Source organism: Syngnathus acus, chromosome 4 (assembly GCF_901709675.1).
Source record: "Syngnathus acus chromosome 4, fSynAcu1.2, whole genome shotgun sequence".
Lineage (NCBI taxonomy): Eukaryota > Metazoa > Chordata > Actinopteri > Syngnathiformes > Syngnathidae > Syngnathus > Syngnathus acus.
The window spans coordinates 9,318,161-9,380,173 of record NC_051090.1 but is presented as its reverse complement, the minus strand read 5'-3'; the positions used below and the strand labels follow the sequence as shown (position 1 = coordinate 9,380,173).

The window sequence follows — 62,013 nt, the reverse complement described above, 5'->3', positions numbered from 1 at the left end:
AAGTGCAAACATTTCACTGGTTGTATCTCAAATGTTACTTTTAGAGCTACTGTATTTCTCATCAGTTTTGTGCTTGATTACCATCTCAATTATAGTCTACCTTTTTACTCCAAGAGCATCTCCATTAGATTAGGCTTGGTGAAGTTACAGCTAGCAGTTTTGTTTTTGTTGTCAGTTTTGGGTGTTGCAAACTGCCTCATCCAGAGCGTGCATGCGTGTTGTTGAATTATTTGTGGCAGTTGTTATTACATGATTCATTATCGGATAAATGCTGGCCTTCTGTTACCAAACGGACTCAGAATTTGTCTAGTGGATATCCACTAGACAAATTCTGAGTCCGTTTGGTAACAGAAGGCCAGCGCAACAATATCAAGTCACTTGGTTTTGGCTTTGTGTTCTTTGGTTTTTACTTTTCTCATCAGGAGCGTGGCAGTGTATACGTTTTTTTGGGGGAGTACTGTTTTCCATGTTTTGTTAAATTATTTGTGGAAGTTGTGAAAGGTATCCTCCAGACAAACTCAGAGTCCGGGTGGAAACAAAGTCATCACGATACCAAGGCACATGTTTAATCTAATAAATGAGAATCCAACAGACCAGAAAAACTAAATACACCAGAAAAACTAAACACACTCATATGTTAACATATGCAAATCTTCCAGATAAGCAACACTAGCAGTAACCATTTTATATTTTTACTGATCTACTCACATTTTTGAACATGTCCAAATCATATAGTACAGTATTTAGTTTTGCTGAATATTTATGAAACTTTAGGTTAAGGTGACGCAGACAGGATTCAGCTTCCGCACTGAAGGGTGGGTACGAGTGCATGAACGTTGCTACTAGTGCTGTTCTTCTATGCCAGGGGTGTCAAACTGTCAGGTCTAAGTACCATCAGACATTATTTTACACACTGAAAGAAGAGGAGAAGACAACCAGTATTTCTTTTGCTCGCGAGGAGAATTACGTAGATGGCCCAGTTACAGACCTCCACCAATTCTGAGCTCCTCTTCCGCTATCTCCTTTTTTTATTTTGGGTTGCCCTGGTTACAAAAGGCGTTGCTACGCTAAAGCGAGGGGAGATTGTGGCTGTAGCAACGCTGATTAGCAAACTAAAGGATGTTGTGTGGTGCAAGGCCTTGGCCGATTCGTGACCCCAGCAATGCAGAGTCTGTCCTTAGTTGGTTGGCAGCCTCGTCTTAGGCTGCCATCTCCAAACGTGCTGGGTGCCGTGTCCCTGTAAAACAATGTTCTAGACTTTCATGCGAAGTATCACACAATAATAATAATGAGTAAATAATCAGATACCTCTCGTGCATACACTCCAACAAACGTTAAGTAAATGTGAGATAACTTGCATTAAGTCTACTTATACAAACATTGAGTAAATATAGGATAACTTATGTGCAACTACGTATGTCTTTTCTGTAACATTTTATATCAAATAAAAACTGTCGCGGTTAACAACAATTTATGAATAGAAACTACAAGGTTTAAAAGAGAAAGAACTTCTCTCGAACTAAACAAAGAACAAAGGTGTTCTGTTCAGAACTAGTGAGGGCCTCTCACAGATAAGAAAGGAAGGGAGTCTAAGAACTCCTCGGAGCCAGACAGAGATCTTTATTTAAGCAAACATGAGGCCTCCGGTTCAGGCTGACCAGCACTTCTGCAAAAACAATTATTCCAACACAAACTAATTTTTTTCGCGGGCCGCATTGTAGTCATAGCTTCTTTCAGAGGGCCATTATGACTGTCAACCCAAATAAATGTATGAGCACCTCATATTATATACAGTAAAAGCTACAAAACAAACTGACAAATAACTCGTTTTCAAATCAGACGAGTAAAAACTGGTCAAATATTTAAAAAAAAAGATACTATTAAAAGTGAAGACAATTTGCAATTCTAGTAATGACATGAATTTGATGCCCAATTTGTCTTCGCGGGCCACATAAAATGATGTGGCGGGCCGTATCTGGCCCCCGGGCCTTGAGTTTGACACGTGTTCGATGCGCATCAAGCTAGCCTGTTCTTTGGCTTTGTAAACTATAGGTATATATATTCCTACTGTTTGGCCCACAAATGTTGGGGAATGCAAAACTCCCACAGAGCTTCTCATCTTTTTGGCTAAAAATGGAAAATAGAAAGAAAATAAATGTATTTTATTGATTTATTTATTTTTTATTTTCTAAATTCAAAATCCAGAAAGCAGGAGCAATTAAATTTACTTCTAAAACATAAATAACAAGGATGAAGTCACTTCGTGACAATGAGCCAAAAGACCCGAATAAATAAATACACCAATGTTAATCATGCAATGAAATTCACTTTAACAACATGAACATGGATGAAGTCACTTAGTGACAAGGAACTAAATGACCAAAATACAAAATAAATACACCTTAATCATGTTTATCTAGGGAAAACATTCAGCAAATATTTTATGTACTGTATATATAAAGTTACAGTGTCATCTCTCAATATTTTACACTTGTTCACACTCAGTAATAGCATGTATTAAAAGACTGTTGGTTTTGCCTTTGTTGAATAGTTTAATTTACATGGACATGGAAACAGGAAAAAAGTTTAAACATCCTCGGGGTTGCTTTATAATGGGTTGACCAACCTCTCTCTAAGGGCTTGCAGCATTGGGAACCTAGACAAGCACACTTGAGAGCAGCTGTTCAGATGATCACACATTCCAACTGACAAACTCCATAAGCTGTTACCCAAGAACGGTGAGTCTTTAAGATTATCATTCATTTATTTCACATTTTTAACTACATGTGAGTTACGAGGGAGCCTATCAAAGTACACAATTGCTTGCGAAATAATAATAATGCTAATTGTAAGTATTAATAAATAATCGGATGCACTTGAAAGTCCAGTATATTTTTCAATTATATATTTTTTCTTGAATTTCTTTTTTTTTTTTAAGAATGTAAAAAGAACCTGTCAAACATTCGACCAGTTTTCTAATAATTTAGTTTCCTGTGATAAAATAATGACCAAAATGTGTTACTGATATCTGACTACCCTCAAGTTTCATCGCAGCTAATTGCAGAACTTACTGCAATGTTGTTTCAAATGTTTTTTATGTAAATGACTTATCCATCACGAGATAAAAAACAAAAAAACAATGACATGCCCGTCGCAGCTTCCGATTAAAAAAACCAGCATGATTTACGTATCTCTGACTCCTCAAGTCAATCAATATTAGTCTGAATAAACAATCAATCCACACCCAACTATTAGAATGGATTAAAATAGCTTGCAAATCTACCTCACCAAAACAAAATACCGGATTGGCCCGAATATAAGACGGTGTTTTTTGCATTAAAATAAGACTGAAAAAGTGGGGCTCGTCTTACATTTCTTGGAGGTGGACTTTATGTTGATAATTCCATCCATCCACCCATCCATTTTCTATACCGCTTGTCCCCACGGGGGCCGCAGCAGTCCCAGCAGTCATCGGGCAGTAGGATGAATGCTTTTAGAAAACATCCGGATGAACCGGTTGCCACCTGATCGCAGGGCACACAGAGACATCCGCACTCACACCTAGGGGCAATTTGGAGTGCTCAATCGGCCTACCATGCATGTTTTTGGGCTGTGGGAGCAAACCGGAGTGCCAGGAGAAAACCCATGCGGCCTCGGGGAGAACATGCAAACTCCACACAGGGAGGGCTGGAGGTGGAATCGAACCCGCAGCCTCCTAACTGTGAGGGGGACGTGCTAACCAGTGCGCATCGTGCCACCGGTATGTCCAAATATCATTTCAAATTCTAAGTTTTTTGTCCCGTAGAATGATGGAAGAAGAATCAGCCAGCGAGCCGACCACACAGACCTTTGCTGTGGCTGACTATGTAGTCTTTGGTTTGATGCTCCTGGTCTCCATGGCCATAGGACTCTATCAGGTTTTGAAGAAGCAGCCTCACAATGATAGCACCGATGACTTCTTCACTGGCGGTCGCAGTATGTCAGCGGTGCCCGTCGGACTCTCCCTCTGTGCCTCCTTTATGTCAGCGGTTCAGGTTTTGGGAGTTCCTTCAGAAACTTATCGTTATGGATCCAAATTCCTCTACATGTGCCTTGGACAAAGCATCAACTCTGTGATGACTGCTTACTTGTTCCTGCCGGTTTTCTTTCGGCTTGGAATCACAAGCACCAATCAGGTTGTAATTGACTTTCTTCTGTATGAATGTAAATTCTGTATAAATTGCATTGCACGCAAGATGAACAGCGTAATTTTATTTCACATTTTAATTGGACCATGGGACGGAATGCCCATAATTATAAACATGTCTGTCTGACGTGCAACAAAGCTCTGTCTGCTGGAGGAAGGCACATTATTATTATTATTACTATTATTACTATTATTATTATTAAAACATGATGTCCTAGACCAAAAAACAAGGTCAGACATCAGAATCAGCGCAAAAAAATAATCTACAACCGTTTACTTAAATCTATTTTAAATATATTTCAATTTTTAATTTAAACATTTTGTAAATAAAATGTTGACCAGTGTAACTGCTTGGTGCTACGAAGTACCTCAAGGGAAACTATTTCTTATGTGTCCAGTATTCGTCTAACAAAGTGAACGAATGTTGATAATGAATCTGATGATTAAACCAAATACATATAAAAGGTGAAGAATGATCAGGAATGTTATAAGTGTGGCCTGTCTGCCCATCACAGTATCTGAAGATGAGGTTCGGCAGACCAATGCAGGTGCTGGGAAGTTTCCAGTTTCTTGCGGCGACAGTAAGACAAGCACACACACTTTTTTGTTTTATTTGCTCAGTTAAATCAGGACCTATGGGACATTTTGTATTTCTATTTGTGTATGTGTATTTAAATGTATAGGTGGTAGGTGGCGTGTATATGGGCATGTATGTATATGTATGAACACTAGGTGTTGTAAATATATACATTTGTGTATTTGAATGTATGCATGTGTACTGCATATGCCTACATGTAAGACTTAAAGGCAAACAGGTTAGGGCATTTACAAGCTATTTAGCTTCAGCCTTAACCCTTTCGATCAGCTTTCTGAACTTTGAGCCTTAGGGCTCTTTTCATTTTGTTTTGTTTTGTTTCTGTGTTATTGTTTTTGTTTTTTTTATTCGCCTTATGTGGATACTTTTGTACTGAATATGATGTATATATTTTGCTGCTAAACTAAACTAAAACTAAAACGTTCAAAAGTTGTACTTGCCGCTATCAGACAAGTTAAATTTGCACATCATCTTATCCACCAATTTTGACATCAGCATAATCCCAACAGAAATCATGTATAAATAGTTCAACATGAAAATGACTACAAATTGTTACCATCATTGTGGTTGAATAAACAATATTAAATTGGTTGTAGAATCGGTTTTAAAAAGGAAGACTGTACAATTACTATTACCGTATTTTCCGGACTATAAGTCGCTCCGGGGTACAAGTCGCACCAGCCATAAAATGCATAATAAATTAAAATTAAAACATATATAAGTTGCATCGGCGTACCAGTCGCATTTTTGGGGGAACTTTATTTGGCAAAATACAACACCAAGAACAGACATGAATAGGCAACAACAGGCTATGCTAACGTGACATAAACACAAACGAGGAACTGAGAACGTTCCTGATGTAACATATTGACACTTATTCAAATAACTATAACATAAATAACAAGTTTATCAAACCACCCGTGTCATTCCAAATCATTAAATTGATCGAAATCTTTGTCCTCTGTTGTAAACAACGCCACTGCTGACTCCGGAAGTGCATGCGGCGCTGACGTTAGACTCAGTTGCAGTTCCAATTATTCCACAGGCCTATATAACTATATAAACTATATATCAAATAACTATAACATGAATAACAAGTTTATCAAACCCTCCGTGTCACTCCAAATCATTAAATCCATGCAAACCTTTGACCTCTGTGTCACTGATGAACAACTCCGCTGACATTTAGATGAACAAACAATCACATCTACTGACAATTTGATGTGGTCAATCGGCTAACTGTTTCCCTGTTTATTTGCTTTCCTCAGGTGCTGTACACAGGGGTAGTCATTTTTGCACCAGCATTGATCCTCAACCAAGGTGGGTAAGAGGGCTTGCTCAGATGACATTTTTGTTGAATTTTATTTTGGGCAGTCAAGAGATTTGACATTGTTAATACCAAAGACAACAACAGTGTAGCAACTTATAAATTGTCATGTCATTGTTTAAATTGATTAACAATGGTTTCATTTGTCTGATTGACCTTAACAATTTGATGTACCACATATTAGCAATTAGTGGCTTCCACCCAAGGTTCCTCTCTTTATTTTCCTTCACAGCAACTGGGCTCAATATGTGGATATCCCTGTTTTCTACCGGAATTATCTGCACCGTGTACACAACCCTGGTAAAGTCAATAATCATTTCCATCAATCTAGTCATTCCCATCCATGCTCAATAACTGTTGGGAAATACTGCACTAGACACTCGTTACACATGTCTCAAGCTATTCCTGTGTGGCTAAGTATCCCTTGTATTATTGGTCTGTTATAGGGGGGCATAAAAGCTGTGATCTGGACAGATGTGTTCCAGATTGTTGTCATGTTTTCTGGCTTTGTGGCAATTTATATCCGTGGCATCGTTCTGGTGGGTGGTCCTGCAGCAGTGCTGGAAATTGCAAACAATGGATCACGGATTAATTTTAATTCGTAAGTGAGAACACCTTCCTTAGTCAAAGAGTAATCTTTGTATGACAATAGAGCCAGCTGATCTTTTGCTAGGTCCTGCATAGCATATGTGTGGAGCACTATGTAGCATAGCATTACCTGCATTTATCTGGTTAAGTTTTGAGTTTTGGGAAATAAAACACACACTTGTTTTTACTTTAGAAATGAATGACCAAACAAGTAACTGAAATTATTTGGAAACGGTTAGAATCAATGCCTCCTTTGTCAAGGTGTTTTTAATCACTTAACAATATCAAATAAACAAAAGTAATTAGTTAATAAACAGTAATCAATGGAAAATGCTTCTCTAATACACTTTTATGTGCAATACAATTTCTCCAGAAATTGCTAATTCTAGTTGTATTTAAAGTGGCTATCCTCGGATCACGTTTGTACAGTTTTGACATCGACCCACGACGACGTTACACCTTTTGGAGCTTGACTGTTGGGGCTTCACTTTTGTGGCTATCCATGTATGGAGTAAACCAAGCTCAAGTCCAACGTTATGTTTCCTGCAGAACCGAAAGAGAGGCCCAGTGGTGAGTCATTTTGGTAATGCTTATGCTAATTTCCACCAGTGCTGTAATATACCATAAATAAAACATAACCGGAATCCCATCCTTTAATTAATCCTGGCTTCACAGAATTCTTTTTTTGGCATTATGACTTCTTGCAGGGCAATATTTGTCAACCAATTAGGTTTGACCCTAATTGTGGGGAGTGCAGTTATCTGCGGAATCGTCATGTTTGCTTATTATATCAAATGTGATCCACTGATTTCTGGCAGAGTGTCTTCTCCTGATCTAGTAAGTTGAATGCAGCTTGGTGTTGTCTTCTTGGTATTACCATAGTTTTCACTTTTTGGCTTTTATCAGTGATAAACCAGTTTGATGGAAAAGCAAACAAACATAATTTAGTGGTTCATTTGTATAAGTGCTTCAGTTTCGATGAAGTTATACAATACAGTGTTGAAAACTGATAGATATAGCTAGCCATTGTGAAAATACATTCAAAATTAGTTGGCATTAATGTTTTGTATCTCTCCTCATTTTCATGTTGCAGTATATGCCATACTTTGTGCTGGATATATTCCAGAACCATACTGGCTTTCCGGGTCTTTTCCTGGCCTGTGCATACAGTGGCACTCTGAGGTATTTCAATCTCAAAAATAAAAAAAAAATAAAAAATCGAGTGTTTAATAGGACTGCCCGTCACTATATGAAACAGGCATTGTTAGAGGAGCAAAGATATACAGTAGGTTGGGAATCACTTGTCACTTGTAGTACTGCAATGATAAAAAAAAAAAAATGAAATGTTGAAAGAATTTCCTTTATCTATATTGTATCTTATGTAGCACAGTTTCCACAAGTATCAATGCAATGGCTGCAGTCACAATGGAGGACCTCTTTCAACAATATGTGCACCACTTGAGCCAGAAGAAACAACTCCTCATTTCCAAAGGGCTGTGTAAGGTTGAATACTATCGTATTTTCCGGACTATAAGGCGCACCTAAAAACCTCAAATTTTCTCAAAAGCCGACGGTGCGCCTTATAGTCACATCTAATAAAAAAATCATTCAACTTTCATAAAATTGTTAATTTGTTATTATTTTAATCTTTAACTTTTAAAGTTTACTGATCTATCTGACTGTTTTGTTTTGTACTTATTAAATTAAGCTTTACATGTTTATTTTGTGTGTTGTGTGATATTAACATTATTGATATATTGTTATTGTTTTCACTATTTCAAGTTATTATATTGTGATTGCATTAATGGTGCGCCTTATATATGGACAAAGTTTTAAAATGGGCCATTCATTGAAGGTGCGCCTTATAGTCCGGTGCGCCTTATAGTCCGGAAAATACGGTAGTCATCCATTCATTCCTTTACCATTTCCTTAGTCCTATTTGTTTAAACTGGACTAAGCTCACATACAGTGAGGACAAAATAATGCTGATTCTTTCTTTTTATTCTTTTTCAAGCCTTTTTCTATGGAGTTGCTTGTATAATCGTAGCTGCTCTAGCCTCATTCATGGACTGGGGAGTTCTTCAGGTAAATAATCAAATTACCAATATTGTGTATGGCATCACCTTCGAAAGTTGAATCCGTTCTGGTTGACTTCCAAATTGCTGTACTTCCTTGTTATTTTTCTCATTTGTTCCAGACTCTTTATTTGTCTTTATTTTAATTGTTAATTGTGCTCTCTCTTCAGGGGTCCTTGACAATCATGGGTGTGGTCAGTGGTCCATTACTAGGTGTATTCATCTTGGGGATGTTTTTTCCTGCCTCAAATAGAGTGGTGAGGTTTTGTTTTTATGCAATATAATGGAGCTTTAGAAAACACTTCAATAATTGTTCCAAAATTTGAATTGCACTTTTTGACGTTTCAGGGAACATACCTAGGAATAGCAACTGGCTACTGTGTCTCGTTGTGGCTGGCCGTTGGTTCCACTCTTTACCCACCCAGTCCAAGGACCATGGGCGTGCTGCCTAATTATGGAAACAAGTGTGAACCTGCAAACATCACCCTGAATGGCACTCATCATCAACATGCGATGTCAACCCTACCTCAAGACGACAACCCACAGTCAGTTATACCTGACAAGCAATTGTCATTGTTTTTCCAGACTAAAATTAATTAAATACACACAAGTAAAAAATATGTGTGGATCTGATGATTTTAGTAATGTCCAAGACATCCAGACAGTAAAGCTATTTATGGATATCTTTTCCAACATCTAGGGGCCTGCATAACTTGTACTCCATCTCCTATCTTTATTTTGGTGCCCTGGCAACAAGCTCAGTTGTACTAGTTGGGCTCCTCGTGAGCTATGCGACAGGTAAGCATACACTATAAAGACACTTAGGGCGCAATAATAAATAGATTAAGCAACGTGATTATTTCACATTTGCTTGGAGCGCATATCTTCTCGTGTCTTTTGGCAAAAATAAGTGTAAATATGAGGGATGCGTTTATGGAGGTTGAATCAGTTTTATGGGATTTCTTTCATTTTAATTTAATTTAATTTATTTATTTTTTACATCACATTATTGTGAAAGTGACCATATTTCTCCCAAAATGCAGGACCAACGAAGAGAGCCAATATTAAAGAGGGATTATTATGGTGGGACTTGGGTAAGAAACAAGCAGTCATCCAATCACAGCATGGGGTAAGTGATGATGTCATATTCCCTTGAGTTCTCAAGAATAATAAATAGTAATGGTTGGATGAATGGACTTGTTAATATAAAAATAAACAACAAAAATCTTCTACCATTTTGTATATATATATTTATATATACTTTGTACATATATTTTATATAAAAATGTTTATATTTGGAATTGCATTGTCAGAACTAATTACCGTATTTTCCGCCCTAAAAGGCGCACCTAAAAACCTAAAATTTTCTCAAAAGCCGACAGTGCGCCTTATAGGCCAGTGCGCCTTATATATGGATCAACTGATGAATTTGTTGATCCATACTGGTTGTACACAGTGCTCTGCCAAAATGTTTCAGTACGTTTTAGTACGACTAGTAAATTACAAGGTTGCATCGCTTCCCAGCATTACGGCAACTGTAGTCAGGGGGCGTCACCGAATAGCTGTTGTACCCGCGAGGCTATTTCATGTCAAAATAGGCTGCTCTGTTAATGTTTCGAGTAAATCTACGGATCGATATGGAAGGGAAACATAGGTAAGTAGTACCAATGCGTTAGATCGAACTTTAGTCAGTTCCGATCATTTTATAGGAGATCGTTTGAGAAACGCGATTGTTTACACTTTGCTGAGGCTCATGAGGCTCGTGAGACTTTGCGGATGGCTAATGCTATTGCGATAGCTGCTATACGTACCAGGCTATTTCATGTCAAAATAGGCTGCTCTGTTAATGTTTCGAGTAAATCTACGGATCGATATGGAAGGGAAACATAGGTAAGTAGTACCAATGCGTTAGATCGAACTTTAGTCAGTTCTGATCATTTTATAGGAGATCGTTTGAGAAACGCGATTGTTTACAGAGGGCTCGTTGGTTATTGGCTAGTGGATGCATACCGCAACCCTAGTCAACCTCAGTTTGATGCAGTATAGCTTCTATTTTATGCGCCTTATAATCCGGTGCGCCTTATATATGGACAAAGTTTTAAAATGGGCCGTTCATTGAAGGTGCGCCTTATAACCCGGTGCGCTTTTTAGGGCGGAAAATACGGTAATTCACATATGCCTATGAATAGCAAAATTTGAGAAATTGATCATTTTGCTACTTTTTACTTATGCTTGAGTTATATTATTCTAAACCAACAATACAGAATACAATTTTGGCTGCACGACTGACAGTGACCCTTGAAAACATCAGTTACAACTCCTTTTTTTCCTTTTTCAGGGTATGTGTACAGAAAGAGAGTGTGTGCCTATGATGGAGCTGCAACAAAGTGACGAAAACCCACATACAAGAAATTGAAAACCTTAACATTACTGAGTCCATTGTGCTGGAGCTGCAAGAAAATGATAAAAAAACACATAAAAGAAATAGAAAACTAACACTACTAAGTCCATTGTGCAAGTGTAAACATAAGTTTTTATCCCAAGAACATACTGTAAAAATGCATTGTTTCAGAACTAATTGCGTGTTTTCTATTTTGCCTGATGGGATTCCGTAATATAATTTAACAACCAAATTCTTCTTTCAGTCAACTTCTGTAATGAGTCACAGTGCAGACTCGACAAACAATGTCCGTTTGCCTCTCTCTGTGCCAGCCTTATGTCAGCTGTCAAGGTTTTGGAGTTCCAATACAAATTTCTATATTAGAACTGCCAAGTGCTTCAAGGAAGACTATTACTAGTGTAAATGAGTCCAGTATTTTTCTTGACAAAATGTTGAAAGAATGTTGGTTGTGATCAAACCAAATGAATATAAGAGGTGATGAATGTTAGGAATGTTATAAGTGTGGCCAGGCTATCTAATGTCACAATAAAAAATTAAATTTGGCGGAGAGATGAGGTTGCTCGGTAGTGTCGGGTTTCTTGTGGCCACAGTAACACAAGCAGACACTTGTCTTATCCCTTGCTGTCATTCAGTGACTTGAAAAGTTTAGACTAAATTGTATGGGTGACCCTTAACTTTTGACCGGTAGTGTAAGTATTGAACACATTTAAGAAAAGTAGGTTGAAACCAAAGATTGAAAATATTGGTTTAGATGTAGTCTGTATTTGTATTTTGAATACATAAGTATACATTGAAATTCAAATCACCTTCTGTTTATACAAGCAGATTGAGACCAAAGGTTGAAAAGATTGGTTTAGGTGTAGTCCACATGTGTCAAACTCAAGGCCCAGGGGCCAGATATGGCCCACCACATCATTTTATGTGGCCCGTGGACATATTGGGCATCAAATTCATGTCATTACTAAAATTGCAAATTGTCTTAACTTTTAAAAATAATATTTTTCAAATAGTTGAACAGTCTTTACTAGTCTAATTTGAAACGAGTTATTTGTCAGTTTGTTTTGTAGCTTATACTGTTTAGAATATGAGGCGTTCATACATTTATTCGGGTAGACATAATGGCCCTCCGAAGGAAACTATGACTACGATGCGGCCTGTGACAAATAGTCTATATTTGTATTTTAAATACATAAATATAAATTAAAATTGCCTTCTGTGATTAAAAAAAACTAATCTACTCAATGATCATTAGAGCAGGGAAATTATTTACAGAAGTACAAAACAGCAGCATGTTACTGAGTACTGAACACCTTTATTGCTCAAAATCACTCATCACAATAGGATAGAATTGAATGTCACATTAGCACCAAGAATAAATTTGTGAATTGGGGTATTTTCATGTTTTGTACTCCTCTTTACGTCTGTTTGGGAACTAGGCAAAGCTTTCTGTGCCACGGTTGGAGCTCTTTTCGACCCTTAATATTCAACAACAAACTGTCCACTGTGATATTTCATACTTTATTTTGCAAATAGTTTCAAAGGTTTCAGTTGTGATGAGTTCTTTGAACCATGTGTTGCGCAATGGCAGAAAACCTACACAGCATTCAATATTAAATAAATGGGCGAATTGTGGAGTAAATGAATTTACAATAAGCATAACTTTTAGTTCGTATTTGACCATTATCGAGAGTACAAAATCAACATTGCATTTTTTGCAGCATTTGCCGGTGTAGCTTGGATGTGACGTTGTGTGCCTTCAATTGCTCGAAGCAACTTCCGCGTGGACCGGCGTCCCGGTGAGTCACCATTCTTCTGCGGCCCTGTTCGAGTCCTCGTCGGCTACGGCGCAGTCGAGACGCTCCACTCCGGGAAGCGCCAAGTCTCTTTTGTTTAGCTTCTCCAGGAAAGACGACAGCAATCGTTTGTTCAAATGGTCCGTCAGGGTCCTCTCCTCTTCGACGCGCGCAGTCTCCGTATTTCTTGCCGACACAGCTTCTTCCGCACGGTGGTTCAAGCTCAAGCCGTTCAGCTGCTCTTGCTCGGCAGGCAGATCGGTCGAACTCACGACCTCCGTCCCCGACTCTGAATCCATTTGTGATATCAATGTGGTCTGCAAAGCAGCATTTTCCAGCTCTTTCAATCGCTTACTGTCGAGGACAGGGACGGGAGATTGGTTTCCTGTCGCAGGGTTGTTTTGAGGCTGTTCACCGCTTGGGTCCATGGTGCTGAGCTTAAGACCAGCAAATAGCAATGCGGATAAAAAAATTAAAAAAAACACGTTTCTGCTAAACACTGGGCGCTGTCGCCGCCTTGTGGCCATCAAGTCAACTGCTGTGTGCAACCAGCAGAGAACTCAATATTATGCAGTTAATAAATTGCACCGTAAATATATTTCCAAAGGATGCAATTGACATGAAATTTTCACCAGATCTTGGAAACAACCCATTAACCCAAGTAATCCAAACATACAAAGAAAATAAAACAATTACAATCAGAAAATTAAGTTGTGTGTATTAATGTGAAATGACACTGGGGTTATTGAACATACATGCCAACTGGTATTTAATTAATACTTTGCTTTTGTTTGCAATGACAGCTTCAAATTAATGCCACCTTTCTCGATGATTGGATTCAAGTTAAGGTGACCAGACGTCCTCTTTTTCCCGGACATGTCCTACTTTTGAGACAAAGAAAAATGTCCGGGGGGGATTTCGAAATTGGCCGGGATTTTGTACTACAGCGCTCTCACCAACAGCACCGTTACCCCCGCTCCCCGACGGACACTCCTGCGCTCGAACCACCAGAAAGGGTCCACACGCCCGTCGCCGGCGCCAGGTACCTGGTGTTTGCAGACCTGACCTGACCTACGGTTTACATGTCGACAATATTTGGTCTTATCTGTTAGCAACAAGCAAACTGTATTTTCCTCAGCAAAACGGCTGATGATTGAGCTGACTCGAGTTCACTGCCACACATCAACCAAATGACGGCTCGTAAATCGGGGGTCAGGTCTGGTATATCAAAATGCACTAACCTATATTTCATGTAATATATATATATATTTTTTTCTTTACACTAAAAGACCATAGACACTATTGTTCCAAATTTCCATGTGTCTGTCATGGAAAACACCTAGATAATATATATTTTAAATAGATAACATTATATGTTTTTTTATTATTTATAAAAGTGTTGGGTCAAAAATAACTCAAATTGGGTCAAAACACACACGCACACGCACATACCCACATGTTTTTCATCTTTTCTAAGAACACTGAAACACGATTTATAACATTTTATGACGAATAATATTTTTATGATTATGATAATGATTTTATTGCGTGCGGGTTTTTTCACCCTTCGATAAAAAGAGTATACGCCGCTGAACGTGTCCCTCGCCCTTTGTTGCGGGCGTGTCGTTATCGTCGTCATTGCTTGTAGCGCGCAGCACAAAGGAGGTGCGCGAGCGCAACTCAACTCCAAGCATCGCACCGAACTGACTAGATCCAAAAGTCGACCTCCACGGAGCATTAGCCAGAGGAGCTTCAAGATGATCCATCAACCTAAAGAGTTCTTCTTTCTTCTTTTGCTTTGTTTCCCTTTGAGTCGTGGTGAGCTTGATTGATTGATTGATTGATTGATTGATTGATTGATTGATTGATTGATTGATTGATTGATTGATTGAAAACCAAAAGTAGAAATCGGATTTTGAACTAAATACTGGAAAAATTATATATTGAAAGAAACATCCAAATAATGCTTAACCAAATCAAAATTGGTCTCCATACTAAGAGGTCATGGTTTTGGGTTATTACCTTTCCAGGGCAGTCTGAGTGTTCAAAGGGCTGGCTGGAGTATGGGGACAAGTGTTACTACTTCTCCAGCGACACCAAGACATGGAGGGAGGCAAATGCCTTCTGTTTGTCACATGACAGCAAGCTGACGAGCATTTTGGATGGCAATGAGAAGGTCACATGATCACACCTCTCGCTCAGCTGTGCTCTCCCTCCATTCAACCATTGCCTAGTTGTGTATTTTCTGATTTCCTATAGGACTGGCTGAGGACAACATTCAGACAGGCCAAGGCTTGGCTAGGCCTGACGGACGAGCACACGGAGGGAGTGTGGAGTTGGACTGATGAAAGTCTCTTCACTGAATCTATGGCGTGAGTGGCATTCAGAAAGTTTCAAATTTAACCCAGAAATTTTGCTAGGTAGATTTGGCGGATCTCTAAATGAGGCTTTTGTTTGCAGGAACTGGGGGGGAAACCAGCCAAACAACTATGGTTATGGAAAGTGGGGTGCACACTGTGGCGCCATGGTGACGCGCGCTGAGGGTCGCTGGTTCGACTACGACTGCGACAGCACCAAAGCCAACTACATCTGCAAACGGGCCAACCTTGAGTCAATTGTGCGTAGCATTGTTTTAGGTAAGGAGCAGTGAGGCTAAGCCAATCACATTATTGCTTGCTTTCAGGTAGCGCCAAAAGAAAATCAAGTGTTGGACTTTAGTGAACAACAGGCAGCGGAGCTTGTCGACCAGATAGCCATTGTGGGAAAGGTGGTAAGTGCAAACGGGGCAACCTCGAGTCCATCGTGTGTAGCATTCTTTTAGGAAAGCAGGAGTGAGGTGAAGCCGATCACGTTACTGCTTGCTTTCAGGTGGCGCCAAATGAAAATCAAGTGTTGGACTTCAGTGAACAACAGGCAGTGGAGCCCATCGACCAGATAGCCATTGTGGAAAAGGTGGTAAGTGCAAACGGGGCAACCTCGAGTCCATCGTGTTTAAGAAAGGAGGAGTGAGGTGGAGCTGATCACATTGTGTGTTGCTTTCAGGTGGTGCCAAAAGAAAATCAAGAGTTGGACGTCAGTGAACAACATGCAGTGGAGCTCGTCACCCAGATGGCCATTGCGGGAAAGGTGGTGCCTGTGAGTGTTCTCCTCCCATCCAGGCACTGACCAGGAGTGTGGCCTTGTGATGATGGCAACTTTTTTTTTTTTAATTAGAAGCCAGAGAAAGCCAGCAAGACTGAGACCAATCCCCTGCCATGTTCACCTGGTAAAGTCAGATGCTCCCATACGGTGATGATGAAACGTGTTGAGGTATGTCTGATTTTTTTTCCCCCCGCAAATGCTGTCAAGCAGTATTCACTTGAACATTTCAACCCATGCAAACTTGAGATAATTGTAATTTGACTTAAGTCACCATTGCACTTTCAGTCGTTTGTAGTCATTCTATTGCATTTCTTTTTGTCAGATTTCCAAGAGTGGCCCGGGTCTAAGCGAGAAGCTGGTGGGAGGTCTCAGGATGGGCAACATCATCATTGTCAAAGGAAAATTCTGGCAGAACGCAAAACGGTACTAGGACACATGCCCCACAATTAAGGCCGTTGCCACGACAACATGTTTGTTCTTTTGCATTGCAGGTTTATTGTCAACCTTGCCGGTGACGATGGCCTCTTCGCACTTCAAGTGAGCCTTCGCTTCAACTGGTTAGGAGATGTGAACGTGGTTGTGCGGAACAGCTTGCTGTCTGGCCAATATGGCAAGGAGGAGCGCCAGCTGGCCTCTTTCCCCTTTGTACCCGGCCAGTTCTTTGAGGTGACAAGAATCACAATATCATTTAACACACACTTTCCTGACAACATTAATTGCTCGAAGCTTTTTTGATTGATCTTTCAGTCACCATTTTGCTTCCCCATTTTGTTGAATGTTCAGATCCGCATCCAATGTGACGCCAACTCCTTCCACGTGACCCTCAACGGCGGCGTCAACCTAGACTACAAGTACCGAACTGGCCTAGACAAGATCAAGCGTGTGAGTGTGCATTTTGACGCAACGCTGACAAATGTCACCCTGATATGACATCAGCTCAACGTCTGAAACAGCATTTCCTGTCTGGATATCATTTTGCATTCGTAGCATTCTAACCATACATATGAATATGAAAGATTGTTACATTACTCTAACATGATGTTTTTTTCTTAAATCATTGAACAATATATATCAAATGAAGCTCCAGAAGTTGATTGATGTTGATCGTTTTTTTCGTTATTTTTCAATTATTTCTCCATTCTAATGTCAAACTTTTGTCTCCATTTTAGTCTAATAAAACATTACAAAAGCATGGTTCTTCATTAAGTTGGTTATTTTTGCACCAGGTTTAATGGTCAATTATTATCCATTATTATGCATTAGTACAATCTCAAAGAATATTAATAGTGATCCCTCCCTACTTCGCGTTTCGTTTATTGCGGCTTGTTAACAGTTCTACGATTGCCGCCTCATCCACTGAGTATGTGTGCTCACACTTTTGCAGCAAATTAGCCCCTGACTGAAGGTGGTGTTTGCGGAAAAGAGACCGGCCCGGCGACATGATGAATTTATACTTACCTGGCAGGGGTGATACCATGATCAAGAAGATGGTTCACCCAGAGTGAGACTCAACCATTGCACTCCGGGTGTGTTGACCTCTGCGAATTCCCCAAATGTGGGAATCTCGACTGCGTAATTTCTGGTAGTGGGGGACTGCGTCCGCGCTCTCCCCTGATCTAAGTGTGAATAGCAGAAGAATCCTACCCTTTACTTTCAAATACAAAACATATCGGCCACTTTTATGCATGCCTAACGGTCCTACGATTGGCTGGCAACCAGTTCAGGATGTCCCCCGGCGACTGCCCGATGACTGCTGTGATAGGCTCCAGCACGCCCGCGAACCCCGTGGGGAGAATCTGTACAGAAAATGGATGGATGGGCAATACAAAATATTCTTTCTGGTGACTGCAAGCATTATCAGTGCTCACGGCGGGTGGATTCTGAAACGTGTCTACAATGTAAAGTTGATTGTTTGGCTACTATAGGCATTTTTAAAAGCCTCTGTTAATTTTAAAACCTTTACATGGTCATTTTTAAATAAAAGCCTTCATGTTTAAAACAAAAGCCTAGTATACACAGTCAGTTTTAAAGCCTTACAATTTAGACAATTTAAACAAGTATACTTAGTGTTAAAAAAATTGCTTGTTCTAAACATTGACGCAAAGGATCGTGGGTACGTGATCGAGCGCTCAGCCAATCATGGCTGTGTTGCCAAATGACGTCGGCACTCTTTCTACTCCAATCTAAACATAGTCCTTTACTAGTCGTGCTGTAGTGAAGTTGCCCTCTGGGTAAAAATGGTACACTCGCAGATGACTTCCCGCCGCCCCTCATTGTTGAGTTAAGACTATACTTTCAGGGATCATTTCTATAGTTTTTAACTTGAGAAATGTGTTTCTAAAGTGAACGGTCTCGTTAACTACGATGATGAGAATTGATGTTCCTTCCTGAGCGTGAAGCTAGCGGAGAATAATGATTTTATCATAGATTCTCCGCTATTGATGAACGTTCTATGCTTCCTTGTGGAGCATTGAGGGAAGGAACATGATCAGAGTAGTTCTTTGAAATTGGTTAAATAAAAACTAAGTAGTAGTAAACACATGTAGTGACGTACTCCTAATGTTTCTCACGCTATGATTAACTGTATCATCGAATTAATTCAACTAACAAAGGCTAACGTGTCATGTTTTTTGAAGTACCTTGTAGCTGTATATATTTACATGGCTTAAATTTTTACAACTTCAACATCGACCCATACTGTGCTAAAAAGACGAATTAACTATATCGTAAATGCGGGTTATAATACTTGCAGTTAGCTTCTGTGCCACACGAGGGCATTTTTTTATTCTTAATAATTAATGTTTTAATAGCTAAATGGCTCCGATTATTGTTCCTTACACATAGTATGAATTTGTAGAAAATGTATTAATCTATTGCTCAATGCATAATTGATAGTTTTATATTTGAACGGGTGGATGTTACCAAAAGCTGTCACTAAAGCTTAACCAATTTTGCTGGAACTTAACTTGCGTAAATTAAAAAAAAAAAGGCCTTAATGATAGTTTTTGGTCTGTGAACTATAGCAGAACTAATAGCATCAAGGCAAGAATTTGATCTATTTTTCATTGACAAGTATAGGAAGCTCCGCTTTCGCAGAGCATCAAAAAATTGAGATATACTCTTGTTGTTCCTCCCCACGGAAATCTTTAGTAAAAGGCGAAAGATTTATACGATCTGAAGAGAAACAAGAGTGAACTGATTTCGGCTTGTCCAAACGAGCCATCCCATTGCTGGTCTCACCAAAGTAACAGGCGGTGTCACACTAGCAACCATTTCCTTTTAATAAAAATAATAGATCTTCATATATTTAGGAGGCCTTAACACTCAACATCGACACATACTGTGCTAAAAAGACGAATTAACTATATCGTAAATGCGGGTTATAATACTTGCAGTTAGCTTCTGTGCCACACGAGGGCATTTTTTTTTATTCTTAATAATTAATGCTTTAATAGCTAAATGGCTCCGATTATTGTTCCTTACACAGTATAAATATGTAGAAAATGTATTAATTTATTGCTCAATGCATAATTGATAGTTTTATATTTGAACGGGTGGATGTTACCAAAAGCTGTCACTAAAGCTTAACCAATTTTGCTGGAACTTAACTTGCGTGAATAAAAAAAAAAGGCATAAATTATAGTTTTTGGTCTGTAAACTATAGCAGAATTAATTGCATCAAGGTAAGAATTTTAGCTATTTTTCATTGACAAGTATAGGAAGCTCCGCTTTCGCAGAGCATCAAAAAATTGAGATATACTCTTGTTGTTCCTCCCCACGGAAATCTTTAGTAAAAGGCGAAAGATTTATACGATCTGAAGAGAAACAAGAGTGAACTGATTTCGGCTTGTCCAAACGAGTCATCCCATTGCTGGTCTCACCAAAGTAACAGGCGGTGTCACACTAGCAACCATTTCCTTTTAATAAAAATAATAGATCTTCATATATTTAGGAGGCCTTAACACTCAACATCGACACATACTGTGCTAAAATGACGAATTAACTATATCGTAAATGCGGGTTATAATACTTGCAGTTAGCTTCTGTGCCACACGAGGGCATTTTTTTATTCTTAATAATTAATGCTTTAATAGCTAAATGGCTCCGATTATTGTTCCTTCCACATAGTATAAATTTGTAGAAAATGTATTAATTTATTGCTCAATGCATAATTGATAGCTTTTTATTTGAACGGGTGGATGTTACCAAAAGCTGTCACTAAAGCTTAACAAATTTTGCTGGAACTTAACTTGCGTAAATAAAAAAAATAGGCCTAAATTATAGTTTTTGGTCTGTAAACTATAGCAGAATTAATAGCATCAAGGCAGAAATGTTAGCTAATTTTCATTGACAAAGATAGGAAGCTCCGCTTTCGCAGAGCATCAAAAAATTGAGATATACTCTTGTTGTTCCTCCCCACGGAAATCTTTAGTAAAAGGCGAAAGATTTATACGATCTGAAGAGAAACAAGAGTGAACTGATTTCGGCTTGTCCAAACGAGCCACCCCATTGCTGGTCTCACCAAAGTAACAGGCGGTGTCACCCTAGCAACCATTTCCTTTTAATAAAAATAATAGATCTTCATATATTTGCTATATTTAGGAGGCCTTAACACTCAACTAAGATGTATAGTTCAAACAAGTATTTGGTGTTCAGAAATGTAGTTCGTCCTCGTAAACACTGTCGGCGCAAAGGATAGTGGGTACACGATGACGTCACTCGATTCTTTTTCTTTCAACAGCGTCGCCTATCGATTGGGTGTGAGTATTGCAAGTAAAACCAGTTCTATGGGTTCACGTACCTTTTGGCCATTAGTTTTTCTTTATAGTGTAGGTAAATGGAGAACGGAAAATGATGCGATTTTTTGTTTTTGTTTTGCTGTATTAAAACAACTAACATCAAACCTTTTCTTTTGAAAAAAGAAAGTAATTAACAAAAAACGGCTGGTATGGATGTACTTTGACGACTTTAATCTACACAAATCTGGAAACAAAATACAATCGTAATTTGTCAACCTAGATAGATAATTTAAACCAGTCTTCAGAAATGTTCTGTATCTCCCTTGTGGCACAAATGATCGAGGCTTTTGACGTTGCTGGCATGGGTTGGGGTGTAATTCACCTCCACTGCGATGGTGGCGTTCGAGGGTTAATATCATTTTTGTTGCACCGGGTATGAACATACCCGATTGGCTTTCCCTTAAATTAAACCAGACGTCCAACCACTAGAAAGGGCAACACTGTTGCCTCCCAAAAAATGGTGTCCTCTTTTTCAGAAACCCAAATCTGGTCACCCTAATTCAAGTTAAGTAATTGGGTGGGCCATGTAAAGTGTTTTTTTTTTTTTTTTTTACAGCTTCAGCTGTTGTACGATGCGCTTTACAAATAAATATGTATTGTATGCAAAACAAAATAAAATATAGAAAGCACAGGCACGCTAAACATTTGATTTCTTGAGCTTGCCTCACAATTCCAAAAACAGTGACATAGCTCAACATCCTCGTCTCCCATTGGACTCGAATGGAGCATAGCAATTTCTGATTGGGCGAGCGGCACTGGCTCTTCCGTGTAGTAGATCTCCGAGGGCGACTGACCGACAGATTCATCAACAGGTAACCCCTGGCGACTCCCTGTAAACAGTACACTCAAATGACTATTAACAAATTTTTAACCGGGAAAAGATTATTAAATTGTACACAGTCGGTTGTGCATTTTCACCGACTACGCGTTCACTTCGCTTTTTCCATTAACCTTGTCTCCCGAAAGGCACAAAGGTCTCTAGTTTCATGCGGTAATGTGCCTTAAAAATGTATTTGGCCACAAAATCGTCTAATTAAAAAAATCTTGTTTTTGTGCATTGAAAGTTGACGTGTTAACGATCGAGCGATGTTATCATGTTGGCTTTCAAGCGTTCTCTGGATAGCATTTTTGCTATACAGTATAGAACATTATCAATTGCTATTGAAATCTGCAAGAACTGAAATTCATTGTCACTTACACTTGTGCTTTTCCAACCCCTTTGCAAACCAGTGAGGACAACAGGGGTCACAATGTCTTTCAGAGATTTGAGAAGTAAGCCATCCTCACCATCTGTCACATACACAAACCAAACCCAAGAAATTTGAATGTTTTTGCACTCTTGTATGTGATCTCACATTTGTTAATGTTTCTCCTCTCTTGCGTATGCTCTCACATTTGTTCATGTTCAACACCTTCCAATGGCAGGTTTCACAGAAATGATGAGAGCTTTGGGCTATCCCCGCTTGATTTCAATGGAGAATTTCAGAACACCTAATTTCAATCTGGTGGCAGAAATCATGTTATGGCTCGTTAAAAGGTACATCCATTCATCTAATTGGAATGTTAGTGTATCTCTAACTGAAACAGGAACTAACACTTTTGTTAATATAAACTGAAATTATGTTCTACCTCATTGTTTTGATCATTGGTGCATTTTTATTGCAGGTGAGTCATTGTTGTGATTAGATCAAAACATAACATTATTTATCTTAATCTTATATGTAGACTAGAGGCAGTAGTGTAAACACATAATTATTTATTTTTTGTAATAAGTCCCCTTGAAGAAAGTTCTCATTTTGCACCCTATTCCAATATGTAGATATGAACCTCAGATGGATATTCCTCCAGATGTAGGGACAGAGTCGGACAGAGTATTCTTCATAAAGGCCGTGGCTCAGTTCATGGTAATGTGTCGTCCTAAGCATATAAAACAATACAGTGGTAGTAGAAGTTGTTTTAACATTGTGCAATGTTGGACCTACTGCTCACTTCTCTGAACTCGTTGCAGGCAACCAAAGCGCACATCAAGCTGAACACCAAGCGCCTCTACCAGGCTGACGGCTATGCAGTCAAAGAGATGATAAAGATCACATCAGTGCTGTACAGCGCGATGAAGACCAAGCAGATGGGGCTGGAAGATCAAGTTGAAGAGGACAGCAACAAGTTTAAGTTTGACATTAGTTCACGGGTAAGATGCTTATTAATATGAAGCAATTTAATCAGTTGGGTTTCCACGAAAACAATAAGAACTATTTCTCATGCAGTATTTCTTAGAGAGTTTGCATTTAATATACACACCACGGAAAACTACAACAATCAGATCATTTTATAATGAATATTTTTTTATTACACATTGTATGCCCCTACCCGCACCCACCCACATTGTTTCTATTTTAAAATCTGTAACATCTGGAATTGTATCACAAGTGTGTACTTTTCCCTCTGTCTTCCTGTTAGATTTCTGACCTCAAAGAAGCTCGGCACCTAGCCTCGGAGGTCACGTCAAAAGGAGCATCTTTGTATGATTTACTGGGCAAGGAGGTGGAACTTAGGGTGAATGCAACCACACAGTATCTCATCTAATCGATGGTGAGTCCTTGTTGTCTTTAAGAATGTCCGTGTGTGTGTGCGTATTATGTTTAGGAAAAGAGAACTGCGGCCATTGCGAGACCTCTGGAGATCGATGTGACTGAAAAGGCTCTGAGAGTAGCCATCAGGGAGGCCTTGGTCAGTATTCTCTTTCTTTTACTAAATATGTTTAAAATTGGGAATTGACATGTATTCTATGTTTGTTCTCAAGGAAACGGTGGAGAAAACCAAAGAAATGCTGAATAACATTGTGTCTGATGAAGCCAATCTAGATGCCAAAATAGAAAAGAAGAAACAGGAACTAGAGAGGAGTCGGAAGAGACTTCAAACGCTGCAAAGTGTGCGGTCAGTTCACAATGTTGCCATAAATGGACCAGATAGCAGAGCTCTCCTCTCACACAGTAAAAGCCAACGAAAGAGCATAATGTGCAAATGACAATTTAAATGAATTGATAAATCTCTTTCCTATGAGAGAAAATGAAAATAAAAACATACATTTTTTTATTTACTGTTAAATGAAAAAAGTCTGAGAGGCCCATAGGAACAGAAGTAATTCTTAAAACATTTTTTCTTCATGCTTGTCTGTGTTAGACCAGCTTTCATGGACGAATATGAAAAGATCGAAGAAGACCTGCAGAAGCAGTATGAAATCTACGTGGCAAAGTTTAAAAACCTTTGTTTCCTGGAGTCTCAACTCGAAGATTACCATCAGCTGGAGCAAGAACGGTTTGAGGTGGGTGACTTGTATTGTTGCTTTCACATTGTGGGTGGTTCTAGAGCGGATACAGATCGGAATTTTTCATTTAAGTGGCACTCATTGTATTTTCTCCGAAGCCCAACTTTCTTTTAGTGGCACATTTGAGTTCTCTTTTGGTGTCACATTTGAGTTTTAACAAATATCTAAACTAACTGATGGGATGTATGGGAAAGATTTCTAAACAGAAACATACTCAAAGTAGTAAATAAGATGGAAATGTTTTTAAGAGAGTATTTAAAGGCCAAGTTAGCAATTTCCAGAAAAACAACCAAAGGGGCTGATTTGTAATGCCCATTGCCTAATTATCCACACTTTGGTTAGTCTGAAAATTTATTTATCTCCAACTTCTCAAAACCTATTCTAAATGTCATATAATTTCCAGTTTGATTACTTAGTTTAAAATGGACAGCTCAGTGTAGTGAGTGGTTAGCTCATCTGCCTCTTTGTCAAAAGGTTCAAATGTTGCCTCAGGACTTTTGCATGTTCAACTCCTGCTTGTTGAGATGCATGTTGGGGGAATTGAAAACTCGAAATTATGCATAGACATGAATGAAAGTGAGTTATAACAATGATTGTTTGTCTATATACACCCTGCAACTGACATGCGACACTACCTCTTGCCCAAAGTTAGCTGCGAAAGGCTCCAGCTCACGCGTGACTTTAATAAGGACAAGCGCAATTAAAAATGGATGGATCGGCTGTGTGCCTCACATTTCTTACTATCTATTGTATGATGTCTTTTTTTTCCCCTCGCAGGAAGCTGAAAACACTCTGAGGATGATGCAGCAAAATCTGAAGGAGGAGGACAGAGATCTAATGAGGAGCTCACGTGAGAACTCTCAATAACGTTGATATCCAATCAGCCACTTAAGTATAGGATGGAGTTGACAAGTGTCATGTTGCGTTCGTTCTATGAATTTGCTTCAGTGAAAGATGTGGACTCCGACATGGATGTTCTTGAGGATGAAGGTGATATGGACAGTGATTTGGAAGAGTCTCGACCCTCGAATCCGCGGCCCACTCGAAATGGCTCGATGGCTGCCAAACAGATGAGCGATTTATTCGGTATGTCATCTCGAGCTATTTATTTGTTGAGCGATAACTATCATGTGGGACGAAATCTGATGAATATTAGAATAATCCAAATGCAAGTTGCAACACTCAGAGTATATGTTTTGAATTATCACCAATTTATGTCCATATATTTTCTTCCAGGAAGAGGAACAAGATTCACCGGGAACATGCAGGGGGGTGACAGTGATGAGGTAAATAGTTTCACAAAGTCGTATCCAGCACGTACAGCTGCTATCTCTATCCAAAGAAGAGCCTCTTCAGTATTTTATTTCAAGGATTGTGTTTTCATTACTATCTCACCCATCTCTTTGCACCCACCTTTGTGTTTAAAGCCTGCGTTAGCAATTTCCAGAAGGCCAAAACAACTGAAAGGACAGGTTTGTGCAGGGCCAACGCCTAGTAGTTTATTCTTGTACTTTTGTGCAATAAAATTAGATTATCCACCCTGACATTTTCTGTCATTGGATTATCCAGATCATATAAGAGTTCCCATGTAAGATTTCCCCCTTTAAATTAGTGTACACTTTAATTTGCAATTGTAGTTTCAGGATATGAGCAGAAATTCTTTACCATCAATAGTGCTTGTTTTATTTAGTGTGTTTCCTGTCAAGATACAACTATTAAATACGATATGGCCCTTTTTTAATGGCTTTTCTACCTTTTTTCTATTTCAGTCAGAAGACAGTGAGATAGAAGTGGATGAAGATGATGAAGAGGAGGAAGGCGAGGATGAGAGCAAAGAGTTAGATGATGACAGTTTGGAGGACCGTGTGGCCAGAGCACCTCGCTCCTCCAGAGGACGCACGAGACCCCCTCTTTTCGACGAGAGTGACAATGACTTCTGAACTACAAAAACAAATGTTTATTTCTACTCAAATACAGATGAGCTCTGTCATATATTCTATTTTGTATTTTAGCTCATCGTAGATGTTATTTTTTGTTGTATTGACTCGTAACATTTAAAGATTTCATTATGGGAGCACAGCATCTTGATGTGGTTTTCTGTACCTCGATGCTCTTATATTATATACTGGATCGGTTTAGCATAAGAAAAACAAGTGTACTACTTTCATAAACATTGATGTCATAACATCATAACAATACAGTAGCAGTAATTAAGTATATAACTTTTAGATCGCCTATCCTTAGCAGTTCAGAAAATATTTGAAGCAAATAGACTTGATTCAAAACTCCTGCAATTACTAATTACTTGCATTCAATGCATCAGATCTGAGGATTGCTATTTACGAGCTTTAGTCCACGATTAATTTATTTAAAATAGTTTACCTTGACTTGCTGCGTTCAGTGGTAACAACTAGACTTCGAGGAATGTGGGATTTCCCATCACTATGTGATCTTCGTGCAAAATCAACCACGCACCAATCTTTGTGTCGTGTTTTTCTTTGGTGTTTACGTCGCAATGAAATGTAATTGTTGATGCATTATTGCCATGACATTGGCGTCATATTGAAAGAAAAGCGCTGCAGCCGCTTGGTGTTGCATGTTGCGATATGGCACCTGTCACTCTTTTTTCTTCTTTGTTTGTAATTTTGAGCCACGACAAAGCAAAACACTACGAGCTTTCAGAAAATGAATTCATAGTTTCATTTCTAAATTTTATTTCACACGCATTGGAGCCAACAAGAAACTATTTCATTGTCACTTTTATTCAGTGACCGGATTTTCTGACGTTAAAAACAGTGGACTCGGTTGCTCCTTACGTCATCAATGTGCGTCGACGGGATATGGCAGATGCCGTTACGAAAACAAACTAGCTACGACGTGAATTTCATTTCATACTGGTATGGTATACGGAATTTTGCTCTATTTTCTTTACATTGCATTATTATCGTCACTAAATTCGCGTGAACAGGAAAGAAGAGTGACAAGTAAACAAGCTTGACATGTTTATTCAGTAAATATCTGCTAGCAGTAGCTCCATTTCGATACAGAATTGATGCCTCAGTTTGAAAACAAAAGCATATCATATTGGTGTGTTTGACTGTTTTTGGGGTTATATTTTTGGGGAAAACTGCCCGTTATTTTGTGACAGCGTTACCCTTTTCGCATTTTAACATGCAACGTTGAACGACTTAAAAATGATGCAATGCTACGAGAAACTATATAAAAAATGTACAATATAATTTTTCAGTTTACAATTCATTTAGATTAATTTACAATTTATCTAGATTATCAAAGACGTTTCATGGTGACAGCTTGTTCTTATTTCATGTCAGGTGAACGGCGGTTGTTGGGATGCCGAAGAAGTTCCAGGGCGAGAACTCCAAGGCGGCCACAGCCAGAGCCCGCAAGGCTGAGGCCAAGGCTGAGGCGGATGCGCGCAAGAAGCAGGAAGAGGATGATGCCCTGTGGCAGGAAACTGACAAACATGTCCTGAAAAAAGAGCAGAGGAAGGTAAATCTAATCTGATCTATAAAACATCCTGTCCATGTTTTGTGGCCAGTTGTTAACTGTTCAGAAAAATAACACGTGTTAGTCTATTTTTTCTGCATTTGCAGGATGATAAGGAGAAGAAGAGGATTGAGCTATTGGAGAGGAAAAAGGAGGCCCAGCGACTCCTGGATGAAGAGACTGCCAGAATAAAAGGCAAATCCCAGAAGGAGGATGGAGGTGGTGAAAAGTTGACCCGGGCCCAGATAGAGGAGTCTATTAAGAGTGTCCCCCAGCCTCAGCAGCTCAAGCCAAAAGGTAAACTCAAATATGAAGTTCATGTAAAACCAAGAGTTTATTTTGCGTGTTTGTCTTTCCATGAAATTAGCTCATCTTCCAATCATAACTTAAAATAATAAATCCCACTTTAAATCCACAGACAAGAGCCATCTGGAGATTCCACTGGAAGAAAATGTGAACAGAATTATGCAGGAGGAAGGAACTGTGGAAGCTAGAAATGTAGAAGATGCCATTGCTGTGCTCAGGTAACAATAACAATCATGACAGCATCCTTCATACTTGCTTTTTCTGCTTCACAACAGTTTGTATAATTTTGTCTCTTTCCCCCGGTATGGTTTATTTTCACGTCATTGGAACTTTGAACATAGGTGGCAAATCGTGGTCAAGTTCAGCCCAAATATTTGTATGTCTCTACAAATATGTTTACTTACAATATAGGCATGTTTCTTTCTTCTCTTTCAGCATTACACCTGAGGACCTGGACCGCCACCCGGAGCGGCGGATAAAAGCCGCTTACATGTTGTACGAGGAGACCAATTTGCCTCGCTTGAAGAAAGAAAACCCGAACATGAGATTGTCTCAGCTGAAGCACCTGCTGAAGAAGGAGTGGATGAAGTCTCCCGAGAATCCCCTTAATCAAAAGTTTGCGGCATACAACTCAAAGTGAAGGCACTGACCGTCCCATCCACATTTCCCCATAAGCGCCCAACTCCCATTGGAAACTGTCTGATGCACCTTGGAGACTTTTAGTGCAAGACCATCTTCATTCATCAAAAATTGAGTGTCGGTCATTGGTCGTCCTAATACTTGCCACTATGTGTCAAAGCGATTTGAGATGACTTTCGCACAGCATCGTGTTAACACTTAAAGAGTAAGAGGTTGATCTCACATGCTTTGACATTAATGTGTTCAAGTGAAATATCCAAAGGTGAGGACAAATGCTGAGCTTGGTATTGTGTGATTATTATTTTTTCTTTAATTTACAAAAGAATGTTCTGTCTCAGCCAACAAATTGTTATAAATTCAATGATGAACTTATTTTTTTCTCTCCCTTTAAGATCATCTTTGTGTTTGAGTGGCTGAGTTGAGCATCTTCCACCTGACTGTGGCCATTAGTTTGCTGTGATTTTAAAGTCTCATTTTACCAGAGATTAAAGTGGACGATGACATCTGAGCTAATTCTGCTGCATGAATGTCTTATTGACCATTCACATTTTACTGATTACTCATTCAATAGAAGATTAAAGGGGCGGGAAAACATCTTAAATTTGAAAGACTCCGCTCTCCCTTCTAGTGCCACCAAATTTTCCTGTAGAAAAAGATTTGTGTATTTGCCAAACGTTGAAGAAAAGAACATACATTCTGAATGGGTTTCATGAGAGGTCAGCTACAGTGTTGCTGTCACAAAAGATTTCTGTTTGTTTCTACAACACGACAACGTTCACACGCATAGCTGCTGAGGCAGCAGACTTGCAGGCTTTGTCGTTTTGCCTCATGCCAAGTGGACAAAAATGATTATTCAAAAAGAACATGACTTTAAAATTGCTTGACAGTTATCACACTAAAACTTGCATTATATATTTGGAAAATAATGCAGACAAAAATTTGGGTGAAATTGTTTGATTGAAGAAGTCCATGGCAAATGTCCGAGCACCAAAAACAAAATGAAAACGGTTCATGCGCTTGTTTATTGGGTATCACAGTTGGGATTTATCCTCGGGTGTAAATAACTGCTTTTGTGGCAACATTTGCTCATTGCAGGTCAGCTTTGCTCTAACCCATCTGATGCATTCACAAGCTGATTTAATAATGGGACACTTTTGTCCAGCCTTACGCTTGTGTCCGGGCAGATAAGAGAATCTGGCAAAGGCCTTTGAACCATGGCGCATCAATGACGAGCGCAACTCATCTTTTATTTGCCACTTTGCTTTGAAAGCAAGGTGGTTTTGCTGATCAGTGAAAACGCTGATGGGTTTTTAGCTCGGACTTGTGATCTTACACTTTCATAGTCTGTCCGCTGTTTTTTGCATCTTAACTTAGCTCCCGCCCACTCCCGTAAATTTGCATGGCAACCCTTTACCAGGCCAGCTGCCCTTTTTTCTTTCTTCGCACTGAATTCTAATCATTACTTTCAAAGGAGACCGTCTCCAAAGTACCAGGATCAAGTGTGCACATAGGAGGAAGCGCGCCCTCGCGAGCCTCTTCTGAACACTTTGGTTCTGGAGCTTTTCCAAGCAGGAACCCTCCACTCCTCTTCTGAAAAATAAGAAATAGACTGGAACAATCTTTTTTTTGTCTTTTTTGGGGATAGTGTTTACTGACTTAAACCAAGGTAGGCACCAACTTTAGTGCACATTATTGGTACTTCAATTTATATATTAATGTGGATTCAGATGGTAAATGTTAATTACTGAAAACCTGCAAAGATAGTGTTAATTGTGTTGTTTGGAGAAAGAGATGTGTCTTGATTGCATGTTCTGATGAGTTAAAAGTAGAACATATGCATGCAATAGCTGGTACTTTTATTTCCACATCAACTGTGTTATTGTTTCAGCTGTTCAGAAATACCATGCGGTTGATTCTGGTTAAACCCACAAATGCAACCCGACGCCTCGATACAACGGGTCAAGTATTCCGTGATGACGAACGTGAGGGTTGCACCTCAAGAGGTCAGTCACTACCGACCAAAATTCCTGAGGGGATACATGGACAACACTCAGGAACAATTGATGCTCCTTCAATTCCCCATGAAACTTACAATGGAGCCATTCCATCCCCGAAAGTGTCCGCTCAGATGTTACCGCTACAAACTGAAAACATGAGCATATCTCAGAGGACGAATCAGGACTGGCTGCTGCTTTGTGGCCAAGTTAGCGGTGAAGGGGCCGATTCTTCCTTATCCCCAGTCCAGAGACCAGGCACAGGTATGGGACATCCAAACAATGACACATGTGCTTGTTCCTGTTCTGGTGCACAGCAGCAACATCCTGAAGCGTCTATCTTCCATCCCTCAGCACAGAGGTTTAGTACCGATTGTTTCATGCCACAGTACCGAAACCAACAAGAGCAAATGTCTCTTCCCCGACAACAAACTTGCAATCATTTCAAAGATGCCAATTCAAACTTCAACATCCCACTGCATGCCTCCAACGAATGTCCCGTGAAAATCAAGAAACTTTTCCAACATTCTCTACCTGCCGAGAGTGGCGAGCCCAATTGGAGAGAGAGGTGTCAGGATCGTGAAAAGCAACACGCACGTTACTCTGTCAGTGGTGGCGAAACCTGGAAGTCCCACGACGATCCACCCATCATCCTCAAATGTCATCATCTCTCATCCAACCATATGACCAGAACACCCTGCGCCCAGAGGTCTTCTACACCAGCCACTAACCACAGTGTGCAGTCCTTCTCCACCAGTCAGTATAGCTCTTTTGACCATCAAGACTTAGTAGAGGAGGCAACGAGAAGATATAGTCAGGTACACGATTATTTTCAATCGCATGAACCCATTATATTTTGTGCTTTTAACCAGTTCAGGGGTCAGCATCCTTTTGACCCCTGAAGTTGATGTATCATTTCATTAGATAAGGAACCATTTTGATACTTATGAAATAGCAGAGAGAACCAGCTCCGTTCTTAAATCTTCATTTGTAAGACAGAAATGTTTCTCCTGAGAAAGCTGTACTAACATTCGACTGACACAAAATAATCCCGGCCCTATTTAAAAACAACGTTAAAGCATTATTAAATGCTGACTGTCCTTTGTTTTGCAGACAAACACCAATAAGCATCTCAGTGGATCCAAACTTTCGCCTACAAATCACATCACTCCATCTGAAGTCACAGAAAGAGGCGCTCATGGCAATGGTGATGCCGTGGGGTCGCTGGCCAGCCATGAAACTGCGAGATCCACTGTGGATGAAATCCAATCGGGCCAGCAGCTTCTTCACAGCACCCTCCTGGAGGATGCCTTCTCCAAAGTCATCAGAGAGGATTCAAGTAAGACCAATTGTGAGAACGCCATTACAGAGGATGGTAGCGTACCGCCGAAGAAGGACAGCAACTTCAGACTGGGTCAGCGTAGAGCTCTTTTTGGGAAGCGCAAACAGCTGAGTGACTACTCTTTGGTCTGTGGGATGTTTGGCATTGTTGTCATGGTGATTGAGACTGAGCTGTCTAGAGGATTTTACAGCAAGGTATTAGAAAAAATTGTTTTTAATTTAGATAACATTTAGTGTAAACTACACTCACAGTGTTAATGTAATTATTTGTCTTTTTTTACAGGAGTCCACATATTCATATGTACTAAAAGGTCTTATCAGTGTTTCGACTACTATTTTACTTGGCCTTATTCTCATGTACCATGCGAGGGAAATCCAGGTAAATATGCAAACATTGTTAGTTATCTGTGGACATTGTTTTAAAGTTGTTGTGTTTTTTTGGGGGGGGGGGGGTTCGAACGTCAGCTGGGATATAGGAACCTGGGGAATGGAAAATTGATAGATTTACTACAAACCACACTTGAAATAACTACACTGAGGCTATTCTTCATTTGGTAAAGTCGGCCAATAGAAAGTGCTGTTGGTGTTTTCTCCTTTGTCATTTATGTTAAATACAGATCCAGAATTCCATTGTAAAATCCAATACTTGAGAGATCTCAAGCTTAAAAGCTTACAATGAATGCCCAAATGTTTGTGTTGATGCTAAAAGTCACATAATCTTAAACTCGACCCCTGGTAAACTCAATGAGATTTTTACAGTACAGTAAAACCTTCTTCCAAACAATTATTTAGTAAATGACATTCTCCTGCTGTTGGAACCAGGAAATTACAAGTACACATTCACTTCTTCCCTTCAGCTCTTCATGGTGAACAACGGTGCAGATGACTGGCGGATCGCTATGACCTTTGAGCGAATTCTCTTCATTGTGTTGGAGCTCCTCGTGTGTGCCATCCATCCCATCCCAGGTCGATATGTGTTCAGCTGGACTACTCGACTGGCGTTCAACTACACCACATTGGTGGCGGACGCTGATGTCGACATTATCCTGTCCGTGCCCATGTTTCTCCGCCTCTACCTGATTGGCCGGGTCATGCTACTCCACAGCAAGCTCTTCACAGATGCATCTTCTCGTAGCATCGGGGCGCTAAACAAGATCAGCTTTGACACGCGTTTTGTCATGAAGACTCTGATGACTATCTGCCCTGGCACTGTCCTACTCGTGTTCAGCGTATCCTGTTGGATTATTGCTGCATGGACTGTGCGCATCTGTGAGAGGTATCAAGTTTTTATTTCTTATTTACCGTATTTTTCGGACTATAAGGCCGGACTATAAGGCGCACCTTTAATGAATGGCCCATTTTAAAACTTTGTCCTTATATAAGGCGCAACGGACTATAAGGCGCACCATTAATGCATCATGTCAGATTTTTAATCCAAATCAAATCATTCTCCATATTATCTTTTTTATTTCAACTTCAGACGCAACAAATTACTTTAGAATCACAAAATAATGATCCATAGTCTTTTTGATTCATGATTCATAATCTTCAATATGATTGATTTCATGACACAATGCTTCGGGCCAGTTTAAATTTAGGAATTTGGTCCATATATAAGGCGCACCGGACTATAAGGCGCACTGTCGGCTTTTGAGAAAATTTTAGGTTTATAGTCCGGAAAATACGGTACTTTCCTCATTGTACAAGCTACTAAATTTAGTGCTATACTTCTAACATGATGTTATTATGTTCCAAAAGATATCACGATGCACAGGAAGTGACCAGCACCTTTCTGGGAGCAATGTGGCTGATCTCTATCACTTTCTTGTCCATCGGCTATGGTGACATGGTGCCTCACACTTACTGCGGAAAAGGAGTGTGCCTGTTAACAGGCATCATGGTAGGATTTATGACAATCATTCATCGAAAGCAGAGGTTTTTCGTCCCCTTCTATTAAAGGGAGAAAATCCCACAATGGCCACTTAAACAACTGTTTACATTTATGAATCAAATCCACATACAGAACAGGATTCATATCGGTATTCTAATCTGCTCTGCGCATATCCCCTTAATGACAAAAACACGAGGAGTAAATGTTTTTGTGCATATTTTGTAATTGGACCAGGAGTATTTTCATTTCTGATCTTCTTTCTAATGTTGCCACTTTTTTTTTCCTACAGTAGCTCCTTTCAGATAGGAGCACACTGTCAACATGGCGGAGGCATTAACTAACTGCAGCCGGATCTCCTTCCTGAATTCATGACTGGCTGGAAAAGATTAAATATATTAAAATGAAATACAAAACAGAAAACTTTTGATCATTTATTTCTACCCCAGTCGATTAAGCAAATGTATTCACAAAACCATCTCTACTGTGAACAGTGAGTCACAGTCTAATTAACCACTGCTCCTTTTCTCAGGGAGCAGGTTGTACAGCTTTGGTGGTTGCCGTGGTTGCGAGGAAGTCAGAGCTCACCAGAGCTGAGAAACACGTCCATAACTTCATGATGGATACTCAGCTCTATAAAAAGGTCAGTTGTATTGCACCTGTAAATATCTTTTTTTTTTTTTTTTTTTTAAATGTAATTTTAGTCCTGTTTGCCCTCAGGTAAAAAACACTGCAGCCAATGTGTTGAGAGAGACATGGCTCATTTACAAACACACCAAGCTGGTGAAGAAAGTTGATCGTGCGAGGGTACGCCACCATCAACGTAAATTCCTGCAAGCTATTCACCAGTGGGTAAACTTGTCACAGCGTAGATTCTAAGGTCCAGTCCGTGTACCATGTCCAGCACATGATATAACGTCTGTAATTTGTAAGATTAATGAGTTCATTAAATTTGTATTTTTACCAAATTTTAGTATTGCTGAAAAATAGATGAAAATATGATTATACAACTGTTTTACTATGTTTTACAGTTAAGTCAAAAGTATGACAGCAATAAAATAAGTGCACTTTATTTTTCATGTTTAAGACTGCGGAAAGTTAAAATGGAGCAAAGGAAACTAACTGACCAGGCCAACACCATTGCTGATCTTGCAAAGGTACTCACATCTACAATGTTGTATTATTTTTTTAAAGTATTTAAAGGGATATCTTATTTTTTTAAATCAGAATTTAAACCAGTACCCAGTCTTAATACCATATCTGTGACTTATACTCTAGGATCAAGAATTATAGTACACTTTGCACACCTTATTATTTGTCTTGGTAAAGGCACACACACTCGACTATTTAATCAGTTTAACTACCAACTATTTGTACGTATACAAATGATAATTGAATTTTCTGTAACGATGGATGGATGATCCCTGTTTAAAGCTCTTCCAAATTTGCTAGTACAGCTTCATGGCCAGTAAATGGGTAAGTTTCCATGTATTTTCTACTTTCTCTAGACTCAGAACATGATGTACGATCTGGTGTCGGACCTGCAGCATCGAAGTGAGGAGCTAGACAGGAGGATTGTGGCCTTGGAAGACAAGCTGGACTTGATACTTCTCAACATGCACTCGCTGCCTGATGTGCTCTCTCAAGCAATAACAAAGATACAAAAAGATTTTTTAGATGATTTGGTCTGCCGTGTCCACCTCCTATCGTCCTCCCGAAGCTCTGAGTGCTGCTCGGTTCCCGCCAGGCCACTCTGTCAAGGCTCCATCTCATCACAGACGCCATATGGATGATAAGAATATAAAACCCGAGCAGAACTTATGATTTGGATAACTTCACAACATACACATTCTGAAAACTTTGAGAAGTTAGTCAACATAGTCATCTTATTTTGTAAATTGTTTGAATGCATTAAACCAATAGCAAGGGCTGCATTAAATGTAAATAATAAATACATGATTGTTTGTGATTAACTTAAGAACATTATTTGTCTATTCCTGGTCACTGTTTTATATTATTTTGTGCAATGTTCTAGTTATTTGGTGACTACAATTAAAAATACTATGATATATTTTTAGTGTGTGTAATTACTGACATAAAATAAGGAACAATTAAACTCAATTTAATTATGTCATGCATCTCACTGTTTTATATTATTTTGTACAATGGTCAAGTTATTTGGTGACTACAATTAAAATTACTATTGTATATCTCGTGTGTGTAATTACTGACATAAAATGAGGAACGATTAAAATAAATGTAAACATTTCATGCATTCAAACATGAAATAGTGCGGTGCTGATTAAGAACAATCAAGACTGTTAACAGTTTTGCTAATTCTTTTTTTTTTATCTGTTAGATAAAGGCCAAACAGCTGTGATGCTGAACTTGAAGTGACGATTAACAAGGCCTTGGAACGCCATACGAAGCATCCGCCATAATGTTGTTTACCACAACCAGAGCAAACCATCTGCCATAGCTGATATAGAGTACCGCATCATCTCGCGATAAGTGCTCTGACGTGAGCTGCGCCCACGAGAATTTCATTTCGCGCGCTGAAACTGAGCGCCATTTACTCTGAAAGATTGACGGTGCTGCCAGCCAATGAAGTGATAGAGTGGGAGACAAGCAGCCAATAGTGGAAAGCAATGGGAAAATCAGGCGGGATATCAAAGTCTTGAAGAATTTCTCATTGAAAGGAAGCCAACAAGGATAAGAGTAGGGCTTGTTGGAGCTGCGGATAAGTTACAGGAATTAAACAAACTAATCACCATTTTCTCTTTTTTCCCGTGGACACTCAAACAGGTATGCTCTTGCTCCACGTCGATTACCATTTTTCAATATGGATTTGATATTTAAAGCCGGAGCCGACCATACTAGAGTTAGTTTACTCGATCGTTACTTGATCACAATGACTTACCACGGCGAACTGATGTGAAACTTAAGACAAATTATCCCTCCCTTTCTCCAGCTATGTTTTTTTAGCCGTTTATCGAAAGCTGATGTTTATAACTAACAAACTGCCCAGAACTTTGTGCGAGTCACTCTGTAGTAAAGTTAAACTTCGTAATGAGTGAATATGATCCGCTGTCGCTGTTTACGGTTACTAACTAATGATTAAGAATCATGTAATGTACTTGTTTTACCACATGTATGAGCCTGTCGTGAAAGCGAAACCCCCTTAAGAAAATATGATTTGCTCTTTTTCCAAAGACGTAAGTTACCCATGCAGTCGAAATAACGTCCAAGTGAAATGCGTCCATAATCGTGGGAATGAGCTATTCTATTGTTACTAGTGTCCCCGAATTTATATCCTCTGCTTTTGGGTGTAACGGATCACTTAAGAGTGGATCTCAAAGTGCACGCCAAACATCCCGAGAGGTGTTCCGTACATTCACCGTCAGTCACTTCATTTTTTTGGGATACTTCGTTTTAATCGGAGTGGACAGTAATATTTAGGTTCGTTTCATTGTCAGGGCGACGCCACATTATTTGCTAGTGTTCCCTCGCGTCCGGATGTCCTTGTTTTTTAAAAGATCTGGGCGTGGTCTCAGCAGTTTCCCGCACTGTATTTAAATGAGATCGTGCTCTCCCTTTGTGATGTGCAAGAGCGACAGCCCATTTTTTCATTGCGTCACACTAATGTACTGTACATTGGTTTGGGTGAATGAGAGCGATCGCTTAAGTACGATCTATTATGACTTGGGAGAGTTATGGGGACAACATTCTATTGCTTTATGAAGTTTTAAAATGCATGATACAGCTTTGAATGCATGTACGTTTTGTGGAAAGAGAGAAATTCCCTCAATTCAATTTTAATTTGGGACATGTAATCAAGCTGTCAATAGTAATACACAGTTCAGATTCTGAAATGAAATACAATGCATTTCAGCATGTCTGATTTGGCAGGCCTTTTGGCAAAGAAAAGCCCGTTAATTTCACAGCATCAGGCGTTAGGCATTCCCGGTTTGCATGTTACAATACTGATCCCTATTTCAAAAACGGATGCAGAACTTGAAGCAAGTATACTCCACTTTGCATTTGGTATTTCTTGGCTGCATCATTCAGCTGGGGGAGGTGCATTTTGTGCTTTGTTGACTACAGAACAACATTAGCTATGCCTGTCTTCATTTCAAATCTTAAACTACTCGTGTCGTGAGTGACAAAACTGTGCCTCTTGTAAACACCTTTCTGTTGGGTGCCATGTGGATTGTGTAAACAGTGGAAATCAGATGGGTGGCACTTCTGAAGGTGTTCATTGTTTTTGTTTGTGTTTTGTTGTTTAAATCATACTTTATTATCTCGAGTCGTCTTTCAATTACTCTTGCAAGGTGTTAAGTGGGCAGTTATGTTTTTGAGCTAATCTGGAGTCCATCTCAACACAGGGCAGCTGCAATGTGGATTCAAGTGCGAACAATGGATGGCAAAGAGACCCATAGGGTGGATTCGCTGTCCAAACTTACAAAGGTGGATGAGCTGCGGCAGAAGATTTCGGAGCTATTTAAAGTGGAGCCGGAAAGGCAGAGGTTGTTTTACCGTGGCAAGCAGGTAAGGAGTGATCACACTAGAGTTAAGGAATGTTTTAATTGACATGCATACATTTCTGTATTGTTGCATACATTTCTGTGTTCATGTCTGAAATTCTTTTCATTAGATGGAGGATGGACACACGATATTCGATTATAATGTGGGCCTTAATGACATCGTGCAGTTGCTCATTAGACAGAACACACCCCGTGTTGGAGTTACTAAAAACAAAGACAAAGAAGCGGAGCTTTCCGACTCTGATTCTGGCTGCGGCTCAACCCAGAGTGAGTCTGACAAGAGCTCGACTCATGGTGAGATGGAGGTTCAGACCGCTGGTACCTCTGCCCAAACAAGCCCCCCGCAGCTCCTGGAACCGGGATTTGGATTTTACAAGGTGATTTTTAAACCTGGAATTAAAATTATAATTGTAGTCTCACACCTAACATACCACCCTTACAGAAACAGTGTAGGATGTTTTCTTAATGAGTGGAAAAATAGTAAGGTACATTTAAATTGTCTTGTGTTAAAATCGATCACTGTATTACCTCGCTGCAGGAGGGCCCGCCCGCTCCATGTTTGCAATATATTAATTAATTCCAGCGTTCTAAAAACGTCTGCAACTTCCTGGTTCTGTGCCACTCCATCATTCATTTTTTTCAAACCACTAATCAATTATTTTATCAATCACTAATCCCAGCAGATCATTGGAGGTTGTATGACGTTTCTGGATTCATGCTTAAATCTCTTTATTTGTTCAAGGTCAATGAAATGGTGGACGCAAGGGACTTGAATATGGGCGCGTGGTTTGAAGGCCAGATCGCCAAAGTCACCAGGAGCCCCGTGATTCCCCAAGAGGATGTGGTTGAGGTGAAGGACGAAGACGAGATACTGTACCACGTGAAATATGAAGAGTAAGTGTGAATATTTATACCAACTGTTTGAAATTCGTACCCCTGAGCCTGATCTTTTGTTTGGATAAAGTGTAAACACTTTTTCTACCTGATAATTTGTGTTGCATTGAACAGTTAAACACATTTACATCACACTACTGCACTAAATTATGGCCACGTTTTGTATCTTTGATTGAACCCCATGTGCCCATACTTGAAATACTGTCACGTGTTAATGTGTTGCCAGTGTGTTAATCAGATTTTATTAGTGGTTATGAACCATTAACATGATAGTGTTACGATTTTCCTTCACAGTTACCCAGAGAACGGTGAGATCCCTCTTTTGGCTAAGGATGTTCGCCCGAGGGCCCGGTCTGTGTATCAGTGGGATGAGTTGGAGCCTGGTATGGTCGTTATGCTCAACTACAACCCAGATGATCCCACGGAGCGTGGATATTGGTATGATGCTGAGATCCAGAGAAAAAGGGAGACACGCACCCTGCGAGAGGTTTATGCAAAGATCATTTTAGGGTGGGTTCAGTGTTGTGAAATGTGATGTTGCGTATATGTTTGCAAATAATAGAGTGTCGTTACTGTTTCATCTGCTCAACTGTAGATGAGGTGTTTTAATTGAAATCTCAAGATTTGTTTGTGAAACTTTCAAATTGTCAAGTTTATTGTGCTCTTTTGTTGCATACAACTGAGACAATGTAAAAATGTGTTTCATTCTTTTGTAGAGAGGCAGGGGACTCGCTCAACGACTGCCGAATTATGTTTGTAAATGAAATTTACAAAATCGAGGCAGCTGGCTCTCAAAATGATACACCCGTTGGATCAGAGAGTCCACCGAAAAGTAAGAATGACTTTTGGTTCCATTTGAAGCATGTAGCATGGACACATGTTTTTTTATTTGAGGATCAAGGCTGCAGTGTAAGACCACATTTGTGTCTTCCAGGAACAAATGGACCCGAGTGCAAGCACTGCAAGGATGATCCCGATAAAAACTGCCGTTGGTGTAACTGCAACATTTGCGGCATCAAGCAGGATCCTGACAAACAGCTGCTGTGTGATGAATGTGACTTGGCCTACCACACATACTGCCTAAACCCACCACTCACCACCATCCCAGAGGATGAAGACTGGTCAGTATGATCAAGGATTCTGTCATTTATTGAATTTGAGTCATAATGTAACATTTCCCGTGTGACTGGACCCAGGTATTGCCCAAAATGCCGCACTGACTCCAATGAGGTTGTGCGTGCTGGAGAGAAGCTAAAGGACAGTAAGAAGAAAGCCAAAATGGCTTCTGCCAGCTCTTCAAGCCAGAGGGACTGGGGCAAGGTGAGTCCATAACTTCACTCTGTTTCAAATTATTGAAGCATAAAAGGTTTGATACCCTTTCTCTGTCTGTGGTCGATGTCCACAATGGCTTTTTATAAGTATTTAGGCTTGCCAACCCCTCTCCTAGACAATCCTAGACAATTAGTGTGCTATACAAAGTTTTGTCTTGATACACTTTTTATTGTATCCTCTCCATAGGGAATGGCCTGTGTTGGTCGAACCAAGCAGTGTACCATTGTCCCATCGAACCACTATGGCCCAATCCCTGGTGTTCCTGTTGGCTCATTGTGGAAATTCCGAGTACAGGTAAGTGTATCAAGGCTGCATCTGAGGGTGTTCTAGAGCACTATCAGCTCTGAATGAAATCGGCCCTGGCTCTACTAGTCGTTCATCCCTCGAGTCTATGCTGACAGATTGTGTGATCTTTCCAATCATGTGATCAGACACTTACTCACATGAACCGGTACGTTTGCTGTATGCTCCACCTTAAGTGAAATCTTTGTGTGTCTTGGCATGTGAAGAAATTGACAATAAAGCAGACTTTGACTTTTTTTGACTTTTCACTCTCCTCTTTTGTTGTTTCCAGGTTAGTGAGTCTGGTGTCCACAGACCACATGTAGCTGGGATCCATGGCAGAAACAACGATGGTGCTTACTCTCTGGTCTTAGCAGGAGGCTATGAGGATGATGTGGTATGTTTGTCTTTTGAGAGAAGTGATTCCCCCACTCCCAAAATATCAATACAATATTAACAATAATTTGCTACGTTAAAGCTAGCCAGATAATGTTGTCATTTTCATTCCCCTAATTTACCCTGCGCTAACTTATTAACTGCCATGTTTTGTCATCGACTTGTAGGATGATGGAAATGAGTTTACTTACACTGGTTCTGGAGGTCGAGATCTGTCTGGGAACAAGAGGACTGCTGAGCAATCATGTGATCAGACACTTACTCACATGAACCGGTACGTTTGCTGTATGCTCCACCTTAAGTGAAATCTCAAATCAGCCACATTTCAAATTTATGTATGAAATGATTTGCTCTGGTCCTCTGCAGTGCACTTGCTCTCAATTGCAATGTTCCTGTCAATTGGAAGAATGGTGCTCAGGCAAAGACCTGGAAGGATGGCAAGCCAGTACGAGTGGTTCGCAGCTGGAAGGGTCGCAAGCACAGTAAATACTGCCCTGAGGAAGGAAACAGATATGATGGGATATACAAAGTGAGATTTGAATTCAGAATATTTCTTTCACAGATTTGTATTCATATATTTACTGGTGTGTGTTTAACTTCAGATAGTGAAATACTGGCCAGCCAAAGGCAAATCTGGTTTCTTGGTTTGGCGCTACCTCCTTAAGCGGGATGATGATGAGCCAGCACCATGGACCAGAGATGGCAAAGAACGCATCAAGAAACTTGGACTTGTCATGCAGGTAAATAAAATATACTGTTCATCTCCATATTCTGATGTTTACGACACTGTTGTCCTCCTTGCCTCAATGTTGAATCCTCTCAATCTTGTGACAGTATCCTGCTGGTTATCAGAAGGAGAAAGAGAACAAAAATGAAGAAGAGGAGGAAACACCCAGCAAGGCAAAGAGAAAGAGGGAGTCTCAGCGCATTGGTAAGATGACTTCCTCCATTTGGGTAGTTTGATATTTCCTAACATTAAAGTGAGTGTAATTGTAAAAGATCAGCACCTCATGTGAATCCCACCTTTTGGAAAGCTTCAAGTATGGAATATTGCATTATTTATAGTCTTCTGATTTAAAGTGTATTGTCCCAAAAAAAAAATCACAATTGTACGTGTACAATACTTTTACGACCTGTTGGTTATTTTCAGGAATGTAAATATTATGCAATGATAACATCCCAAAAGACAATTCTATAGTAAGACATTTAGTTGAAAACATTTTATTGGGATGATCAGTTTCCCTGTGCACAAACAGAATCTGTCCTTTTTATTACCTCAGTGATGGGTTCAAAGAAAAATTCCAATACCCCCAGTGCTAATTTATTTCTTTAATGTACTTACTATTCAGCATTCTCCTGTTCATCTGACAGAATCCACTAAGAACTCACCAGCCAAGAGTCCCAAGAAAGTGAAAGTGGAAGTTTACAAGCTGTCTGGAAAGCAGAAGGCGTTCATCAAGGATGACAGGCAAAACAAGAAAGTGTGGGATGAAGCCATGGAGTCGCTGTCCCTCGGCCCGGTCAGTTTCTGCTCAATCACATGACAATTGACGTTGGTCATGAAGGCAGCAAGGTAGTTGGTTAAAGTGACTAACTGGTCAAGATTTGTGAAGATTCAAGTTTTTCTTGGACAGGATAGGAGAATGAGAAATGCAAAATAAAATGGGTTGTTAGCAAAAAATAGTGTTGCAATTTTGTTTGTAATCATCCTAATGGTTTGCTCCTCCAGAAATTTCTGAACAAAGTTGAAGAGGTTTTCCTCTGCATTTGCTGCCAAGAAGTAGTCTATCGGCCCATCACCACTGAGTGCCAACACAATGTCTGCAAGGTAAATCAAAGAAAAAAACGGTGGCTATAAAGAATTTCTTAACCTGTTAATTCTTTTGTTTTCAACATTCAGGAATGCCTTCAGCGTTCCTTCAAGGCAGATGTGTACACTTGCCCGGCCTGCAGACATGACTTGGGCAAAAACTACTCCATGACTGTCAACAAGAATCTGCAAGAGATCCTTAATCAGTTTTTCCCAGGTTACAGCAATGGCCGATGATCAAGAGTTCCTCCAACTCGGACTTGGTAGAATTTAAAAAACATGCAAAATGTAAGGGCAATTTTCATTTAGAGACGATAAAGAATTTGTTCCTCTTAATATATTTTTATGAATTATAAATCTACCATTGCTGTGGACTTCAGTGCGCCTATCTTCCATGATGTGTTGGTAATGATGAGTTGTTTTTTTTGTTTGTTTCCCCCTTGTTACTTACTGCCTGTATTCCTATGTTGTTGCAACCGTAAAATGTGATATTACACTTTTTTGGTCCATCAACTTGGTAATGCCACTGGGATAGTAGTGACATTTTTTTTTGTTTCTCTGGTCTCCTTAAGAGATGTCAACTTAATCTCTGTAATAAAAAATGTTTCCATTTCAATTATAACGGGTAATTTTACAGCCGTGATATTAAACTTGCTGTGGCACATTACACTATCGGTTAAGCATCTCTTTCACTGATTATTTTGTTTTTAATTTAATCTTTTTTAAATATTTTGACTTATTTACCCTGCTCTGCTTTCTTTTTCTTTTTTAAGAAATCAAGTCACAACTTGACCCGCTGTCCTTTCAGCTTGTTAAACTGTGTTTTCACTCTGATAGAATAACATAATTGGAATGAACTCCTAAGATATGTGCTTTTAAAGTGTTGTGTCAAACCCTCATTTAGCTGTTATTTGTTGAGTTGAGAAGTGTATTTTTTTTTTCTGTCACAATTTATGAATGTGTTGTTATCCAGTCATTTGCCCCCTGAAGGGACCAGAATTACATGCTTGCCTTCGAGGATAATTTACAATCAATTGCAACAGTTTGGATATCATCCGACAGCTGGCCTTTGTTGTTGAGGCTACGTTTTGCAGAATGGATCAAATTTATATTTTCAGAAATTGTTTAATGTCCATTTTAGTTTTGATATAGTTTTAGAACTGCTTGCACATTTTGCAAATTTGTCATTGCATTGTAATTCAATAAAATAAAATGAAAAATAGTTTTGTGTCGTTTGTTTCCCTTTGAAATTGAACCTCAACGTATTTTTTTTTTTTCTTCCCTTTAATTTGTGAAGCGTGTACGTGCTCTGCATAATCAGCAGCTGACTACGTATACGCCGTCAAGTGGCATATCATTGCCGGCTTTCATTGGCTACCTTATCTGTCAGCAATCCAAAGAGCCAATCGTATTGACGGGTTTGTGGTAAACTCGTATATTGGTGTTATTCAGCCAATCGGAAAATGCGGCTCTAGGTGTGGGCGTGACACGAATTGCTCTAGCTTGCTAAATGCTAGAGGAAGCTCGGGACACCAAATTTGTAGAAAACGACATTTAATCTATTGAGAAATAAAGAGAGAAAAGGGACACGCTTCTGCAGGAGGTAACAAGTCTCTAAATTGTGCCTTCATGTTAATCATTTTTATTATTTAATCGACGTGTAGTCGTCGTGATGTTTTGTTTTTTTACCCCCTCCTTCCATTTAACTGCCCGTACGGCTGTGCTAAATGGGAGCTAACCTCTGTTGGCAACGGAAGATCGCAGTCAAACGTAATTCCCATGACCAATTCTAATTGAAATGTAGGATGTGTTTAAAATGCACGCTTATCAAGCAGAAGGTGCCTTAAATTGATATTTGCTGTTTCGCCTGTACACTGTTAGCGTTCATAGTAGTTCCCCTTTGCTAGTCTTATCATTAGCAACTGTTTTTCCCCCTTTTTTTTTTCTTTCAAAGTAACGTCCAACCCACTGTGATCTAAATCGGAATCAAATACTTTGGTCACTTCTACAGTTCGAAAATATTTCATAACAGACTAAACGACTCACTATGCTGAGTGATCGTTAACCAGTCGGTGTAGGCCCTCATTTGTGTTGGTTATAAAGAACAGGGAACGCCACTCATTTACAAGTCAGATAAGTTGAAATTCCTGTTTGTTCTTGGTAATGTGAATGGCATACAGCAAGGCTCACCAACCTTTTATATATATATATATATATATATAAATAATCTTGTGCTTCAAGTACATGGAAAGGGGGCGGTGTCTGGCAACAACACAAGCCATCATCCCTTTATGTTCAAAAATTATATTTTATATATATGTCTCATTTGGTTTATCAAACAGTATTGCACAGTTTTTATTGTTTTGTTTTTTGGCAATTTACAAACTGATAAATACTGAATGTCCACATTTTCTCTTTCAAGTTTACCTGCAACCATTTAGGTGTCCCCAATGGCGAACAACACAGCCATGGATGCAATGGTGCCTCCTCACCCTGTTCCAGCATCACGGCCTGCAGCTCAAAAAGGGCTTCCCATCCAGGAGCCAGCAGTTCAAAATGGGATTCCCATCCAGGAGCCAATGCTAACTGAAATAGCTGAGACAGTGGTGACCTCATACCCCAATCCTGGCCCAGCTGCCACTGAGTCTCTGCCTCCACAACCACATATTGCTTATGGCCTTGCCTCTGGTTCTGAGCTGCCCCAGGATCCTCTGCCGCCACCGCCGCCGCCACCGCCACCACCGTCCTGCACTAAGAACCCCACCTGCAAGATCATGACCTTCCGTCCAACCATGGAGGAATTTAAAGACTTTGCCAAATATATTGTCTACATGGAGAGTGAAGGAGCTCATCGTGCTGGTCTGGCCAAGGTGAGCACAACACACAAACACATATTTAATTGTTTTTACTCCAATGTTTGATAGCCAAGCAGCTTCCAGTAAACATCCAACAGGCAGGTCAGGTTCCTTTTAGGGGTTGATGTCAGGGTAAACAGGGAGGCAAATGTTCTATTTATCCGGGCTACAGGAAAGGAGCAAAAGTGTCATCCTGCAGCTCTCGCAAATGTTTTGCTGAGCAGGTGTCATCCAAGTTGGCAGTTGACACATACTTTTTGCTTTGCGCAAGACACAGGTGCGCTGTCATTGTGAAGTCACTTTTCTTGTGTTGAGTGGGTGTGTAGCAACCACAACGTGAGCAGATCCCTAAATAATGATACATAATTCTGTGTCTCAATGGTGCCAAATTCAAATCATCTTTAATTTATTTTAAAATACGTCAGGGTACAACCTTCAATTTGAGAAGAGTTGGGGAATAAACTGCTTGAATTTATTTCTTAAAAAACACCTAACTAAGGCTGCAACTAAATAAGTTGCCTCTCTGCAGACATGTTTCTTCTGATGACGACAATAAAAATGTATGAAAATGCTAAATATCATGTCCCCAACTAGGTGATTCCGCCGGAAGGTTGGAAACCACGGAAATCCTACGAGGCCATTGAGGATATGGTGATCCCAGCACCCATCATGCAAGTGGTGACTGGTCAGTCTGGTCTGTTTACCCAGTACAACATCCAGAAGAAATCCATGACAGTGGGCGAGTACCGCAAGCTGGCCAACAGTAAAAAGTAAGTTAATATTCCCACAACTGGGTTTCAAAGCCAACTTGATATTCTTTTTGGGTATATCAAAGTCAAAGTCAAAGTCAGCTTTATTGTCAATCCCTTCATATGTCAAGACACACAAAGAAACCGAAATTCCGTTTCCTCCATCCCACGGTGACGAGACATACAAGTAGGCGACACAAAACAAAAACAAGAAGGCACAAACCATAAATAATAAATAATAAAAATGAGCGATGAATAAATAATAAACCAATAACCCAATAAATAAGAGGAGCAAAACCGAGCCAGTGTGCATACAGCAGACAGCAAGATGGTTGGTGCTGTTTTTTTTAAATAATTAACATTCTTGAAATGTTTCATTTCTGATAAACTACTGCTCCAAACCTCAGCCCATTCCTCTTGCACTACTCCACTTGTACTTTTGCACTATTATACTGACTGTCTGCTGTATGCACAATTGCACCATTTCAACCAAGTTGCTCTTGCATATGTGCCTTCTTATTTTCACTTTTTGTTTTGTTTACTTGAATGTTTTGTTTGTCTGTGGACCAATTGGGTGTAATATGTCTTGTCTCCACCGTGGGATAGTAGGAAACGCAATTTCGATCTCTTTGTATGTCTTGACATGTGAAGGAATTGACTATAAAGCAGACTTTGACTTTTGATTTATCAGTAATATGTTTTAATGGGTCTTGTCTTGTTTTAGGTACTGCACACCACGTCATAAAGACTTTGATGACCTAGAGAGAAAGTACTGGAAGAACCTAACTTTTGTCTCTCCCATCTATGGGGCGGATGTTAGTGGATCCATCTATGATGAGGTTTGTGTTTGATCAAGTGTGTGTGTGCGTGCGTCAGTTTTAGGTTGTCAGTTCAGGTTGTCATTCATTCTCACACAAAATAAATTAAGGCATAGAAATAAAAAAAAAAAAATGGTTTGGACACTGTCCAAAACTAAGCATGAGCCTTTTATCAGGTAATAAATGTGACTCAATGTTGAGCTCTCTGTCATGTCTGCACATGACTGAATAAGAGCCAGTTACCAGATAAACAAAGGCCCACTGCATTATTTTAAGGTCCGGCAGCCCAGACACGAGTCAGGGTTTTGTGGGTATGCATGTGGAGACACTTCAAGATAAGTATTCCTAAAACATCATCCCAAAAAAGGATGTTTAAAGCTATTGCACCATCTGGTGGTAAAACCGCAAATGTACAGGCTGCACCGGCATTTGAGTATCTGAAACATAATACTATCTAGTATATGATTACCTATGTATGAAAGCCCAATCTGTAGACTATAAAATGTATTTGTCCAATTGCTTGGTTTGAGACTGTTAAAAGTGCATCCTGTCCCTCCCTTATCAGGACATCAATGAGTGGAACATTGGCCACCTGAACACGCTGCTCGACATGGTGGAGCAGGAGTGTGGTATTGTCATAGATGGCGTGAACACTCCCTATCTGTACTTTGGCATGTGGAAGACTACCTTTGCCTGGCACACTGAGGACATGGATCTCTACAGCATCAACTACCTGCATTTTGGCCAGTCCAAGTCTTGGTCAGTCCCTCTTCCTTATTGGATAGCTCAATATCTACATGATGCACTACAGTAGTGGGATGTAGCTTCATGGAGCAAGTGAAGTAAAGTTTAGTATTAAAGTTATTTGTGTTATTTAGTATATGTTAATTTACTAATTACTAACCCCAAGCACAAGTTGTTGAATTTGATTTGATTTCCAGATAAAACATTGAATTTAAAAAGTATGTGGGCTACAACTGTTTGGAAATAGAGCTGCAATTAATGATTATTTTCACAAACGATTGACCTGCCAATTATTTTGGCAATCGACGAGTCAAGTCATTATTTTTAATTTCCATCCCTTTTATTATACTTTATACATTATTTCAAATTTATAGTAGAAAAAAACCTAGATCAATTATGACTCAATTCTGTCCGTAACATGTTGGAAAATAGGCCAAATGTTGATCTTTGTTTTCCCAAAGTAAAAGCAAATGTTTTATTTTGATTCAGCACCAAGATAATCAGTCTGCTTCCATGGAGAATGATATAGGACAATATTTTCTTTTGACGAGGTAAAATTATGAGAATTGGGATAGTTTTACATTAAAATAAGTGACTGTTTAATGATTAATCATAAATCCTTATCGATTAATCTACTAATTAATTGCTTGTCGATTTATAATAATTGCACCTCTAAGGTCGGATCCTTGGGAAGGAGTTAGACTATATGAAACACGATCGGAACCTCCATTGTGGGTTCTTTTATTTTTTTACTTTATTTTAGATTAGTAATTCCAATGTTGCTCACTAAGTGGTAGTTTGGGAAAAAAACGGGATTTGTTTACTGTAATCACAGGGATCGGTACACTATTACACACTGTATTGATTGTGCAAGTGTGGACAGTCTGTCTGTTTTATGTCTGGAAGGGTAGAAAAGCACATCATAGCCTGCTGTGCCACCTCTCATGACCTGCACTTAAAGTACACGTTCCACAGAGAAAGAACCTCAGAGACTTGTAAAAGTTCAAGCTTGTGCTATGTCTTTAAAGTCAGGATCAAGACATTCTGTTGCCAAGCAACAGTGGCCTTTAGTGTGAACCCAGGATGTGATTTTTTTCTTTTTTTAATTCTATCTTTGGGGAAATTTTGTGTAGCTCATGTCTATTTTGACTGTTGTATTCATAAAAAAATACATCTGATTTATTTAATTATTATTTTAATTTATAATCAATTTCACAGCTTTTTACCTCTGGGTATATCACAGAGTGTTATGCCATTGTTATTCATCAAGTGCAAAAAAGGTGACACAGACAATAATACATTTTAATTGTCCCAAACCTTCCACAGGATGCTTTTGATATTGGGTAGTTAAACGCTATTGACAAACCCAGTGAAGTTAGAAAGCTGAAGTTGTTTATTAGGCCGATAGATGGCAGTGTGACGCTTTGTCTCACGATCTCTGTCCAATGAACTTTCAAATTTTTGTCCATATAAATTTTGAGCCACCTCCCAATGTGGTTATCCTCTATTTTTGTTGTTGGACATATTGTATAGAGCACACATATTTCTTTTGCTCTTTATGTTAAAATGATGCATAATAATATTAACTTCAAAAACTTTGCAGGTATTGTATCCCACCAGAGCATGGCAAAAGACTGGAGAGACTTGCACAAGGTAAGACACCATTTGTTGTTTTTATTCTAATCCTTTGTAACACGACAGGCATCTTTTGCCTTAAACAATTCACTGTAAAGTATTTAAATCATTGTGATGTTATTAAAACACGGAATATAATATCGGATATTGTCGTTTGCGTATTGCTTCTCTTTTAATAAACAGATTCGATGTGTGTAGGTGACGGATGGCAAACGGACCCCTTTGGCTGCCCAACAACATGCCTGACTTAAATTAATGTAACAAAGGACCCTTTCGGCTGTCTAAATGTATGCCTTTCTAAAAAAGAAAATCAGATACTTTCTATACAACGCGCTTTCGGGGTTAATGCGATTCCCCGATTCTGGACCCCAAAGTCCGCATACAATTGAGAATTGTGTATATATATGGTGTGTACATAGAGAGGAACTTTGCAATCAGGTTTGATATTGGCAGAGAGGCTTTAGATAGATGCCGATTACGACCTTCCTCTTTGTTTCAAAGCAGCTAGGAGTGCCAAGTACAAAGTGGGAGGAAAGGGGCACTAACATTATTTAACAAGCACCCATTGACCTATTAAAGCCCAGGCCTGCTCTGGCTGTCTCGGGGTTTATGGGATCCTAAAAAAGACAGTTACGAGTGTCCTCGGATTGCCTAATGGCGCTGTGACAATGATCTAGTTACTTGTAAGCCCCCTTTGGCATTTGCCACAATGGCAGTTGTTGCCCTTATCTTTTCATCTGCTCCTCCTTCCTGTAGTAGGCAGAAATGCACCTTTCCATGACTCATTCTTCCTATCACACTCTAAGACACAAAACACCTTCTTTCCAGTGAATGGCATAACTAGTAAATAGCAATGAAATCAGAGCAAACCACATTTTACGTAAACCGAAAAAACATTGATTGTGACATAACAGTGGCCTGGCAAGATTGCCGCTAAGAAAATGATTTCACCTTTCAAGCCAAACCGCTATTATCTTGCTACTCTTGCCAGTTGCCAAGATAAGAGTTTTTGCAAAGTGACAGACTTTCACAACACCCTGTGTTGTTTGTATTCCCTTGCAGGTTTCTTCCCTGGGAGTTCCCAAGGGTGTGATGCTTTCCTTCGCCACAAGATGACTTTGATCTCTCCATCAATCCTGAAGAAATATAGTATTCCCTTTGACAGGGTAAGAAGCAATTTCAAAAATTGGAAACTGACATTTCTGTATTCATCACATTTTATGGTTAAACTTTCTTTACAATTCGTCCTGCTAGGTGGGAGCCATTAATTGCCCCAGCAAAAATTCATGCAGTACTTGTTTCAATTTATAATTGAGGTTGTCAAAATTGTGTTGTTTGACAACTGTCCTTTTCATTGGATGGACTTAAAACATTCTTAGGAGTGGGCACTTAGTTCTCAAATGGCTCATGTGAGAAACTACAAAATGCTAGTGGCTGGCTGCAGTTGTACTCTACCGTTTTAATAAATGACAGCATAATAAATGTGCTTTTTTAGGCGACCCCCCCCCCCCCCCCCAAAAAACAACAACCCAATAACAAAAAAAAAAAAGAAATGTGGAAAAAAAAAGACTATATGCTTAGAAGCTTTGTGTGTGCATTCAGTAACTATTGTGTTCAGCATCTAAATAAATATTTTTTTGTTTGTGTGAACAGGTAACTCAGAATGAAGGGGAATTCATGATAACTTTTCCTTATGGCTACCACGCTGGCTTCAACCATGGCTTCAACTGTGCTGAATCCACAAACTTTGCCACTTTGCGTTGGGTTGACTACGGCAAAACAGCTTCTCAGGTAAGATGATAGATTTTTTTTTTTTTTTAGGTATACATGACATCAAAACGTATTATCCTACTGTGAACTTTGATTATATTGTACTGCTGGTTGTCATGATTCAAAATGTATACCGTACATAGTTTGTAGCCTAACAAACAAAGAATGATCCTGATCTGCATGTACATGTGCAAATCTGACTTGAAGCTGTTTTAATTTGCAGTTTCTGAATCGGAATTGTTCTTGAGACCACCTCGATTGGACTATGTGGTCTTGAGATGAAACCGTGCTCTATCTAAATCCTCTACCTTATGAAAGGCTATATTCTCTTTATGCTTGTTGTCAACATTTCATACTCTCCACATGGGTGTGGCTAGTTGAGAAGCTGTGGCATTGATTTAGATGCATTGACAGATTTATTATTTATTCACCCCAAGAGTGAAATAAATAATTTGAAATCTACCATACCGCGCACTCAAATGTCTGAAGTGGCGGCTTATTGTGTGGCATGCTCCAGTTTTTCTATGGCCAGTGATAGATGCCAATTTCAGAGTCTATTTGTGTTGGAGAGCAGAGAGGCATTTAATAGTCCTTTTTTAAGTGCCAACTAATGACGGAAACAATGTCTCTTTCTGACACCCCCCCCCCACCACACACACACACTTCGTTTTCCTTCATCATCCACAAGACAACATATATTAATGTTTGTGCCACTCAAGTGGTGTTCAAATGCAGTGTAGGTTAGATATTGTTTTGCTGGGCAGAGCAGCCCCTTCTGTTGTTCTGTAATTGAACACAAGGCTCCTCTGCACAGCTCAGGAATTGATACAACTTGAATGTAATACAGCAAGCCAGGAAACAAAATATTTTCATCCACCTCTAGTCCTCCATCTTGTTTTAATCTGTCTCCATTTCTCTCCCAATTGTATTTTTCATTTGGATGTTTTTCCTTATAGCTCAGATTGTGCCCTTTTGATATTACACACTCGGCGTAAACATTTCTATCTTGTGCTTCTCTTGGACACCAAAACCGAGTATTTGCTCCTCCTCCACCAGCAGTGAAGGAGATTCTTGCATGCAGCCGTAAACTAGCACATGTATAGTTTTGGAGTGTTGAATATAGGTGGGATTTTTAATTATGGGACCTAGTGGAGAGTTGTGTTATGACTGTATTGAAACTCTCGTCTTATTAAAATTTTGGTGAAACAGACTTGAGCATACCTATTGGTACAAGACATCAGGGAGAAATAAGACATTAGAGCATCAGAGAATGTGCTGGTACAAGTTGTTGATGCTGTTTGATTTGGCAAAGTGTGTGAAATTTAGAAGACATTTCTTTTTCACTTTACAGGGACTTCAAACACATTGCCAAAGAGACTTCTTTCTAAAGTGTTTGATTCAACCTATTTCTTTCACCTCCAGTGCACCTGCCGTAAAGATATGGTCAAGATCTCCATGGATGTTTTTGTGCGCTGCCTCCAACCGGATCGCTATGATCTGTGGAAGCAAGGAAAAGACATCATAACGTTGGACCACAGTCGGATCACAGAGCTGAACAGCCCAGAATTGGAGCGCTGGAGACAGCAGCGTGTCGCATACAGAGCCAACCTTCTGCGGAGGTGAAGCCAAGTCTCTATTTTAAGAGTGTGGTTGCACAGAAAATACAAGTTGTATGCATTTGTGGTTTGATTTTTGTCTTCACCATCCCAGGGCCATGCATAAAATGAAACAGTTCCGCCGTCTCAAGATTGAGGAGGTGAAGGTGCTGGCAGAAGAGGGCATTGAGTTAAATGCTGCTGACTACCAGCGTCAAGTCGAAGAGCGGGAAGCCCAGCGGAAGCAGGAGAGAGAAAACCGTCTTGCCAGAGAGGCCATGATCACCCTTGAGGCCATGGAACGTAGGGACCAGGAGGCTGCTGAAGCTGCCTCACGAGCAACTGAAACCTCAGCTCAAGAGAGTAAGGAGTTTGAGAGCTATTCTGAGCGTGAAAGTTTTTCTTTTTTTTGTCTTGCAAAATTTAAATAAGACACTCTTTTCCTCTTCATTCATCTTTGCCTAAACCAGAGGCCCAACAGCAGAGCATGACGGAGGATGGTCATGTAATGCCAAAAACGGCCGCCATCACTGGATTTCAAGAAGCATTCGAACAGTTTGCTGCGTCACGGTCTGTCTTGTCAGATGACACAGAAGAAATCAGTTGCGACAAGGTATAATATTAGTCTTCCTCTAATTTATTATAAAGATTGTAGTACACAAGCAGGTTCTTAAATTTGATGATTTGTTGTTTGTTACAAATGAAACAGAAAACTGTTTCTCAGGCAACCTACCCCAACATGAAGGTGACCACGGAGGTTAAGAAGAGCCGACGCCACCCTCTTACCAAACCACCCATGCGGTCTCCTTTGTCCGTTGTCAAGCAAGATCCGAGTGGTTCCAAAGGTATGATTTCATTTTTATTTTACTGTTGCTTTCATAGAAAGTCAAAATACAACTTTGGCCTTGAATACTGCTAACCCATACTAAGCCGTTTACTTGTTCCTCATCTTTGAGTCCTCCCCCCCACCCCCTACGGCCATTGTCTCATCCACTACACTACACCATTTGAGAGAACACCCCCCCCCCCCATTATTGATTTCAGAGCAAGAAAAACAAACTACCGATAGTCATCTCTCTTTAGTGTCAATAAAATCAAGATGTTAAGGCCTTGGCTTTTTATATTTTGTTTTTGTGTGCTGACTGTCAGCTATTGAGTCAGGGTTCATAACTTCTAACGAACTCTTATCAAAGTCACTTAAGATCTGGGATTGCAGACCCAACTAAAGCCTTGTCCTAAAGAAAGTGGATGGATGACAAGCAAAAAGAGAAAATGACGGGTGTAAGAAAAGTGTTACTAAGTTGAAACCTGAGAAATCTTCCTGTGTCCTGTTCAAAGTTGACAAATTGTCTGGATCAGTAGCTCTGGGGATTCACTGAAAAATTGATTCTCAACTGATGGGAGCAAGTTGTTGAAGCCTCTGCTATTTGTGTCCATCAGCCAATTATATTTAAGTGTCCCGTATTCCTAAACAGAATGCTTTTCTTGCTGAATACTTGCTCCCCTTTTCGGATTCTAAACTTTGTCACAATTTTATCAGCAGAGCTTTCCTCACCCGAGACACTGAAAAGCAGCATGGAGAAACAAGAGCACCTCTGGCAGAATCGCTCCCGCAACTTCTTGGCTGAGAAGGCCTTCAATTCTGCTGTGTCAATACTTCAGCCATACTGCGCTGTATGCTCCCTCTTCTGTCCTTATAAAAAGGTACCTACACACATCACACAATTCTGCAAGTTACTGTATGGAAAATAGTGTTTTTATCGAGCCCAGGCGTGTAGGTACAAGTGATCCAGGAATCGAACTAATGATTATTGTAATTAGAAACTCTGAAAAATACAGAAGTATTTGAAATACTGAAAGTGAAACCTGATATTGCAAGTATGAATCTATGAATCATCACTGTCTTCTTGCTTCTGCAATTCTTTTTATCTCATGAGAATGTTGCTCCTCTAACCTGGGGTGCATTACTCTTTCTGCATTTGCGCTTAGCAATCACTCCAAAGGGAAAAACCATAGCAATAGTGTTTTGGCGGAATAAAAAATAATTGGAAATCGGAATAGGAAGTGTTCACATTTAACACCATTTTCGTAGCTTGATATTTTTGCATCTGTATAAATTGCACCTTAAGTACACACATTTATATTTCTGTCTGTCTTTTTAGCCGCACAATGAGCCCACCAATGCAAATGACAGCCAACGCACCCCTATTCCATGCCATGGAGATCGTACTCGTCCAATCGTCCCTGAGATGTGCTTTAGTGTTGGGACAGGCAGCACTGAGCCTCTCCCAACTAGCAACTACATTGGGGAGGATGGAACCAGCGTCTTGATATGTTGCTCCTCATGCAAGATGCAGGTTCATGCCAGTAAGTATAAAATAATTTCAAACAACCAGAAGGACCACTTGTGATTCATCGGCATTCATATAAAATGAAGTTCTGGCCATCTGTGACACATAGATGTTTGGTTTTGTAATGGCTTAGCAAGATGCACACTGGAGGCATTACACAGTTCTTCAATGGACCGTGTGCTTTTGAATGCGTTTTATGCATGAATTGTGGACATCTGAGAGGTCAGTCTTGTCTTACCGACATGGAAATTTGTAATGTTGCCTGTGTTGAATTTTAAGGTGGCAGGCTGAAATTTAGTAATTTAGAAGATTCGTAACAGTTCCTTTGATGAGTGTGCTGTGATGTCCTTTTTTATTTGACTACCTATTTAACACTTAGTAGCAAAGCGGCTAAAGAAAAAAAAAAACCTGATGCTCAGAAAACTCTTCCCTGTCTTACATTTGGAAAAGAAATGGCAGGCATCATGTAATTTCAGATTGAGTCATACTATGGTACACGGCAAAAATGCGTGTTTGACCAAATACATTGAGGCTGAGGCGAACAACAATGGGGGGGAGACAGCACTTCTATTGATGAGAACAAGAAATAGGAACGACTGTAGCTACTTTTGTACTAAGTTGTTAATTAAAGCAGTCACTCAGTTAAATCACATTATCTTTCTCCCTCAAAGGTTGTTATGGCGTCAACCCAGACACAGTCCAAAACAAGTGGACATGCTCTCGATGTGTCGTAGGCGCCTGGGCAGTGGTATGTGACACTTACTACTTAATTCCCAAAGCAAATGTGACTGTTTTAACTGAATTAATACACATTTCTGTCCTGTCAATGTATTTACATTTTCAGGAGTGTTGTCTTTGCAACTTGCGGGGAGGAGCTTTGAAGGTTACCAATGACAACAGGTAGGTTGTGGTCAGCGACATTGCCACGTTTGCCAAGAAGGTAACTCTCTCTCTGGCTCTCTGTCTCTCTCTGTCTGTCTCTCTGTCTGTCTCTCTGTCTCTCTCGCTCTCGCTCTCGCGCGCGCGCTCTGGTAAGACCCTTTCCTGGATGGTAAAAAAAATAAATAATTGTTTGCATTTCATAGGAAATAATGGAAACAGGACTCATCTTTTTCAAGGTCAAACTGTAGAACCGTTCAAAATTTAAACCCGTTTCATTTGTCAGCCATTTCAGCTTTGACTTTTAAATTGGCAATGTAATGCAAGCAAAACTACTGGCACATCTTAACATCAGTTGTTGGCGGGGCTTCACTTTGTATGACCAGAGGTTATTGTTAAAGTTTCGTTGGTGTGTCTGCTCCAGATGGGTCCACATCATCTGTACTATTGCTGTGGCCGAAGCTCGTTTCCTCAATCCCAGTGAGAGGGAGCCAGTGGACGTCAGTGCTGTTCCAGAAACACGGAAAAATCTGGTAAGTGAACATGCAACTCGAGTACACATGTTGATTTCAACAATATTGAGCCTCCACCCTGGTTTAGCCTCTGGTTAAACATGGATCAAGGTACAAGTAAAGATGCGGGGCTGGTGAGCTGACATGAGGCAGGTAAAAGAGCATTAAAGACATAGAAGGATATTTAGTGACTGGAAAATGGACTTATCAAAAGTAGATTCAAATTGCTGCAAAACCAAAATTGTGGCAGGCTTGGACTGGGTTTAATATTCTCAATCTTCTGAGGAAATGAAGCAATTTGTAGAATGGATACTCTCCCCAAGGGGTGCTTGGTAACTGTGATGGAACATGTGATGCAAGTCTTCCAAAAGGACATCAAGATGGACAACCTCCCCTTACTTTGATGGCAGTATGGAATTCTGAAAACTGACAGTGTGCTTGTTGTCTTTATATTCTGTCCCCATCATAGATTTGCGTGTTCTGCTATAGCTCGAGTGGAAATAAGAACCGTGGTGCGTGCATCCAGTGTTCAGAAGAGAACTGCGCAACATCTTTTCATGTGACCTGCGCCCAAATTGCTGGAGTTGTCATGACACCAGCCGACTGGCCCTACGTCGTGTCTGTCACCTGTCACAGGCATAGAGAAGCAACTCCAAAGGTAAGGGTTAATCTAACAGCAGTTTCCCTTTTTAATTGGATGTAAACTGCAACTTTTCACACATTCACAATGCCTCTAATAAACCTCAAATAAAGTTAAGCTGTTCTAGTAAGCTTTTCCAGACATTTTTAGAGTTACATTGGACGCATTGTTGAAGAACTGCCTCGTAGACGATAAAACGTATATTGGGGTGAGTGTATTTTTATTGTACTGTATTTTTTTCCCCCCCCAGCCACGGACACCAGCCAAAATCACACCAGCCAAAATCCCCAAGGGCCCGACACTGGGTCAAAGGGTAATTGGCCGCAACACCGATAGCTGGTATTACCATTGTACCATCATCGGCATGGCAACGCAAACCCTCTACGAGGTCAACTTTGACGACGGCTCGTACTGTGACAACATATACCCGGAAAACATAACAGTGAGTGCCTTACAGCCAAGGGAGTGTTAGATCGTAGGGACAAACCAAAGTTTCCTAAACTAACACAAATGTGTCATTGTAGCCGTTTATAAAAAGCACAAAATGAAATAGCATACTCTAGAAAATGACTTCTCATCTCCGTTAGAGTCATGACTGCCTGCATAGAGGTCCTCCTGATGTGGGGGAGTTGATCGTGGTCAGCACGACCGACGGGAAAGATCTCAATGCTTCCTTTGTCAAACAACACACCCCCAAGTTTTATCAGGTGAAAAAGAAAATGAGTTACTATGTTTTTTTAAATTCTTTGGTTTCAATGACTGTTTGTTGAAGGCAGCTGATCATCTCACATTATGTAACGATAATTTGATGCCTAGTTCTTGATCTTTTTTTTTTTACCATCATCCAATTACATTTTATTATAATCTGCAGGTTGAGTTTCAGGACAAAAGTCAGCTGTTGCTAAAACAATCAGAGATCCATCTGCTGGACCAGGAACTGCCCAAGAGGGTCAGGACTCGTCTTGTGAGTATTTCTCTGGGGGCTGTTGTTTGCTTCTATTTAATGGGGACCCAGTAAGGAAAATCTTATTTATCCTTATTTTATTTAGAGGGCGTATGGTCAGATAACTCTTTTGACATCACAGCAGGCGTTTTAGATGAAATAAATATCTCTTTATTCGTCAAGCTTTTGAACATATTTATTAGCTGCTCTTGTTTCTCTATATAAACTTGGAGAGCTAGAGAAAATGCATGAATGGATGCAATGTATTCAAAGTACTGCGCGATTGGGTGTTTTAGGCCATTCCTACATCCCAAGAGGAGACTTCCTTAGCTGATGGAGCGGGTGGAGCCGGAGCAGCCAAGCGTCGCTGCCTTCACTCCACCCCGATTCCCTGCACCAGCGCCTTGCCATCTACGTCCACCCAACACGCCAACACCCCTATGGCGACAACATCTTCACCCCACCTGGCCACCCCTGTAGCAACACCAGCATCAATGCAGTATAGCAGCACAAGTAAAGTGCCAGTCTCACAGTTTCTGTCCTCCACGAGTTCAAGAGCATCAACGATACCAGCGCCCCCCAGTGCTGCTCCCATGCTTCCCGAGGCTCCTATGGACACAGGCGGCGCATTGTCCCACGTTTTGACAGAGTTGAACTTGGCCTCTGACCCAACACTTATGCCCCAGACCAACCCTTTCCAGTGCCAGTTGAACTCTGATCCCCTTTTGTCAGCACAATCCTCTGTACTGCCCCCGCCCCCACCCGTGCAGAACACGTCAGACAGCTACACACCGAGCAGCGGCTACGTCTCCTACATGGAGACCCTCCTGCATTCACATTTCCCCCAGGACGAGGCGCCAGGAACTCTGTTTTAGACAACAGCTCCACTCTCCTATTATCAATGGGATGGATGCTAATAGAGGGAAAGTGTGGCGAGTGCTGCAAACACTGGACGTGTGTTGCAACAGCGCTCAGACATGAAACCACTCTTTTAATGCACGTAATTTTTTGACAAATTCATTGCAGTGACGCTTTTGTAGCAGGAAGATGGGCTGGGAGGGTTTCTTCCCACCCCCATTTTGTTCTGCTAAAATTGTTAAATTTGTTGTTGGTGGTGGAAGACAGTTTTTCCAGAAGTTATTTTTAATATTATTATTTTGAACTGTCTCTGTTGCTTGTGTTGCCTCTGGGTGGTATCAACTCAGTACCTCTTTACAATGTTTAATTAATGGTTGGCTCACATTATTGGTGTCAGAAAGCTAATACATGATCTGACACATTTGTAAGTTTGATAAAATGCAAATAAATTAAAGAAACAAAAGTTTTTATTTTTTGTTTTCGAAAAGTACATATAATGCCATTTTGTTTTGTTTAGTTTCATTTTCGTTTCGTTTTCGAATAATGTTATTTTGGTCTTACCGCTGCCACATTTTCTGGAGTTCGGCCAGTAGATTTTCGTTTCAATACTGAGCCACTGGCTCTGAAGTTAATAACCCATAACAAGATCGTGTTTTGAGCAGGTCTACCAAGTCTGAAGCGCCAAGCTCATTGTGTTGCAGTTACAGATTAGTTCTTGATAAACGTTTCCACAATGAAAGCGCGATGCTCACCGGTCCAATTCATGTTAGCAACTGAAACAAAACAAATAACATTATTCGAAAACAAAATGAAATGAAACAAAACAAAATGGCATTATATGTACTTTTCAAAAATAAACTTTTTTGTTTCTTTAATTTATTTGCATTATATTAAACCTACAAATGTGTCAGATCATTTTGCCGGACCCTGTAGTTATTAATTAGGCGGCGTCCTGTACAAAATCGTTTCGTTTCTAAATGTACAAGTAACCAGCAACATAAAGATCTATTTTTCAGTCGAGCCAAGTGTGGCTTTAAAACTAAAGTCGCACATATACAATGTTCTTTACCAGAACATTTTCACTAGTGTTTTCCAGCAAGAGGTAAATTAATGGGACAATGGGTATAAAATGTATTATTGGTAAAGTCAGTATTTAAATGTCTTGATATTGAATGAAGTCTAATAGGATACATATTCAGATAATCAGGCAGTCCACGGAATGCATTGTGAACATGTAAAGGTAGTTAATAAAAAAAGACCTCGTATGTATTACTATTTAATGGTCATTTGGTGACTCCCTTGCAATACTTGTCTCAGGGTTCCTACATTCACAAAATAAAGTTGAGGGCTTTGTACTGCTAAATAAAAGAGAATTAGGTGAGGATCCTCTGGTGATCTAGCCCATTAAAATCATGAATTTCCTTTTGTAAATTTGTTGTATAAACAAAGGAACCCGAAGGTATGATGCAATGTATAACTTCTATGTCGTATGATTATACTATGTATCTTTTCTAATCTTTATTTTATGGATTGATGTTGCAAACATGGACGTTTTGAATTTTTTACAGGCTTTACTGGGCAGATCACTTTGAAGCCACACCTATGTGTTTGTTTTCTACGGCTGTTTGTGTTGCAGAGATCTTAAACTACTGATGGACTATTTTCCACTTTCACCTTGTACATAGCATCGGTCTTGTGTATTGTGATTGAAATCTGTAAATGTCAAACATGAACACCACCCCCACACATTCTCTTAACTGAGAACATGTTTGGTTTTGTGTCCAATTGAAATGAAACCATGAAAAAAGTTATTTCTTAGGGATTAAAGTGGCTTGCTCATCACCAGATCATCTGTCTGTAAGGTCTCATGATGTCAAAATTGTTTATATCCTTGGACCAAGAACTCTTAGTGAAGAGGAGATGAATAATTCATAATTCAAATACAAGAAATTTAATTGAACTTGGAAACTGAACATTTTTATGGACAATCCCTAAGATGCATATACAATAGTATTCAAAATAATAGTAGTCTCATGTAGATAAAAAGATTAATTCTAGTTTTGGGTATGTTTATTTTTGTTGGATGGGAAACAAGTACCACACATGCTATTTTTAGACTGCTAGGCCGCATGACATCACAGCCTGAAAAGGAAAAGTGTCAACATAGAAGCGTGTGGGAGTTGCTTATGGTGTCGGGGTGCACTTGCCCATCTTGTGTGCCGACACCGTGAGTTCGATTCCCATGACGGTATGAATGTGTGTGAGACCCCCCCCCCCCAAAAAAAACCTGAAGCGCTCTGCCTGTCTTGAGTGCCGACACCATGAGTTCGATTCCCGTGTGTGTGACAAAAAAAAACCATGCAATTACTGCTCGTTGTCTGCCCTTTATCTTTAAAAAAAAACAAAAAAAAAACAAGCCAGGTAAACACTGCTTGCAAAAACAACTTGTCATTACGAACGTCGACGTATGAAGGGTGTATCCTTTATTTGTTTCCAAAATA

The 62,013-nt window shown here is 39.8% G+C and overlaps 7 protein-coding genes, 1 long non-coding RNA gene and 5 other non-coding genes across 23 annotated transcripts; 9 read left to right on the top strand and 4 right to left on the bottom strand.

Annotated features, from left to right (window-relative positions):
• The first annotated feature begins 2,651 nt into the window (after window positions 1-2,651).
• On the top strand, window positions 2,652-12,295 carry slc5a5 (solute carrier family 5 member 5). Of its 3 annotated transcripts, none has more exons than XM_037250114.1 (16): window positions 2,652-2,738; window positions 3,806-4,175; window positions 4,702-4,767; window positions 6,050-6,101; window positions 6,341-6,408; window positions 6,555-6,709; window positions 7,126-7,266; window positions 7,404-7,533; window positions 7,790-7,878; window positions 8,082-8,194; window positions 8,711-8,781; window positions 8,942-9,028; window positions 9,120-9,316; window positions 9,472-9,569; window positions 9,815-9,900; window positions 11,110-12,295. In XM_037250114.1, the coding sequence occupies exons 2-16, from the start codon at window positions 3,807-3,809 to the stop codon at window positions 11,185-11,187; spliced, it is 1,800 nt and encodes a 599-aa protein (XP_037106009.1). In that variant the 5' UTR covers window positions 2,652-2,738; window position 3,806; the 3' UTR covers window positions 11,188-12,295. The 3 variants fall into 3 exon arrangements, with proteins under 3 accessions (XP_037106009.1, XP_037106010.1, XP_037106011.1); XM_037250115.1 differs by having other exon boundaries at window positions 9,815-9,901; window positions 11,117-12,295; XM_037250116.1 differs by lacking the exons at window positions 7,404-7,533; window positions 7,790-7,878.
• Window positions 12,296-14,489: 2,194 nt separating this feature from the next.
• On the top strand, window positions 14,490-17,298 carry LOC119121801 (galectin-8-like). 2 transcript variants are annotated; one of them, XM_037249721.1, is made up of 11 exons: window positions 14,490-14,783; window positions 14,996-15,141; window positions 15,225-15,337; window positions 15,426-15,582; window positions 15,649-15,735; window positions 15,834-15,920; window positions 16,008-16,100; window positions 16,179-16,274; window positions 16,429-16,529; window positions 16,598-16,772; window positions 16,890-17,298. In XM_037249721.1, exons 1-11 carry the CDS (start codon window positions 14,723-14,725, stop codon window positions 17,034-17,036), a joined length of 1,263 nt encoding a protein of 420 aa, XP_037105616.1. In that variant the 5' UTR covers window positions 14,490-14,722; the 3' UTR covers window positions 17,037-17,298. The 2 variants fall into 2 exon arrangements, with proteins under 2 accessions (XP_037105616.1, XP_037105617.1); XM_037249722.1 differs by lacking the exon at window positions 15,649-15,735.
• A 258-nt stretch (window positions 17,299-17,556) lies between these two features.
• Window positions 17,557-17,720, top strand: LOC119122388. Its single transcript, XR_005097859.1, has one exon. It is a non-coding gene; the product is annotated as a U1 spliceosomal RNA (small nuclear RNA).
• Window positions 17,721-18,389: 669 nt separating this feature from the next.
• Window positions 18,390-18,604, top strand: LOC119122414. Its single transcript, XR_005097879.1, has one exon. It is a non-coding gene; the product is annotated as a small nucleolar RNA U3 (small nucleolar RNA).
• Window positions 18,605-19,186: 582 nt separating this feature from the next.
• Window positions 19,187-19,300, bottom strand: LOC119122429. The gene has a single exon (XR_005097893.1). It is a non-coding gene; the product is annotated as a U5 spliceosomal RNA (small nuclear RNA).
• Window positions 19,301-19,827: 527 nt separating this feature from the next.
• Window positions 19,828-19,941, bottom strand: LOC119122428. Its single transcript, XR_005097892.1, has one exon. It is a non-coding gene; the product is annotated as a U5 spliceosomal RNA (small nuclear RNA).
• A 527-nt stretch (window positions 19,942-20,468) lies between these two features.
• LOC119122427 lies at window positions 20,469-20,582 on the bottom strand. Its single transcript, XR_005097891.1, has one exon. It is a non-coding gene; the product is annotated as a U5 spliceosomal RNA (small nuclear RNA).
• Window positions 20,583-21,628: 1,046 nt separating this feature from the next.
• On the bottom strand, window positions 21,629-26,661 carry LOC119121925. The gene is made up of 3 exons (XR_005097782.1): window positions 26,613-26,661; window positions 22,104-22,195; window positions 21,629-21,735 (listed from the first exon to the last, which is right to left on the bottom strand). It is a non-coding gene; the product is annotated as an uncharacterized LOC119121925 (long non-coding RNA).
• On the top strand, window positions 21,651-26,839 carry cluap1 (clusterin associated protein 1). Of its 3 annotated transcripts, none has more exons than XM_037250005.1 (13): window positions 21,651-21,717; window positions 22,136-22,177; window positions 22,331-22,442; window positions 22,725-22,809; window positions 22,914-23,093; window positions 23,363-23,458; window positions 23,549-23,632; window positions 23,706-23,839; window positions 24,086-24,227; window positions 25,008-25,080; window positions 25,179-25,316; window positions 25,467-25,516; window positions 26,000-26,839. In XM_037250005.1, exons 2-13 carry the CDS (start codon window positions 22,156-22,158, stop codon window positions 26,168-26,170), a joined length of 1,287 nt encoding a protein of 428 aa, XP_037105900.1. In that variant the 5' UTR covers window positions 21,651-21,717; window positions 22,136-22,155; the 3' UTR covers window positions 26,171-26,839. The 3 variants fall into 3 exon arrangements, with proteins under 3 accessions (XP_037105900.1, XP_037105902.1, XP_037105901.1); XM_037250007.1 differs by lacking the exon at window positions 26,000-26,839 and adding an exon at window positions 25,658-25,948; XM_037250006.1 differs by lacking the exon at window positions 21,651-21,717 and having other exon boundaries at window positions 22,142-22,246.
• A 173-nt stretch (window positions 26,840-27,012) lies between these two features.
• ccdc124 (coiled-coil domain containing 124) lies at window positions 27,013-29,568 on the top strand. Its single transcript, XM_037250008.1, has 5 exons — window positions 27,013-27,127; window positions 27,563-27,740; window positions 27,845-28,034; window positions 28,156-28,261; window positions 28,479-29,568. The coding sequence occupies exons 2-5, from the start codon at window positions 27,582-27,584 to the stop codon at window positions 28,681-28,683; spliced, it is 660 nt and encodes a 219-aa protein (XP_037105903.1). The 5' UTR covers window positions 27,013-27,127; window positions 27,563-27,581; the 3' UTR covers window positions 28,684-29,568.
• A 242-nt stretch (window positions 29,569-29,810) lies between these two features.
• On the top strand, window positions 29,811-36,036 carry kcnn1b (potassium intermediate/small conductance calcium-activated channel, subfamily N, member 1b). 2 transcript variants are annotated; one of them, XM_037250336.1, is made up of 10 exons: window positions 29,811-30,348; window positions 30,571-31,494; window positions 31,790-32,212; window positions 32,301-32,396; window positions 32,875-33,293; window positions 33,776-33,917; window positions 34,438-34,548; window positions 34,626-34,753; window positions 34,993-35,062; window positions 35,414-36,036. In XM_037250336.1, the coding sequence occupies exons 2-10, from the start codon at window positions 30,586-30,588 to the stop codon at window positions 35,696-35,698; spliced, it is 2,583 nt and encodes an 860-aa protein (XP_037106231.1). In that variant the 5' UTR covers window positions 29,811-30,348; window positions 30,571-30,585; the 3' UTR covers window positions 35,699-36,036. The 2 variants fall into 2 exon arrangements, with proteins under 2 accessions (XP_037106231.1, XP_037106230.1); XM_037250335.1 differs by lacking the exon at window positions 29,811-30,348 and having other exon boundaries at window positions 30,470-31,494.
• Window positions 36,037-36,575: 539 nt separating this feature from the next.
• uhrf1 (ubiquitin-like with PHD and ring finger domains 1) lies at window positions 36,576-44,381 on the top strand. The gene is made up of 17 exons (XM_037250135.1): window positions 36,576-36,710; window positions 38,291-38,453; window positions 38,560-38,826; window positions 39,192-39,343; window positions 39,638-39,853; window positions 40,060-40,175; window positions 40,278-40,464; window positions 40,540-40,663; window positions 40,862-40,969; window positions 41,250-41,354; window positions 41,521-41,627; window positions 41,720-41,882; window positions 41,956-42,093; window positions 42,188-42,284; window positions 42,725-42,873; window positions 43,083-43,181; window positions 43,254-44,381. The coding sequence occupies exons 2-17, from the start codon at window positions 38,301-38,303 to the stop codon at window positions 43,398-43,400; spliced, it is 2,328 nt and encodes a 775-aa protein (XP_037106030.1). The 5' UTR covers window positions 36,576-36,710; window positions 38,291-38,300; the 3' UTR covers window positions 43,401-44,381.
• Window positions 44,382-44,621: 240 nt separating this feature from the next.
• kdm4b (lysine (K)-specific demethylase 4B) lies at window positions 44,622-61,359 on the top strand. Of its 5 annotated transcripts, none has more exons than XM_037249866.1 (22): window positions 44,622-44,766; window positions 45,586-46,033; window positions 46,613-46,788; window positions 47,492-47,606; window positions 48,151-48,344; window positions 49,933-49,982; window positions 51,027-51,130; window positions 51,618-51,755; window positions 53,157-53,353; window positions 53,445-53,692; window positions 53,800-53,942; window positions 54,054-54,174; window positions 54,870-55,033; window positions 55,492-55,696; window positions 56,352-56,428; window positions 56,525-56,580; window positions 56,984-57,092; window positions 57,541-57,729; window positions 57,962-58,153; window positions 58,299-58,418; window positions 58,583-58,675; window positions 58,951-61,359. In XM_037249866.1, the coding sequence occupies exons 2-22, from the start codon at window positions 45,614-45,616 to the stop codon at window positions 59,527-59,529; spliced, it is 3,690 nt and encodes a 1,229-aa protein (XP_037105761.1). In that variant the 5' UTR covers window positions 44,622-44,766; window positions 45,586-45,613; the 3' UTR covers window positions 59,530-61,359. The 5 variants fall into 5 exon arrangements, with proteins under 5 accessions (XP_037105761.1, XP_037105760.1, XP_037105758.1 ...); XM_037249865.1 differs by having other exon boundaries at window positions 54,039-54,174; window positions 54,873-55,033; XM_037249863.1 differs by having other exon boundaries at window positions 54,039-54,174.
• Window positions 61,360-62,013: the final 654 nt, after the last annotated feature.

Coding starts and splice junctions, on each gene's coding strand:
- uhrf1 (XM_037250135.1), top strand. CDS start 38,301: ATGTGGATTCAAGTGCGAACAATGGATGGCAAAGAGACCCATAGGGTG. Junction 41,628..41,719: donor ACACTTACTCACATGAACCG/GTACGTTTGCTG, acceptor GGTCCTCTGCAG/TGCACTTGCTCTCAATTGCA. Junction 42,094..42,187: donor AACTTGGACTTGTCATGCAG/GTAAATAAAATA, acceptor ATCTTGTGACAG/TATCCTGCTGGTTATCAGAA.
- kdm4b (XM_037249863.1), top strand. CDS start 45,614: ATGGCGAACAACACAGCCATGGATGCAATGGTGCCTCCTCACCCTGTT. Junction 57,093..57,540: donor CAGAAACACGGAAAAATCTG/GTAAGTGAACAT, acceptor TCCCCATCATAG/ATTTGCGTGTTCTGCTATAG. Junction 58,419..58,582: donor ACACCCCCAAGTTTTATCAG/GTGAAAAAGAAA, acceptor TATAATCTGCAG/GTTGAGTTTCAGGACAAAAG.
- ccdc124 (XM_037250008.1), top strand. CDS start 27,582: ATGCCGAAGAAGTTCCAGGGCGAGAACTCCAAGGCGGCCACAGCCAGA. Junction 28,035..28,155: donor TCAGCAGCTCAAGCCAAAAG/GTAAACTCAAAT, acceptor TTAAATCCACAG/ACAAGAGCCATCTGGAGATT. Junction 28,262..28,478: donor GATGCCATTGCTGTGCTCAG/GTAACAATAACA, acceptor CTTCTCTTTCAG/CATTACACCTGAGGACCTGG.
- kcnn1b (XM_037250335.1), top strand. CDS start 30,517: ATGCATGCAATAGCTGGTACTTTTATTTCCACATCAACTGTGTTATTG. Junction 31,495..31,789: donor CAACGAGAAGATATAGTCAG/GTACACGATTAT, acceptor TTTGTTTTGCAG/ACAAACACCAATAAGCATCT. Junction 32,397..32,874: donor ACCATGCGAGGGAAATCCAG/GTAAATATGCAA, acceptor TCTTCCCTTCAG/CTCTTCATGGTGAACAACGG.
- cluap1 (XM_037250005.1), top strand. CDS start 22,156: ATGTCTTTCAGAGATTTGAGAA. Junction 23,840..24,085: donor CAAACGCTGCAAAGTGTGCG/GTCAGTTCACAA, acceptor TGTCTGTGTTAG/ACCAGCTTTCATGGACGAAT. Junction 25,517..25,999: donor AGGGGGGTGACAGTGATGAG/GTAAATAGTTTC, acceptor TTTCTATTTCAG/TCAGAAGACAGTGAGATAGA.
- slc5a5 (XM_037250114.1), top strand. CDS start 3,807: ATGATGGAAGAAGAATCAGCCAGCGAGCCGACCACACAGACCTTTGCT. Junction 4,176..4,701: donor GAATCACAAGCACCAATCAG/GTTGTAATTGAC, acceptor TGCCCATCACAG/TATCTGAAGATGAGGTTCGG. Junction 8,782..8,941: donor TGGACTGGGGAGTTCTTCAG/GTAAATAATCAA, acceptor CTCTCTCTTCAG/GGGTCCTTGACAATCATGGG.
- LOC119121801 (XM_037249721.1), top strand. CDS start 14,723: ATGATCCATCAACCTAAAGAGTTCTTCTTTCTTCTTTTGCTTTGTTTC. Junction 15,142..15,224: donor TTTTGGATGGCAATGAGAAG/GTCACATGATCA, acceptor GATTTCCTATAG/GACTGGCTGAGGACAACATT. Junction 16,530..16,597: donor TTCTGGCAGAACGCAAAACG/GTACTAGGACAC, acceptor TTTGCATTGCAG/GTTTATTGTCAACCTTGCCG.